The 72089-nt window shown below is 38.5% G+C and overlaps 1 protein-coding gene across 1 annotated transcript; it reads left to right on the plus strand.

The window, feature by feature from the left end:
* The first annotated feature begins 14629 nt into the window (after nt 1-14629).
* LOC107761305 (putative methylenetetrahydrofolate reductase (NADH)) lies at nt 14630-26900 on the plus strand. The gene is made up of 12 exons (XM_016579529.2): nt 14630-15033; nt 15344-15579; nt 16302-16362; nt 21461-21543; nt 21681-21854; nt 22430-22603; nt 22714-22814; nt 22895-23006; nt 23726-23806; nt 23886-24063; nt 25571-25905; nt 26541-26900. Exons 1-12 carry the CDS (start codon nt 14868-14870, stop codon nt 26622-26624), a joined length of 1785 nt encoding a protein of 594 aa, XP_016435015.1. The 5' UTR covers nt 14630-14867; the 3' UTR covers nt 26625-26900.
* The last annotated feature ends 45189 nt before the right edge of the window (nt 26901-72089 follow it).

The raw sequence follows: 72089 nt of genomic DNA on the forward strand, positions 1-72089 counted from the left end.
GATAAAAGGGAACCTGGACTGGTCATTTTGGTTTGGGCTCGTTCCTATTTAATTTAGACTGGCCCAATCTGAAAATCCTTTTCTTTTTTAATCTCTTAATTAAATTGTCAAATAATATTATAAAAACATTAAACAACAATTATCACACAATTAACATTTAATTAAAAATAACATCACTTAATGGCGAAATAGAATGAAAGATGCATTTTTTTGTGATTTTCCTTTTAATAACCGGATTATGGTTCAACTACACACGATATATATTTTTTGCATTTTGTTTGATAATAAAAAAATAAAAAAAATGGACAAGATCACAAATAACTACCAAAAATGCCACGTAAATTCCAAAAATTGTACAAGACCATTTGCTATTATTTATGATTTTTTTTGGAGTGATTGTCGCGTAAACAAAAATCACGTGCTCATAGTCCCCAGTAGAGTCGCCAGAGCTGTCACACCTCCTTTTTCACCTACACCCCCGAAAAAGGGTATATGTAAAGGGAGTTTTTCTAATTAAAGGACAATTGAAACATGATTTATTTTAAGAAATTTAGAATCGCCACTTGGGAGATTTATGGTGTCCCAAGTCACCGATTGAATCCCGAATCGAGGAAAATATGACTCTGTTTAACAGTCCGCGAATCAGAAATCCGAGTAAGGAATTCTATTAACCCGGGAGAAGGTGTTAGGCATTCCCGAATTCCGTGGTTCTAGCACGATCGCTCAACTGTCATATTCAGCTTATTTATCTGATTTAAATACATGCTGAACCTATGTGCCAATTTTAGCTTTCAACCGCTTTTATTCAATTATTTTTAGAGAAAATTGAACGTCGTTTAAAACGTGTCTTTGGATTGCGTCACATGAAATGCACCCGCAATCCTGAACACATTTTATTCAACGTTTTTGGGATTTGATTTGGGTCACATGAAATGCACACCCGAGTTTAAGAAGGTAAATTATTAAAAGCGCACCTAAAGTGACTAATGCGTTATTATCTTTGGGGAGGGCTGTGAAATTCGCTAAACGGCCCATCTCGAATTCTAAGTATTTTATTATAGACATTTAAGAGGACCCCGCAATTTATGCATTTTTGTTTAGCAGGGCTCGCCTCATTTATTATTTAAAGGCCAACCTAAAGCAAACTACAATTTTCTACTTAGTTTGTTTCTAATAATAACAGAAAAAGCCCTAATTAATTAGTATTGTTCAAGAACTAATATACTTATGTCCTTGACTTTTATTCAAAATTTTAGTAATTTCCTTGGGCTTCAAGCTCAGCCCAGTAAGAATAAGACACAGTCAAAACTCAAGTTGGGCTTCGAACAGACTTCATTCAGGACCACCCTTGACATTCAGGCTTATTAACTTGCAAATAATGGAGCTATTTCATATTTATTCTAATCAATACTTGACATACTCATATGCTCATCTCAATAAAATTCAAAACAGCTAGACGTCTAAACCGACTGGATTCGATTTATATTCTAAAATTCAGATTTTTCTTATCTATTTACCTACTAGTGAACTTCTCGATATTACTAAAGGCAAAACAAACTGGGAAACGTGAATTGAATTTTAACAAAAATAGTCATGAATATAAACCTCATATGAGCAGGCTAAGCAACTTAATTACGAGATTTTACTTACACTAACACGAACAGGTTAATAGCCTAACTTCACACTTTATTCACATCTAATCATCATACAGCTAAACTAAACTACTTAATGAAACGCAGATATTGATATGAGTAACTAATCTACTGATCTTAGCTACTGCAATACAAAGTTGTTTGAGACGTCTCTTCAGCTTGAAATTAAAATTAATGTGGATATCATACGCTGATCTCAAAATCAATTGCAACACCCAAACTATTTCTGATTTTTTATTTTATTTTTTAAAATAAAACCGTTAAACTAAAGCAAGTTCTAAGCTATACTAAGGCTACAACTGGATAACCACAAATTAATAGTCCCAAACAGTCCAATTAGGTACAAATTACGCAGTCCGAGTTTCATGTGAATATAAATCCAATTAGACTACACTACACAGTTACATATCATTAATATCTACTTAACTACAGATGTATAGTCGTCCAAACAATCATTATCCAGTAAAAAAATGTCTGAGTACTTTCATTTCATGTTCATCTCAAAGCTACATCAATTTGAGTTCAAGTGTGCACCTGGAAATGAAAGAAGGAAGCAGAAAAATGAGGTATCAGCAGTAACCAACAGCAGCAGTAGTATTCAACACCTGAAAATGAACCAGCAGACTAATTTTGAAACCAAGGGATGTGATACGATAGTCAGACCCTAATTTCAATCTTAGTGAATCAGCAGACCTCAAACCCGACTCGACTTAAACCCTTTTTATTATCAGCTAACCAGGAATTGCTTCCATACTAGAAGAAAACTTCAGAAAATACCAAATGACTCAATGAAACAGTGTATTATTCTGAAATTCTGCAATCGTTTTTGATTATTTTTTTTTGTATCTATTTCTGTGTATCTCTCTTCCTATATCTCTCTTAGAATCCCTTCCGAGTTTTCTTAGCTCTTTGCCCCTGTATATCCAGTGTATCCAGAGTGTATATCGAGTGTACACCGCTCTCTCCGCCCCCTTCTTTTTTTTTCCTCTCCGAATTTCCTAGCCTTCTACCCTCTTTGAATGTTCTCCCTCTCTCAAAATCTCTTCCAAGTTTTCTTAGCTCTCTGCCCCTGTATATCCATGTATCCAGAGTGTATATCGAGAGTATACCGCTCTCTCCGCCCCCGTCTTTTTTTTTCCTCTCCGAATTTCCTAGCCTTCTACCCTCTTTGAATGTTCTCCCTCTCTCAGAATCTCTTCCAAGTTTTCTTAGCTCTCTGCCCCTGTATATCCAGTGTATCCAGAGTGTATACCACTCTCTCCGCTCCCCTCTTTTTTTTTCTCTAATCTGATTTTCAGCTCCCTTAAATGGGCATTCAATTAGTGCATTTTCCACTACCAATTCAACTTTTCATTTCTTTAATCATCCACTTAATTGTCCACTCAATTAGTGCTTTTAGTTAATTTGATAATGCAAATACTACCCTACCACTATTAAAAGCTTCTCAATTAGTAAATTGGTTCAACTAGATTTTCCTCTTCTTATTCTCAATGAGTTTGGCTGAGTTTTGGTTTTGGGCCTGGCTAAATTGGCCCAACCAAATTGTCCTCTTCTTATTCTCTTTTCCTTTTCAATTTTCTTTTCCTTTTTCTTTTCAACAATTAAAACTAAAACCCTAATTAATTATAAAACACCAAATTAACTTAAAAATACTAATTAATTCTAACTAATAATTATCACAAATAATTAAAAGAAAATCACACAATTTGACTAAAATTACAAAAATATATTATATTTTTTTTTTGAATTTTCATTTTTGTAAAACATCTAATTATTAATTAATTCCAAAAAATGTAAAAATCAAATCTCAAATGAAAATGCTATATTTTTGTATTTTTAATGCATTAACAAAATTAAACATGCACACAAATATATGCGAACAATCAGGGAAATCACACAATAATTCCTAAAAATAACACATAATTAAAGAAAAGACCTAATTTTGAGAATTCTTTTGGAGTAATTCGTATGAGGCAAAAAATCGCGTGCTCACAACACCTGCAACGTAATAACCAGAAGATATAAAGAAAAACAATAATAATAACCAGTAACAATGGCATAGTACTACAGACACAATGGAATAATATGGACACAACAAGAACCACTAGAATCCTAAGACAAAACACTATCAGACTAACATCCTACAACCTAACCGACAACCCTAATAAAGTAATATAGACACAATTGGATCCACTAGCAGCCTAAGACAAAATACTATCAGACTAACCTCATACCTCCTAACCTACAACCCTAATGCTCGACCGTCACAAATTCCCATCAAGAGTCATGTCCTCGAAAATCTAAAGTCGCACCATGTTCTGTACGATCACCTCTCCACAATATTTCTTAGGCATTTCTCTACCTTTTCTCATACCCATCAAGGCCAACCTTTCAAACCTCCTTACTGGGGCATTCAGACTTCTCCTCTACACGTGTCTGAACCATCTAAGCCTAACTTCCCGCATCTTGTATTCCATGGGAGCCATGTCCACCTTCACCCGGATATTTTTATTCCTAATCTTATCCAGCCTAGTGTCATGACCCGCCACATCATCATGCCACATAGGTGTCACTTGTCATATATTTTTGTCATATGGAATGGTTACATAAGTTAGTGACTAGATCTTGGTGAAATATTCTAGAACTATGGAGAATTTCCTTGGAAATGTTCTAGATATTTATGTACTTGTAGGAAGGTTCTAGAGAAATATAGAGGTTTCCTCAGGAAGAGCCTAGAACCCTATAGAATTGTTAGGAAAGTCCTTAGAAGATTCTAGCTATGTAGAATATTCTAGAGAAGGACTTTTTTGTAAATACGGAAGGACTTGTAGAACAATTATTATTTACATATTAGCCCCTAGGTGATTAGTATAAATAGGGGCATTCATTTGCAATTCATCAACCAAGCAAAACAGTCAAGTTCTCTCTAATACAAAAGCTTCATTTGGCAATTCCCATCTGTTCTAACATTTCTTAGCGATCATGAGTGTAGTAGGGTTGACTTGGCATAGCAAGAACGTGAGCAAGTTATGCAAGATCGTGAGTGAGTTGCCAAATGACGCACGTATACTTAGTTAATAACTAAGGACGTGACAACATGATATCAGAGCAAAGGTTATGACTAAGGAATGTTAGAAAGAATACAAGAGATTACTAGAAGGAAGTTTTGTAGGGAACCATGGCCGGAATTACCAAGGGCTTGGTACTTGCAGAAAGGATCAACGTAAAGGTCCCTAAGCGAAAACAGAATGGTGGTGCATGGTCTGCATGCGAGGTAGCAGGCTGGCGAAAGCTAAGGGAGCTCCGACAGAGGCCACAATTTGGGAATATGTACGCGAGTTCACTACCTTAATACTGTAAATCTCGTCATTGTCCGAGGAAGATTTCCTCTTCTACTTCATGGATGGGTTGCAAAATTGGGCAAAGCATAAGTTAAGAAGACATCAAATAGCCAACGTGAACGGGGCCATCAGAGTAGCCTAGTCACTTGTTGACTTCAAGATGGGGCCTGCCAAGTCCAAATAAGGCAACACCGAGAGGGATGAGGGAGATCATGATGAGGACAACGGAAAATGCATAGCCGAGGTATACAAGGGTAATGGCATGGGGCCATCCCATAACGGACAGGGGTCCAAGAGAAACGGCAAAGGACCGGAAAATAGTAGGGAGTACGTGCCTAAAGGAGGGTGCTACTTCTGTGAAGGATCACATCAGACAAGTGAATGCTCAGAGTTGGGGAAGCTTGCAGCAATGATAGGGAACTTTGCTGAGCACATAAGGATGACATAGGGGGAACTGCCTGTATTTGAGGGATGCGCTTGGAATCTAAGCCGAAAGTAGAGGATTCCAAAGCCTATCTTGGCACCATGCAAATGGAGCATAGTGGCAGCAAGAAAAGTTGGACGGACATAGTTGAAGAGGATGGCGAGTTATAAAGTGATGGCATGTTATCGGACTCAGACGATGCACCAAGCAGAGGGTTCAAGTTTGCCAGTAAGGCTGGACCACGGAGGGCAGCCAAATAGGGAGTGGAAGCATGGACTCGATGCTTGAGAAGCTGCTAGACTTGGTTGAGTCATGGGAAGATTCAAGCCAAGAGCAAGGACGGACATCCGATGGGCGGAGGATGGAGGCCATCATTGCTAGTTGTCCAAAGTATAAACGGCGTAAGAAGAAACATGGCTAGTACCTTGTGAAATGGGAAGGAGAACTACTTCATAGGGTATCCTGGCTATGGACAAAGATCTTCGGCGACGCCAAGGCAAGGTGTGCGCATACGTGTCGATGCTTTGTGCCGAGGACAACACAAAGTTAGGTAGGGGAGAGTGTCATGACCCGCCACATCATCATGCCATGTAAGTGCCACTTGGCATATATTTTTGCCATATGAAATGGTTACATAAGTTAGGGACTAGATCTTGGTGGAATATTCTAGAACTATGGAGAAGTTCCTTGGAAATGTTCTAGATATTTATGCATTTGTAGGAAAATTCTAGAGAAATATAGAGGTTTCCTTAAGAAGACCCTAGAACCCTATAGAATTGTTAGGAAAGTTCTATCTATGTAGAATATTCTAGAGAAGGACTTTTTTATAAATACGGAAGGACTTGTAGAACAATTATTATTTACATATTAGCCCCTAGGTGATTAGTATAAATAGGGGCATTCATTTGTAATTCATCAACCAAGCAAAACAATCAAGTTCTCTCTAATACAAAGGTTTCCTTTGGAAATTCTCATGTGTTCTAACATTTCTTAGCGATCATGAGTGTAGTATGGTTGACTTGCATAGCAAGAACGTGAGCAAGTTATGCAAGATCGTGAGTGAGTTGCCAAGTGTCGCACGTGTACTTAGTTAGCAACTAAGGACGTGACACGTGTCTGCACATCCATCCCAGCATCCTCATTTCTGCAACTTTCATCTTTTGGATATGAGAATTCTTGACTGGCCAACACTCTGCACTATATAACATGACCGGTCTAACCATCACTCTATAGAACTTATCTTTAAATTTTGGAGGCACCTTCCTGTCACATAAACGCTAGCCTCCATTTCATTCCTCTCGCCCATATACGGTGCGTGACATCCTCGTTAATCTCTCCACCCCCTGGATAACTGACCCCAGATGCTTGAAGATCCCTTTCTTGGGGATGACTTGAGAGGCAAGCCTCACCTTCATGTTTAGCAAATTAATCTAAATAAATGTACAATTGTTATATTAAGTTTGGGAGCATATAAATGGAACCCATTCAACAAAATGAATAAATCATTAATTTTACTATTTTGTTTAGATTAATTTTTTGAACATGGATTTTAGTAAATCAAAAAGAATTTACACTTTTAAGTTATATAACAAGAAATCCTAATCACGCTATAAAATATAAGAATCTAAATAGGTTTAGGGGTTTAATAAATCCATTAAAAAGGATTTTTGGATTTAACATGAGACTTATCTTGCGTTTTGAAATCATTATTGCCACGGCATGGAATCTATGATTTTTTTTTAAAAAAAACTTGGGATCTGCTTTTGTGGGGCTTTCAATGTGTGCAACTATAAATTCTTCTCATTATGGTAAAATGGGTAAAAGGAGAAAATTAAAGTTAAATTGTTCCAAATATAAAATTATTTTTTAAAAATAAATTAATAAAAAAAATGAATCACATAAATTAAAATGGAAGGAGTACAAGGTAATTGCACTCAATATCTTTAAAATAAATTTTTTTGAGGAAATAAAATATTTATGTATTAATGATAAAGTTGGTTAATAACATTCAATCCCATAGAAACGCCGCTTAAGGTATTTTGATTGCCAGGAGCCAACTCAATACAAATATTATCCGAAATAAGTCTAGCAAAATATGTTCTTTCTCAATCCGCCAAATACTAGGCATCGAAGAATGAAGGTGGAGCTGCAAAATACATGGGTTGATCTAGGTTGGACTCCTTGTAGCTTCCTTACCCAAAAGTGTGCAACTTGATTTTCTTGCCTGAAATTATGCCTGACCATCACGAATAATGGTATCATATGAAAGATAACTTTGTCAAATGCTCTGATTACTTCTAATGAGTCTGTCTCAATTTCTATTTGAATGAGCTGAAGCTCGCATACCAAATGGAGGCCTTTTTTTAGAGCAAGTGCTTGGATAGGAGATGTTGCGGGGTAGGCGAGTCTTTAAAATATACTTTTGTATATATTTAGTTAAACTCTAAAGAGTAAAAAAATACTAAAAATAACAAAACTTTGTAAAAAAGTTAAATGTAAAAACTTGGTGACCCTACAAAGTCAAAATTGTTATAAAACAATAAAAGAAGGAAAAGAGTATTGTTGACATTCAATTTTGTCCGTCATTTCTTCCAATTAATTTCCTTGAGCTTCTACGTCACTAATATATCAAATACTTTATTTTTCAGTACTATTTTCCATTTATTATTATTATTGTTAAATTGTTATTACTATTATTATTTACTTATTATTACTACTACTACCACTATTATTATTATTATTATTATTATTATTATTATTATTATTATTACTCTTATAATTTTTAGTACTCTTTTATTACTACTAATTTTACTACAAGTTTAATACTATTAATTTATCATTATTATACACTTATTATTATACAATAAGGTTATTTGATTCAAAATGTAGAAGCCCAAGAGAAATGAGTAAAGAAAGAATTGAAAATCAAACAAACCTAAAAGCTATCCATCGCAAAGCCCACTTCAAAATTAATTGACCAAACGACCCAAGTCTTTCTCACCCCAAATGAGCAGGCCCAATCCGCCAAATAGCCTGCTCCATAACTTGTTAATGGGTCTATTTTAAAATACTCTAGAAGGCTAATCTCAGCCATTAATCTTATTCGATCCAACGATCTGTATTATTCCATCATATAGGACATATCATCAGGTTTGCTAAAATTCTGAAGCCCTAATCTCTCATCTCTTTTCCCACACGCCTTTCTTCACCCCTTACCTCTTTCATGCCAACTTTCAAACTCCTTCGGCCATAGACAAAGCTTGTCCCTCTATTTTGGTGAAAATTATCCTTCTCTCTCCATCTTATCGCCTTAGATATTTTTTCTCTTTATCCTCAACGTATCTTTAACGATTTGGTCAACCAAAAGAGCCAAAAGAACCTTTTCAGAAAATCAGATTTGGGAAACTGCTCTTTCAAAATCCTAGTCTGTGACCCTCTCATTTTGAATTTCAAACTCAATCTCTAACCCTAGACTTTTCCCCTATAAATACTATTGTTTTTTTACAAGTGGCGAGGAACTTTTTTGGAGAGCGGCCACCATTTTTGAACTACAAGATTCAGCCGCCTACATCTACACTAGACATAAGAATTAGCCACCTCTTGAACACTACTTTATCACTCACATCTGATATAGTCTCAAATACTCAAGACTCTCTTACAAAACTTTCTTTTCTGTCTTGGTGAACTTTAGCCGTGACAGATATTTTGGAACTCATTCCGATCGAGGTTCGAATCTTTTACATAACGAGAGAGTAGATTCGAGGCCAACATCGTCCTAGTTCACTGCCCCACAACAGGTAAAATCTGACTTTTTTTAATTCTGATCTTTCCCTTAAGGAAATTGTATTTGCTTTTTAAAAAAAAACATGTCTTAGGTTTACGTTTTTATTTGTTGTAGTGTAATGTACAGATGACATTTTTTTTAATACTAAAATGATGTGAAGAATCCATGTTTTAAGTCATGTTGTATTCAAATTGGCTGTGTTAAACTTTATTGACCAAACCATGTTATTTGCTATTGTTTTCTTGGCTATTCGAAGAAGTGATGTTGTTCAAATGTATTATAAACCATGTTCTTTAAAATTTCATGTCTTAACAACCATTCTGTTCTAAAATACTTCTAAAACTATATTTTTGAAGTGTAAAATAATGGCAGAAATCATAGCCTGTGGGTTATTTTGGTAATTATAGAGATGACGACAGTGGGCGATAATAATATTCATGCTTAGTTTAAGTACTTCTCTAGGATGTTAATTGATCATGTTCCAAGTATGTTTAGAAGCACATGATTTTGGTTTCTGCTGTCAGTAGTACTAATAGAAGCTGACCACTGTTTCACTTGCTTAGATAATGGATATAAAAAGGGTATAATCTGTTAAGACATTTAAGCTGATCTATTGTATCTCTAAATAACAAAATACATGACTCTACATTTTCTTGGTTTTGATAACTCAAAATACCATGCCATTAGCTTCCTTTTACAAACTTTGTTCAAAGTAGGCGTTGGCTAGTTATGGGTATGTGTTAGCTCTCTGTTTCTTTTTCTATATAGATGTGGTAACAAGTTTTCTGCGACCCTCTTTTAACACTTAGAAACCAAAACAATAGAATTTAATATCTCATTTTAAATAGACTCTTGCTAACGAAGTGAATGCTACTGATGAGAACTTGCAAGTCTTTTTTGTTGTTGACATCCTTCGGTTAATAATCTAAAAGTGGCCTTAGAAACTGTAGAATATATCCTTGTCCGCCCATTTAATTTAGACATTTTAGGATAATACTCAATAGAAGATAAATTTATATCTTAACTTGAAATATTACTTAAGAAGCTATTTTCTGTTAGTAGGAGGTGTTTCTTTATATTTTGGTCACCATGGCATGTGAGCATATTTGTTTTAATACTAGTTGGAAAGATCTATATTTCCTCTCTGACTTTCATGTCTGTTAAGAAGCATATGTTCTTCTCTAACTCTTTTATTCTTTCTTTGTTTATCTTGCATGAACGTTGGAGCGGAAGAGTCCCACTTTGAGACTCGACGATGCTGCAGCACTGTACCCGCAAGGAATCAGCGCCCTTATATATTCTCACACTGCCGTACAGAGACTGCACATCACACTCTTTTTTGCTCTATCACTCAAATAACGAAATGACAGAGGATTATGTCATATTATGAGAGCCCAAATATAACTGTTAATTCATCTTATTTTATTTCACTTATATTGATTACTTTTTGGTGTGACTAACATTTTACTTCCAATTACGTAATTACTGTTTGAACTTGTTTTTAGTATAATTAGCTCTTGAATCTTATTTAATCATTCAGAACCTATACTCTAGTTAATGAAAAGCTTTAGGAAAGTTTTGGGAAGAAATATTTTTATAGGAAATCAGTTTTAAGTGTTTCATGGCCATATATCAAAGTCAAAATTTTCTAAATTTAATAACGTTTTTTCTTGATTTAGTTAACTACTTATCTTCTATTGTTTGTATTTTTAAAACCTTAACATTTGCACTGAAGTTTTAGCCTTAATTAACTTTGGTCCGATTGGTTAACCATTTAATATGGATCTTAAAAGGGTGCCTTAAAAACCTTCCATTTAGATTAATTGAACCCATACCTAGAATCTTTAGATGAAGTAGACAATTAAAAGAGTTATACTTTAAACTACTACAATTAATTTAGGTGTCCTAATTTACTATAATTAATTAGGTGACGACTCTTTAACTTTAATCAAATTACGAAATTGCCTATATGTTGTACCTTACTTTAACCAGTTTAAAATGGGGTATAACAAGTATTGCAGATAAAAGTAGAGAGGGATAATTATTATTGATTTGAGATCAATTACAATGAAATAGAACACCTCTATTTATAGGGAAAAAGTGACTTAGCCACCAAGTAACAAACCCTAAGATCTCTCTAAAATATAGACATTCATCTTAAATAGAATTCTATTTATAACACTCCCCTTTGAATGTTTATTCAACAGATAATATGCCTCGTTAAAATCTTAACTAAAATAAAATCCAGTGGGAAAAAATTCTAGAGAAGAAAAAAGAGTACACATGTTTAGAAATACGCCTTTTGGTTGCCTCATTAAAAAACTTACTAGGAAAACCCAGTGAGATAAAATCTTGTAAGGGAAAAAGAGTACAACGCGTATTAACTCCCCCTTATGAGAGCATCAATTCACATCTTTAAGCCTTCACATCCCATTCTTGTGCACTAGTTTCTTGAAGGTTGACGTCGGCAAAGATTTGGTGAATAAATCACCCATATTAACTCCAATGAATATGTTGCACCTTGAAAATCCTCGTTATCACATTATTATGCTTATAATTATAGCAAGATACAAATGTGCACAAATTGTACTTAGGATGTAGTACTTCATGACCAAGAATTTTATATGCTTTAAGCAATTTAAATTCTTCATGGATTGTCATATAAGTTAAATCATATAAGCCATAAAATAGACTTTAGATGCATATCAAGTTTTTATGTCATGCTAGACATATAAGATAGATAAAGGTGATTGTACACACCATTGACTTTATACTTTCAAGTGTTTGAACTGCAGGTCCAAAACTACATGTCTTTCATATGAAACCAATTTTATTCGAATTTTGTCTCTTCCATTTGGTCAATATTTTTGTGTCTGTATCCGACAGACTTAAGATCCTCATATACTTAGTGTTATCATAGATGTCATCGATGAACATTTTATATCGATTCCAACATTTTTTCATAAAGACATAACATAGAGATCTCTTCCTTCATATTTTCAGGTACCTAAACCTCTCCTGAGATTTTATGAAGTATTATGTCATGTGATCTTCTAGATCACTTGTCTCCTTTATTATGATCATTTTGATCATTTGCTCATCTTCTTTATCAAGAAGTTTATTTGAAACCGATTTGTCTATATGCTTTAAGCGTACCATAGACTTTGTCCTTCTAAGACTTAATAGGAACATTTGCAATGAGAATATAGTTACTTTCTTTTGGTCAGCAAATGCATCTGGCATGCTTTGCAATATATTGCAAATGAATTATCCTTTTATTAACTTCAAGTTCATTATATTTTATTCGATGATCTAGATGTATACATAATAATTCATTCCACGTAACTTTTTCTCAATTGTTTATCGTGTCTCCCCCTCATGTTAGAAAAACTAACTTGTTTCCACAACTTTCAGAACTCATCTTTATGTGTTATGGTGTTAATCAAACTATGCACCGCACATCAATAATAATAAAATGAAATTATTTGGTTCCTGACCCTGAAGTACTTGTGAGGGGAGAAAATAATATACTTTCGTATATAACCTATATCAAACTTATATATATAATTTTAGAAATAGTTTAGCTATTAAGTGGAGGCACTCAATAAATCATTTTACTAAACCAGTTGTGATGTAATTCAATCAAGATAAACTATCTTGAACAAAAAATCTGAAAATTATGCTCTAAATTAAATTATTGAGCAAGTTACCTCGCAAACACCGGCCAGGTTGCGAGTTAATAATAATCGCACATGTAACCATCTCATACATGCATCTTATGTAGTATACATGGCATGTGAATGAGCTCATATTCACTTTTGATATTTCCAATATTCATGAGATTCAATCCCAATTTTAGTTGGTCTATTAATTAATAAGAACAAGCAATGTAAGAGAATTCGTAAAGAACTTTCTATTTCTTTAATATTTACCCATGTGAATTCTCTTTTATTTTTGCATATCATACTTAAATTAACATGGCTAAATCAATTATGCTAACTGGATAAATTATCAAAATTGATAAACATCAGGTTTACACCATGACGAGTGCAATTATCAATAAACTTGAAGTTTATTATGGTATGAGTTTTTATATCAATAAACTTCTACTTTATTGTGACATTCTTTTATTTATGTAGTATAAATTAGAGAATAAAGCGGGTAATTTTTCACATATATATTACCCTGCTACAAATTGTAGTAATAGAAGATATTAAATATTTCATTTATTTATATTCTCAATATAATCATCGCTTTCTCGTATACTTTGGAAACTGAATAAGTTTCTTTGAGACTTACAACAACACAATACCTTATTGGTAATTAATTGTGTTTCTCCAAAATAGTATAATTGGCTCTTGCAGAGTTATCAATTAATTTTGTAGTACCACATATTCATCAATATCCATATGGTAAATATCTCTTTTAAAGAGAAAGTGATACCATTATGGTTATGGTCAAAATTATATGCAAGATATGATTCCTGCATTATCGTTGTCTTTTAATAATCACATTGCCAAAATATTTTGGCGTACAATAGGTATGTGGCCAATGACCATTAATGACATTATTTTGTTATTTCCCTTCAAACTTCATTCTAGAGGTGAGTGTGGTATATTCACTACCACTAGCACGTTCATATTCTTCCAGGAATGAATATGTATTCATAAATCACATGATGTCACGTTCACATCATGAATGGACCATAATCATTTATATGTGTTTTATAAAATCTCATGTCAAATTGATGACAAACATTACTTTCACAGAGTGAAGGATTATTTTGAGAATCCTTATTATCCTCATTACCACAATGATGACAATTATAATTTCGTCTATTGGCACGTCTACATCCATTGATACCTTCATGCTAATAATTTTGTCTTCTTTCAGACTTATTACATATTGCTACCACATTCTCTTAAGGGAATGAGAATAAAGAAAATTCAATGAGACGAGTTTCCACTTCTTGTGCTCACAATCATACATGACTTTGATCGTGGCAAAACATAAAAATTTTGCCACTTCGGGTGATTATAATTTCTTGCAAACTCTATTAGAGTTATAATTACAACTTAGTCTCTTTGCTTGTATTTAAAATCAAATTATAGAATGTCAAGAATTTAAAAGAGAAAAATAAAGTAAAATACTTACCTATCCAGAATGTAATCACAAAGTAAGTTCGTAGAACAATTGACAATCATTATGCTCAATCTCAAAATTTTTACTCAATTGGTTAGAGTCTCGTACTAATAACATGTTATAAAATAATAAAAAAAAGAAAAAAGTATTGCAGAAAAAATTGAATGTGATAATTCTTATTGATTTGAGATCAATTACAATAAAATAGAATAACTCTATTTATAAAGAAAAAGTAACTTGACCGCCAAGTAACAATCTAAAATATATACATTTGAATTCTATTTATAACAAAAACAAAGTTGTTGGTAGATTTCACGACGGGCCACAAAGGTTGTTGGATCTTTCCTAAAGTCTTCCATTTGTAGCCGTACATCACCCACCACAACTCCACCAACTCTCCTCATCTTCTACTACCTATATACCTCTCAACCCCTCCTTTCTCCTCATCCCCTGTATCCATTTTCACAAACCCTTCTCCTAACACCCTCCATTTCTCTATACATTGTTTCTTTCCCTGTTAAACAATGAAGGTAATTGACAAAATTAACGAATCCGCGAAAACTGACAGAGTAGTTTTCTCCTTTGAATTCTTTCCCCCAAAAACTGAAGATGGGGTTGATAATTTGTTCGAAAGAATGGAAAGAATGGTCTCACATAATCCCTCTTTCTGTGATATTACATGGGGTGCAGGTAATAATTCTTATTTCATTTTCTTTTTGTATATTGTTGGCTTGACATGAACTTAAATAGAGAAACATGATCAATGAGGATTCATAATTATGAATCCACGATTCGTAGTTTATGACTTATGATTTTCAAGTTAATATACAATAATAACTAGTTGACAGTCAAATATTTATAGGTATTTAGTGGATTTCTTGGTACAGGTATAGGCAAAAGCTACTGGATTCACGTGAACCTATATGTAACAATGTAGATCTGCCGCCCACTTATTTGGTACTAATTCATAGTTTTTGTTGTTGTTGTACGTGGGGTACAGGTGGATCAACAGCAGATCTGACACTTGAGATTGCAAACAGAATGCAGAACATGGTTTGTGTTGAAACCATGATGCATTTGACTTGTACGAATATGCCTGTTGAGAAAATTGATCATGCCCTTGAAACTATCAAGTCTAATGGGATTCAAAATGTTCTTGCTCTTCGCGGTGATCCTCCTCATGGACAAGATAAGTTTGTTCAAGTTGAAGGTGGTTTTGCCTGTGCCTTAGATCTGGTAATTCCTCCTCATGTCCCCTATCCACATTTGGATCCAAGTTTTTAATTTGATGGATTTAATCTTTAGGTTCTTACATTGAACCCCATTTCAGTTTCTAAATTATGAGTTCAAAAATTTGATAGTTGTCGGAATTTTTGTAATATATATCTATGTTCCGCGTTGAAAGTACTTGCTAAGTTGAACCCATTGACTATATGGTCCATCCGTGTTGGAAATACTTGCCGATGTTAGCAATAGTTTCAACTGAACACATTGCTTGTTTCAACTGAACACAGTGCTTTTAGCTTACTGAAAAATGTACACATATGAAAAATAATTGAACTTTTATATATGATGGCCATGTCTATTTTGAACCCATTATTGAATCTAAATCCTGAATCCGGCTTAGGTTCTGTATTTGTAGTCTTTGATCTGGGATCTGATTGATTACTCTCATACAGTAATTCTTCCTGAACACATTGTTTGCAGCAGTTTTAAGTGCACATTTGCTTTTAGATTGAAACATATGTGTGTGTGTGTGTATATATATATTGATGAAAAGCAATAAGCTTCATATATGATGGCTACGTCCACTCTTAACTCATTGCATCTAAATCCCGAATCCAGATTAGGTTCATTATTTGTAGTCTTCGATATGGGACCTGATTGATTTGTCTATTCTTCGTTCTACTGGTATAACAGTTGTGTTAAAATTTGATTGATTTGATCTTCCTTCGCAGGTAAAGCATATGCGGGCCAAGTATGGGGACTACTTTGGGATAACTGTTGCGGGTTACCCAGGTTAGTTACCAATTTATTGGAATTTTTGGTGTATGTAATTACTCCATTTATTTCAAGTAGGGCTGTATTTTGTCCCGGGCCCGGGCCTTAGTGGGCCTAACGGGCCGGGCCTCGCGGTCCCGGGCTTCGTGGTCCCGGGCTCTGGCGGTCCCGGGCCTGGCGGTCCCGGTCTTCGTGGGCCTAATGGGTGGAACCGGCCCGTGACGGGCCTAAGCCCACATGGTCCTGTGCTTAACGGGCCGGGCTCGTGGGCTTCGCGGGCCTAGCGGGTTTTTTTTTTTTTTTTTAAAGACAATTTCTTGTAGTATCATGGCTATATTAATATGTAGTATATATGTATATCTAATTATTAAAGTGCTTGACGAAAAAGAAAATAACAAAACAATAGTAAAACACTAAATTGTCATGCATAAATATCACTTCTTGATATTATATTGTATCTTATGTATATATATTCTCTTATATATTTTCTTTTAGTATATATATTGTATCTTATGTATATATTGTAGCTTATAAATATATTTTCTTGTAGTATATATATTGTATATTATGTATATATTGTAGCATAATATATTTTCTTGTAGTATATTATATTGTATCTTATGTATATATATTCTCTTATATATTTTCTTGTAGTATATATATTGTATATTATGTATATATTGTAGCATAATATATTTTCTTGTAGTATATATATTGTATCTTATGTATATATATTCTCTTATATATTTTCTTGTAGTATATATATTGTATATTATGTATATATTGTAGCTTATAAATATATTTTCTTGTAGTATATATATTGTATATTATGTATATATTGTAGCATAATATATTTGCTTGTAGTATATTATATTGTATCTTATGTATATATATTCTCTTATATATTTGCTTGTAGTATATTATATTGTATCTTATGTATATATATTCTCTTATATATTTTCTTGTAGTATATATATTGTATCTTATGTATATATTGTAGCTTATAAATATATTTTCTTGTAGTATATATATTGTATATTATGTATATATTGTAGCATAATATATTTTCTTGTAGTATATTATATTGTATCTTATGTATATATATTCTCTTATATATTTTCTTGTAGTATATATATTGTATATTATGTATATATTGTAGCATAATATATTTTCTTGTAGTATATTATATTGTATCTTATGTATATATATTCTCTTATATATTTTCTTGTAGTATATATATTGTATCTTATGTATATATTGTATCTTATAAATATATTTTCTTGTAGTATATATATTGTATATTATGTATATATTGTAGCATATAAATAATTCTAAGTATAGACAAAGAAATATTGCGAAAAGAAGCTCATGGGTAGAAGCAATAAATTTTATTACCAAAAAATGACATATCTTTCTTAGTCATCCTTCCCCCAATGGAATGAGCACAACAAGGTACTAATACCACCATTAGAAGGAAAAAAACTAAGGAAGATGTGCCAAAATACAAGTTACATATTATTCTATGTATTATCTCTAACAAATCTCATAAATCCTTCAAGGTTCGGAGGAGGTTGCGTTGGTGGTGGTGGAAAAGAAGCTTGTTCATCACCACTTCCGGGCGAAGCCGAATCCTCCGTAAGTTCCGCTATCATTTCTTCATAAGCTTCATCTATCGCCGGTTGTGCTTCTGCAATTCCAAAGTTTCTTCTTTCCGAGCGGATCCAATCTCTAAACAATACTGATTTTTCCAAGCTATCCCTCATAGACGCTCTATGATCACCTATTTGCAGTCTTGCTTGACTGAAAGCGCTCTCTGATGCAACAGTTGAAGCTTGAATTGATAAAATATCCCGAGCCATCCTTGCAAGAACAGGAAAATGTTTTTCCCTTGCCTTCCACCATTCCAAAAGATCAAAAGAGCCGTCTGGATTCTCCTTTTCAAGTCCCTGAGACAAATAAACTTGAAGCTCATTTAGATGTGAAGTTTCATCATAATTTTCACCTTGAGACCCCTGAACTCCGTCCAAGATTTAAGAGCTTTTAAGCCCGCAACTCTTTTAGAGGATTGTGAGCTAGACGAAGTAGGGGTTGGAATAGTTGGCCTAGCATGCTCTAAGGCAAGTTGATAAGCATTATAAACTGTTTGAGCGTTAATCTTAATTGAAGCTTTTGCATCTGCAAGTGTCGCAATTTCCTCATTTGAAAGATCTAAAGCCTTATAAATATTTGAATACCAAAAATGAGGACCTCCCAATTTCATTGTAGGATTTAGCATTGCAGCAAGACCATAAATAGGAGGGATAGGAAAAAAATATTTTTTAAACTTTTGTTTCATTTCATTTATAGCAAGTTCATAAATATCCCCACCCTCACTAAATTCAACAAACAAATCAGATAGTGCTGCAATATAAACTAAACAGTTTGAAATAGTAGGATAATATTGCCCAGAAAATGCATTTGTTGCAATTTGAAAATGTTCTAAAAAATCTAAAAGAATTTTAACATTAGTCCAATCTTGAGTGGTAAGCATTTCATCATCATCTTCACCACCTACCCGAGAATTAAACGTTGCATTAATTGGGTTTCTATATTCATATGCTACTACTAAACTTTCGTACATACAATTCCATCTAGTCGGGCAAGGTTTAGGAACCTTTCTTTCTCTAAGGCCATATTCATCACATTTTTTAAAATACTCTCTAAGTCTACTTCTACGGTTTGAATAAAAAAGCCAATTAAGAGCCATTCTAACCTTTTCAATTTCTATGTTTAATATTCGCATACCATCACCGACAATTAAATGATAAATATGACAAATACATCTAACATGGAAAATATTAGTAAATGCAGGATTTAGTGTTGTTGTAAGCATGCCTATAGCACTGGTGTTACTAGAAGCATTATCCATTGAAATTGCCATTATTTTATCGCTAAAGCAAAAATATCTACAAATATCTGCAACAGTGTTAGCTATAAATTTACCTGTGTGACGCGAATTAATTATTCTATATGCAATTATGCGTTTTTGCATTATCCATTCTTCATCTATCCAATGACTTGTAACAGTTAGGTAATCACAATCATTACCACTTCTACCAATATCAGTAGTAATAGAAATCCGATTAGGTATATGAGTAAATAAATAACGCAAATATTGTTCATATTCATGTTTGAATTTATAAATATCACTCTTAACTGTTGCGCGAGGCCAACCTTTATAAGTAGGATTAAACACTCTTCTAATATAATGAACCCAATTAGGATTAGAAGCAAAAGTATAAGGTAAGCACATAACAGTAATCATCTTTGCTAATTCTTCACGATCTCTATTTGGATCGTAATATAAAATACCTCCAGTGACAGTGTTAATTCCTGGTTGAACTAGATTTGAACCTGTACTAGGGTTAATCGCAGAATCTACACTTGTCCCCTCTAGATGCGCTTTCATTTGAAAAAATCTAGCCTTATCTCTAGGGTGTGTTTTTATGTGCCTAGTCAAACTACCTGTGCCGCTACGGTCTCCTACATATTTATGCGACATTAATTTCCCACAAGTTTTACACTTAGCCTTATTTTTTTCTCTTACTTGAGTAAAAAAATTCCAAACTAATGATGTTTCTAAGCGTTTAGCAGGTTCTCTATTAAAAGTAGGAGTTTCTACAGGTGGGTCGACCGGTGCATCACTTGGGTTATTAAGAGGACTAGTAGGTGTATCATCTAAATCCGGTGCTTGAGTTTCATCATCATCCTCATTTTCCTCATTATTTTCTAAGATGGTTTCATTAGGATAAAGAGCATTCATAATTTCATCATCTAATCTATCACCTGGTGCAACATTATGATAAAATTCACTATCGGTAAATTGAAAACAAGGGTGATCACTATCAAGAATTACGGAAGGAGGAGGACGTCTAGGTTGGCGACTACTTTCAACTTGCTTATCTTTTCTAGGTCGGGGAGCCGGGGGAAGGGTAGTTGGTTGGCCACTACTTTCACCGGTTTTATCTTTTCCTTTACCAAACATTTTTTTCAAAGTAAATGCCATATTAATTATAATTATGCAAACTAAACCACACAAAAATATATTATAAAAACGTAAGAGTTGAAACGAGTTTACCGGATTGCCGAACAACTTCTTGAAAATTGAAAATCGTTGAACACTTGAAAACTTCAATTCAACAACTTCACAATTTTTCACGAAATTTCAACAATAAATTAAGTAATTGTAGTAGAGAGATTGAGAGAGATTGAGAGATATTGAGAGATATTGATGAATTGGTGAATAAAAATGAAAGAATGAGGGGGTATTTATAGTTGAGAAATGGGGAAAAGTGTAATTATATAAAGTTTGGGGTTAAAATAAAGTTTGGGGGCCAAATGGCCATTTTTTTAACTTAAAAAACGGTCATATTTTCAGCCCAAACGGCTAGATTTTAAATATGGCCGTTTGATTTTTTTTTTTTTTTTTTTTTTTTTTTTAAAATAGCCGTTGGGCCCGCCAGGCCCGCCAGGACCGGCCCAGGCCCGCCTGCCGGTCCCGGGCCAAACGGTCCCGGGCTCGTGGGCTCAACCATGGAGACCAGCCCGTGACGGGCTCAGAGGCCCACCAAGACCGGCCCACCCAGGACCGGCCCACCAGGCCCACCAGGCCCGTTAGGACCGCGGGCCCGGTCCGGTCCGGTTCAGGCCCGGCCCACCGAGCAGCATTAATTTCAAGTTCCATGATACTCTTTCGGTTTTAGAATGGTCCAAAGTGGTTGTCACTATTATTACTACTTTCACAACTTTCAAGAATTCATTCATTAAATAATTCAAAATTTAAACAATTATTTTTCTCTGTCAAACGAACTTTTGAACCATTTATCTTAATATTTTGTTTCACTGTTGCTAATATAAGATTTAACTTATACTTTAAACCCCATGTGTACTGTGTAGTCAAATACTGGTATATAAAATGGAACAACGGATATTATAAATAAAGTTTCTCCCATTCAAGTGTTTCTTTTTGGTTTCGTTTTTGACTGCGGATTATGATTTTCTTCTGCACAAATTTTTGATAAATTTGAGGGTTTTCTTCGGTTCCTATGCTATTATTGACTATGTGATTGCTTCTCAGAGGCACATCCTGATGTTATACCTGCCACTGGAATAGCTACACAAGAGACATATGAAAATGACCTTGCCTATCTCAAAAAGAAGGTAGTTATTCCCAACATTACATTTCATCTTCGGGTGAATATGATGTATGTTGCCTTAATCTGCCGTGAAGAAGAAAAGGGGAGTGCTTTTGTTTCGCTTTTAAGTTTCTGATACTTATGCAAACTTGCATTCTTCAGGTTGATGCTGGAGCTGATCTCATTGTCACTCAACTCTTCTATGATACTGATATTTTCCTCAAGTTTGTCAATGATTGTCGTCAAATTGGTATAACTTGTCCTATTGTCCCGGGAATCATGCCCATCAACAATTATAAGGGCTTCTTGCGCATGACTGGTTTTTGCAAAACCAAGGTATTCCCTTATTTTGGAGTATGATCTTTTTCTAAGTGTTGATGTATGTATCTACATGTGGGCTCAAAATATTGCTTTATACATATATCAATACATGATAACGCCAATAATTTTGAAATGTGATATTACACAATATTCTGTTAGGTACTATCCTATTGGTGTCTTTTTCTTGTATAATGTTACAAGACCTTTAAGGTTAAGATGCTTTGTGAGATATGGGTCCTTGAACCCGAAAAAAGGAGTACTTAGTTTGCAGCATCGCTCGCTGGTGAAGATGTTTGTTCAAGTGCTATATGTAGACATGCTAACTGGAAGCTCATTTTACTCCGACCAAATGTTTTAGATCCAACATTTTACTTCTTGATGTTTCTTAGGTTAACCACATGTACATGTTCTGTTGAGTATCCATTTTATTCTGTATATACTTGGTGACTCTTTTGTGGTCCGTTGTTGTATTTTTTATTTTCAGTAAAAATGATGTCTTTGATTAAGACACAAGTTGATTGTCTCCATTTTGGATGTTTAGCTTCTCCTGCATTGCAGACACTCATTTTTCTTTCTTAATGACATTATAGATCCCAGCAGATATTACAGCTGCCTTGGAACCGATTAAGGATAACGAAGAAGCTGTCAAAGCTTACGGAATTCACCAAGCGACCGAAATGTGCAAGAAGATTTTGGCCACTGGCATTAAGACCTTGCATCTTTATACGTTAAACATGGAGAAATCAGCTCTAGCCATTTTGATGGTTAATTCTTTTACCTTGTAATTGCTGCTTTAAAATATAATGAAATAGCGATATGATTTCAGAAATAGCATGAATTTTGCTTACAGTTGTAAGTTGTTTGTGATATGCAGAATCTTGGATTGATAGAAGAGTCCAAAATTTCAAGGCCATTACCTTGGAGACGTCCTACAAATGTTTTCCGTGTTAAAGAAGATGTCCGTCCTATATTCTGGTATGTAGAGATACAAATCAATATCAAAATACTGCTCCTTGTTGCGATTAGCAGCTGATCTGTTATTTGCGTTGATGCAGGGCCAACCGTCCTAAGAGCTACATTTCAAGGACCATTGGTTGGGATGAGTATCCACATGGCCGATGGGGCAATGCTCAAAATCCATCATATGGAGCACTTAGTGATTATCAGGTGATTGCCACTGATTGAGATCATACTTTTTGATGTCTAAGAGTCTTAACTAGTTGAAGAATACTAAGAGTAATAGTTATGAGGTAAAACAAAAGATAGTATAGGATACCACGTAATCCTGGAGCATTGCTGAAGCCCCTTTGTTCTGTTTCCTTTTTAGTCATATTGCTATTACATGGATAAAGTCTGGTTTGGGCAAGATGAATAAGGATTTTGTTCATTCCGTTTTACTTGTGGAGCTTTAATCTTGTTTGAGTCTAAAGTAGGCCAAACAAAGTCATAGTTATATAATTTATTTGAGTAAAGTCCAAGGAGAACTTTCTGTTTCCTGGGCTGATCAGACTACGTACATACACAATGCTTGACTTCTCAATTTAGATGCTACATAGTTGGTTCTCATCCTTCAGAGAATACGAGTGTAATAGGAGTATCCGACAAAAGGATCACCCTAAGATGACCATTTCGCTCTTTTACAATTGTTTCGAAGCTTCTATTTCTACCTAATTAAGCTATGCCATTTATTTCCGCACATCTTTTGCTTTCATAATCCATCTTGGGAATCTTTCCCCAACATTTTTCAGATATAATAGTTTCCATCTTAAATCAAACCAAACAAAGTATAAATTGAAGATACAAACTGCCAACTTCATGCATTTTGTCTAGAGTGTTTTAGTTACCTCGGTTACCTCTGATATAGCTTCATTGTTACTTTCCAACAGTTCATGAGGGCACGTTCACGTGATAAGAAACTTCAAGAGGAATGGGCTGTTGCTCTCAACAGTGTGGAAGACATCTATGAGGTATGATTTTGAATTACAGTGAAATTAATGTCAAAATCGGACTCATTTCCAAGTCCTAACGGAATTTTTACATCATCAGAGATTTATGAACTACTGTCTTGGGAAGCTGAGAAGTTGTCCTTGGTCTGAGTTAGATGGGCTTCAGCCAGAGACAAAGATCATCGATGAACATTTGGGTAACATAAACACGAAAGGTTTCCTGACTATTAACAGCCAACCAGCAGTTAATGGAGCAAAATCTGATGCTCCTTCTATTGGTAAGTTTGATGCTTAAACTTCTCATCTGTATACCAGGACGATTAATTTGTTCTTTTACTTTCAAATGACTGTATCTATATCTTTTTATTTCAAATACCAGATGTCTAAACGTGTTTTCTGAAAATTCTTGCTTTGTCAGAGCTCCTTGTTCCTTAGTACCCGTGTTTTAGATGTGGTGGGTACAACATTATCTGCTCGCCCTGTCCATTTACGTCTGGCCAGTCAATTGCCAACTGGCAGCAACCATAAGATGCTCTTTTGCTTGGACCTTATGTAGTCTCTGTCCTGTGAGTGATAGACATAGATCAGATTTATTTGCTTTTTTTTGGGGGTGGGGGTGGGGGTGGGGATGAAGGTGGTGGGGAGAGGTGCCTATATGTTTCGGTTCACTGTTGTCTAGCTTTGGAAGAAATACAATAATCTACCTTATTTATTTCTTCCTGTTGATTCCCCCGACAATCAAGTTGCAATTCTTTCTAACAAGTGGCTGAGAGTTAGCAAGCAACGTTGGCCTCTTTGCCTTTTGGCTGGAGGTTCGCTGTCTCCCTCCTTTCCAGTCCAGCAGCAGTACGGCACCTGAACTCGAAGCTACGATTGGATCTGGTCTTTGGTTGATGAATTAAGACTGTCCCTCCATCTGAATTAAAGCCCGAGGGAATATGAAAGCTACCCACCTGATCTTGGAAACAAAGCACACAGGCCCCTGCGCTGAGCTCCTTTATTTTTTCATTGTAACTGCAGATGATCTCTTAGTTAACCTCCAAACAGGGAATGCCCCCATGTCTCCGCTTCTCAAGTGTGAGCATTCTAGATAGTTTTTTTATATACTTCCCGCGCTTACTCTGTTCAATTGATTTGATACTTTAGAAACAAACACAAGGCAACAATAGGTAAAACTTAACTAATAGTGCCGGAGTCCTATGTTTGAATAAATGAGAGGTAAAATGTAGGTTCTAATGGAAAAAAAAGTAGTAATTGTTGGAGGCCCCAAGTATTGTTTCCTCATGTATTGACACTTATTTTTAGATGCTTAGTTTTCTTTAGCTAGTTGGTGTTTTTTCCACTCTTCTACTTATCGAGAGGGTGGGGATCCTAAGGCATTGAAACTTCTTTGCTAAGACCTTTCCTAGCCAATTATTATGGGAAGTTGATCAAGATATGCCGTGTTAAACCCATCGTTGCTTCATCAAACCAGAAGTCCCTAATTGCCTGATGGGAGATAAATAATAATGCAAAATCCTTTTTGGGCTGCAAAGTACCTTTATGCCATATCCTGCTTCCAATTTCAAGAATGCTCTATCTGCCCTTACTTTTCTTTCCATTGTCACTAGTTAACTCCATGTTGTCGATTAGCTACTTTTTGATTGCTAGAACATCATTTTTTTTGCCCTAAAATGTATGCTGATTCCGTCATAACTCGTGAATAATATAAATGCATGACGTCTTGCCTGATCTAATTATATTAGCCTTCCTGTTTTGCTTAGCTTTTTGACTTCTTTTTTACAGGATGGGGCGGCCCTGGTGGATACGTTTATCAAAAGGCATACTTGGAGTTCTTTTGCTCTCACGAAAAATTGAATGCTCTTGTCGAAAAATGCAAGGCTTTCCCCTTCCTTACCTATATGGCTGTGAACAAGGAAGGAAACTGGATTTCCAACGCCAACCAAACCAATGTCAATGCTGTGACATGGGGAGTTTTCCCAGGTAAGGAGATTGTACAACCAACGGTGGTTGATCCCGCCAGCTTCATGGTATGGAAGGATGAGGCATTTGAAATCTGGTCAAGAGGTTGGGCTCAATTATTCCAAGAGAGTGATCCATCAAGAAAATTGCTTGAACAAGTACGTTCACACACTTCCTCTTTCTTGATAAAAGAATGTCCCTTTTCCGTTCGTCCTTATTTGCGATGGAGAAATTTCACTGATGCTCATCCAATTATCAGTTTATTGCACCAAAATCATAAAACTAATAATGGACTCAACTATGCATATATATTACAGAAAATAAACAACTGCTGAAAAATACTAAATTTGGTCTTGCAAACACAAGGTGGTCGCTACTTTTGCAGGTCACCTTACATCATGTAGCACCACACCAAAATAAGAACCGGAAACATATCTTCACATCCAACCAAATACCTGGTTTCTTTCATTATGTGTCATGTCATGGGTTTTTTTAGCGTGTCAAAAGATGGGTTTTTTAAAAATGTTTTCCAGTGGTGCCACGTGGATTATTTTAGTGAGTTGCTGATGTGACAATACTTGCATGTCAATTTTATACATGTGGTGTCCTACTTGCTTTTTTCGAGATCAAATCTAACATTTTCGGCATTTGTTAAATTCCAATGATATATAAGGATAGTTGTTTTATTTTACTTTTGCAAAAATAGTTCTATTACTTTGACGGACAATCAGTAAAACTATCCCTTGTATGCTCTTGGACGGCTAATAAAATGGCTTCTTCATTTTGTTCACAGGTTCAGAACAGTTACTTCTTGGTTAGCCTTGTCGACAACGATTACATCAATGGAGATTTGTTTGCCATCTTCAAGGATATCTGAATTTAGCAGCCATACAGAGCTCCTAGTTATTTACTCACAATGAAGTTTCTTCTTTGGATTTGAGTACAAGGTTATGATTGTTGTTGTTTTATGTTCCTATAACAGGAATAATTCAGTGGGAATCTGTTCCCTTCATTTTTTTAACTGCAAATTTGATATACATGTTCCTCAGTCTTTTGCAACAATTATGAGTAATCACACCCCTCCTCCCCTGAGCATCTGTATACAATTTTTAATTTAGCTGTCTAAATATATAGACATGGCATTATTCTTCCAGATATAATGGTTAAAGTTGAATATTTTTACTTTGCGTTTTTGTATAAGGTACAAAAACTCACATCTATCTCTTAGGTAGAGAACACAATTCATAAAAATAATATGATTTTGATAATGCTACAGAAGAGATAAAAACTCTTACATATACGCGGATGAGTTTATTCTATGCACTGATTGTGTAAACTCTTATATACATAGATATACGCGACTACTATCTGTGTCAACAAATATGCCCTACTGGGCTGAGTCTTGCGCTCAACATAATGCTAACTTAGTTGGCAAATATGCCCTGTTGTGCTGAGCCTTGTGCTGAACATACTGCTAGCTCTGTTATTGGTGCATACTGCGTAGGCTGCTACGTCTTACATTATTGGTGCATCCTCGTGCTACCATGTGGTGCCAGCCTCTTTAAGTCTTACACACCTCAAAGCAGAGGTGGAGCTAGGATTTCGACATTGGGGGTTTTGAATTTTATAACAACGATTTCATGTGTTAGTAGTTGAGTTCTAAATTTTGTATTTGTACATATTTAATGAATTTTAAACATTAAATACATTATTTAAACAAAAGCTATTGGGTTCAGTCGAACCTGTAGCTTGGTTTGTACCTCCGCCCCAGCCTCAAATCAATGTCTGATGCACATGCTCAGAAAGATATATCACAATCAATGAACCTACTCAGGTATGACATCAACTAATTCTATGCATCTAACATGGGGGCTGGGCGGGCTAAAACACTCCCCCAAGACACACTTTTTGAGTACAAGTACTTGAAGGTTTAAAATCTCTGCTACTCAATAGTCCGAAACTCTCACGGGCCAAGCTGTAAACATGTTGATGGTTAATCGTGTAATCCCACTGTCACTCCCGTCAACTGCATTGACAGTCTCATATTTTTATGCGTATCACACTTGATAGCTTATACATGGCCACACGAATTTGTTGAACTTCAGTACACTCATTGGAAGAGACGAGCATGATGACATCAATTGAAGGGATCTTGGTCGAGAAGATGTTGAGGTGACCGGAGGGGGAACTGGGGGTGGGGTGGGGTTTTTATTGGTTAGCTTGTGCAATCAAGGAAAAATACTTGTGCCTTCTCTTTTCAAAATGAAAAATAAACTACCTTAGTAAGCTAGCTTTGTCAGCTAAACAAGCGGAAGCTAATGTTGTCTCGGGGACTCATTTTGATTAAAACAAGGGGCATGTCTGTAACGCTCTTATGTGAAATTGTAAACAAAAATGGAATTCGAACTTTTATTGATAATTGTCAACTGTATTACAACTCAGAGAATTTGCAATTGGAAACTAATGGGCCTTCAATTGGAGCTTGAGCTTTAATGGTGGAATCACCTGAGAGAACAAGAAGAAGTAAGGTAAGAGAGAGAAGAGAAGAGACGACGAGAGAGTGAGAAGAGAAGTTGGGAAATGATTTACCAGAATTTGCATAATCGTCTCCTTCCAGCTCTTTGGGATATAAAGCCCAATCTGTAACATCCCACTAACTAACTAACATGCCACTAACTGACTCAGCTGAGGGTTAATTTGTGCCCTTTATTGATTAAGCTAACTTCTAATCTCAGCCGTCTAATACAACTAATCTACTCAAACACGTGTGCTTAGGAAGGGGTAATAAGTTGCCACGTCGCCTTTCCCATCTTAGTCTCTTTATTGTATTGACCATCTCACTTTCCAAATTCAAAGCCTAGTTCGATCAATTTCCCAATTTAGAGACTCTCTTCTATAGAAATAACAATACCATCCCGTTCTAATCGTCCTTGTCCTCAAGGCCGAAGTTGAGCTACAAATTCAGGAAATTGCCTTTAGATGTACCCCCAATCCTCCCAGGTTGCTTTATCGGCCCCAAAATTCGACCATTGGACGAGAACCTTGATTGCTGCTGCATTATTCACTTTGACAATGCTTCGCTGGAGAATAGCCACTAGTTGAACCATCAAACGACCATCTTGACACAGATTAGAAGTTGTAGCTGAGTCACCACACTTGGACCTACACGCTTTTTTAGCTGGGACACATGGAAAACCGGGTGAATCTGAGAGCCTGCTGGTAGAGCTAATCGGTAAGCCACTGAACCTATTTTTTGTATGATTTGGTAGGGCCCATAGTACTTAGCACCGAGTTTTAAATTCTTTTTGACTGCCACTGAAGCATGCTTGTTTGGTTGTAACTTTAGATAAACAAAATCCCCTTCATTTAGAACTATGTCTGTCTTGTTTAAGTCTGCAAAGAACTTTATTCTAGCTTGTGCCATATGTAGATTTTCCCTTAAATGATGTAGCATGGTTTGTCTGTGATCTAGGTTAGGACCCACAGTAGTGTGAGTGAATGGGGTAGGGATCTTATGAGAATCTGAGGGGACATGTATCCATAAACAGCCTCAAATGGGGTGGTCTTTAGGGTTGTGTGGTAGTTTGTGTTGTACCACCACTCAAAAGGAAGTCACTTAAGCCAGCGTTTAGGATTGTAGAAATCATGGCTCTGAGGTATGACTATAGACACATGTTAAGCCTCTCAGTCTGACCATCTGACTGAGGATGATAAGAAGTGGACATGTTAAGCTTAGTTCCCATGGACTTAAACATTTGCTACCAAAATTGGCTAGTGAATAGGGGATCTCTGTCTGTTATTATGGACTTGGCAGTCCATGTAGTTTATATATCTCCTTCAAGAACACATATGCAACTTCCTTAGTTGTGTAGGGATGCTTAAGAGGAATAAAATGCACATATTTGGTGAGTTAGTCTACTGCCACCAAAATAGAGTTCTTGTGCCCAGAATGGAATGAAATCCATGGATATATCTTGCCATGGGCCTTTAGGGATAGGAAAGGGTTGTAATAGGCTTGGGTAATGCACATGTTCAGTCTTCACCCTCTGACACACATCGCATTTAGTTACCCATTTATGTATGTCCTCCTTCATTTTGGCCAATAAAAAACCATCTGAATTCTTCTATAAGTCCCATGTTGACCAGAGTAACCACCCAAGGGTGATTGATGGAATACCTCAAAGATTTTCTTTCTAAGATTAGCATTCCTTCCCACCCAAATCTTCTGTTTATACATGATGATGCCCTATTGTAGAATGAAATTTGGCTTGTTGGGTGATCACGGCCTACTCCGCACTACTATTAAGTAGCAAGAGAGGGTCAGAGCAGCTTTTACCCAATTTAGGGTCGGGATCGATTTTCACAGAGAGCTAGAATTTGGAATCGAGTATCTATCTAGTGTAGAGTTGCGTATGTGTTCCAAATTACACTTCTATACATTTTTGGGGTTTTTGTTTTACTTCTACTTTTATCAAACTACAATGGTAAATGAAACTAGATTAAACTAAGAGTTAAACTAAAACGGGTTGTTCAAATGGTTTAAAAGGCACTAGGGTGGTGACTTTCGCCTAGGTGGTTAATTGACGGATACTTGAGTCTAAGGCATGATTGACATGTTTGGGGAGTATGATATAACCGTTGTACGATTTTATCCACTCTACACCTCTCGGTGGTTCGAGTGATTTTGCCCGAATTGACTTTCTCAAGACCAATTGGGTATGTAAATTTGCACGAGCAATCAAGGTTCAAGTCGGGTATTACTCTCTCAAGGTTTAACCCTTTAATTAGAGATGCCAATCTCTTGAGTACGCTCCAATTCCTTGTCGGACCAATTTCGGAGACTTGGGCTCTATTTCTCAAGAAGAGCTCAAGTCAACTAAACACAAACTAGTATTTGTAACCACTAATTCACTATTAAACACGAAATTAGCCCAAATATCAAACACCCTTAGTCAATCTAGCCTTAAAACACAAGACCCATCAATTACCTATACTAGGGTTGAGCCACAACCCTAGCTTATGGGTTTAGCTACTCATAATTAAAGAAGAAAAGCAAGAAATAGATGAAGAACAACTCATGTTAATTAATTACTAAGATAAACAATAAGATTCAATGTTGAAATGTAGATAAAATTGCCCAAAATAGCTAAAGACTTCGAACCCACGAGCGCAGCTACAACTAAAAACTAGCTGATACCCTAAAAATGGGAAAAAAAGCTATTTATACTAAGCTAAAAAATCTGGACAAAAATACCCCTGCGGGGGCTAGTACGGACCGCACAAAATGGTGTGCGTCCGCACTAAGGCTCTGCACTTGACAACCTAACTCTCTGAACTCGGGCACTACGGACCGTAGAGAATGGACTGCGGCCGCGGAGGCTTTTAGTGCGGTCCGCATAAAATGGAGCGCATAACGCATTGGCTTGAACTCAAAATTTGGCAACTCTCTGATCCTCCTTACTGCGGACCACACTAAATCGAGTGCGACCGCATTGATCTTAGTGCGGACCGCACAAAACCTAGTGCGGTCGCATTGCCTTCGTGCCTGAATGTCATGCTCTCTGAACCTCACAGTGCGGACCACACAGAATGGTGTGCAGCTGCACTGGCCTTGTTTTGCTTGAGCTTTGTCTTATCTTGATACTTGTGCAAGTTTCACTCCTTTTGAGCTGATATTTGACTTCTTGTCATTTGTTGATCAAACCTGCAATCAACACAACTTGTGAGCCTTTTGGGACTATTTTGTACACATTTCTAATCAAAACTTAAGCAAGAAGGAGTATAAAATGTATCAAAATTCCTAGTTATCAACTCCCCCAACTTAAGCTTTTGCTTGTCCTCAAGCAAACAAAATAAGACCCACCCCTAAAGAGAACATCCAAAAAAATTTCAGCTGTCCTAAAGTAACCTCATCTAGCATCAATTGGGACTAACAATTGACCTCAATACAAATGAATCATTAACAACTTTTACTCTTTGAAACTCCATGGATTAAGTGCGACACAGGAGCATCAAGAGTTGACTCAACACATCAAATTTGAACTCTTTCTATTACTTGGGTCATTGTGGAACCCAAACTCACACATCTTCAACTCTCCCTAAGCAAACCTCACCTTTAGAGTAGTGGCACTCAGTACGAGGTTGATGGAAATTCACTCATCTCTCTCAAGAAAAAGTCACAAGTCCGGCTCTAAGTACCATATGCTTGCCGTTATGTGAGTCACCACTAATGTAAGCTTCATTAAACTCAAGATCATATAGGGCTTTTGTGGAGACATTGTGAAGGCTTTTGGTTCAGGGTAGGAAATGTTTGGTATAAGAAAGTTCCATCTTCCCTTAAGCACTTCTTTTGTTTCATTTGGCACACTTTCACTTGACTCTTTGAGCCATTTCAATTCTTTCTAAGGGGTTAGAGAGACACATTGTCACTCTTTCTTATACATTTCAAACCTTTTCTCCTTTTTCAACTTCCCACACCTTTCATTCTTTGCTTTTCTTGAATCCTTTTTTATTCTCTTTCATATTGAACATTCTTTTTGTCTTCTTTTTTTTCTTTTTCATTGCCTTTCCTTTTCTTCATTTTTGTATCTTTTTACCACTTTGTTGCAATCCTCGTCTCTCCCCCCAAATTTATACTTTTGCCATATGCTAAAGGAAAGATCGGGTGCCAAGAGAGGGTGTCTTTTAGAACGGGTAAAGGCTTATATCATGGTTCTTGAAAGAAAACGGTCTAGGGCTCAAAAGGGTTGACTAGAGATCTTATCATTGGTAGGTCATGGAATTTCTCAAGCTAATTTTGGACCAATGAGAGCCTATAATCATGTCTCAAGTCAAAATTCACTTAGGATTTCGCCTCAACAAACATTCAGGGCAAGTTCTAGACCAATGGCTCGGGACTTGGACTTGCAATGCGATTACTCACCACACAAGCTATGGGATTGCTAAAGATACAGAGTCGGGGGCCCACAACGACCTTAGATAAGATTTGAGTACACAATGGTCCCGAAATAGCACTTGATGATTATCAGTCAACACAAGAGTCTCAAGGTCACTACTTTCACCATCCTAAACACAATAATTTGTTTTTGACCATAAGATCAAAGGCAAATGTGCTAGACCCAAGTGAAGCTTTGTTTGAGGCACCCTTAACTACTAACTACTAAAAACGAAAAGAAAAATGGACTCAAACCCTTAAGAAGGTTGTCACGCCATCCATCATTGGGAAGAGCCACCCGGTTCACACAAACTCCACCTTTGGAAAGAACCGTGACATTAAGAAAACCAAAGGCTTATTGCAAACTTTCAAAACAAGAAGCTATGAACATAAATAAGAAGCTAAGTATGAAAAGTTGCTAAAAGTAAAATGAATATATACAAGAGGGGATTTGTCGAATATACAATAGACGGGATGAATATGTACAATGTAACATAACTTTATATACAAACCCAAAGTAAAATAAAAGTGCGAGAAATGTAACGAAATGTTAAAATTATATACAAACCAAAGATGAAAAATAAAGAAAGCATAAAAAGTATCAAATATATACAATCATCCGAATGAATCCATCAAAAGTAGGGCCTACCCCCTCAAATGAAAGCTGGCGTTGTCCCCAATGCCAACTAAACTAAACAAAGCACCAAAAAGAGAAAGGGAAAAAGGATATAAAAACTCCCTATGGCCCGTCTGCCTACATGGGCTCCTGACTGGCCCCTGGATCCTCACTGTGCTCGGGAACCTCAGACTGGTTCCCTGTGGCCTACTACTGTGCTGATGGGACCTGGGCCTGGACAGGCTCCTGAGGTGCATCCTGTGGCTGACTGGAGGAGGCCTCCGATGGGTCTGCCAACTGGATGCTGGATGACTGCATCGTCCGCTTTGGGAATCATTCTCTTCCTCTAGGGAGGCCTCTATGACTGATCCGGCTGGGGATGAACTGCTGGTACTGGATCCTGGAGTAGTAAATATAAAGGCAGTTGATCTGCATTCAGTCTGTCAACATCATCTCTCAGCTCCTTCACGAATTCCTTGGAGGCCCGTGTCTTCCTCAACTTCTTGTGCTCCCTAGCAAGCTCCTTGAGAGCCTTGCTGTGTGAATCAACTGCCTTTGTGAGCACCTTCTGAGTGTCGAGGATTTTCTATTGGTTGGCCAAAATCTCCTTAAGAACATCCTCTATGGACTGGGGGACCTGGGGAGGTGAAGGTGCCGACTGAGCCTCTACTGTGGTAGTAAGGGTAGACAACTTGGATGATGCAGTCTGTATACAATTGTTGATATCGAGGAGAGCCTGTCTCAGTCGTTGGGCAGTCACTGGATAGGCACGAGAAGATGGTATCTCCGGGTCTACTAAGGTGGATGGACTATGAGGGATATCAGTGGAGGTAGAGGCAGGCTGAGCAGGGGCCACTACCACAACTGGCTCCCCAGACTGGCCAGTTGGAGCAGAAGTTGTACCCTTGAAGTGCTTGCTCTTGGGGTCATCATCCCCCTACATGCTGTACCAAGAAAATAGGACCTTAAGTCCCGGAAGTACATAGTTAGAAAACTGGGGAACATGAAGTTTATATCATTCTCAGCACCCACAATTGTAATTATCCTCAACATCACATTTTCCACATTGATTGGGTACCCCTCCATAATCGAAGCCACCAAAACTACCCGGTGAAGAGGGAGGGAGTTGTCATGAGTTGTGGGTCCAACCTGCTACATACAAATGTTTCCCACCCTTGCCTCAAAATTCAAACTACGTCTCAAAATCTTGACGCCCGCAGTCAACCAATCGAGGGTGGTACCCGGTATTGCCAGGTACTGTGCCAACCAGGGACAGACCTCCTCGCCCAATTCCATCTTCGCCATATATAGTGACGCATCCTCCTCATCAAAGCCAAGGTAGTCATTTATGGTTTTTCCGTCAAATAGCACCTTCAGGTTTCGCACCTTGGTCACTTTGGAGCCCTTTTTGATGTGGGCAACATTGATGTAGAATTCCTTGACCAAGTGCTTATTGGCATCTACAAATTCATCTAGAAAATGCTTCGAGCAAACTCTCTCCCTAAACTGCCTCCTCACATTGGTATTGTGAGGCAGTAAATCTCTATCAACAAAACTACTCTTCGAGATTAATTTCCTCACCGACCACCATTCCCGGAATTTATGATATGCTACTTCACTCACAAACCGGTCTTGCCATGCCTCCGGTTTCCTAGTTCTAGCAACCCCGCCTGAGGTTCACCCATTCTCCTACTTCACCTTCTCCTTCTACTTCCTCATCGTCTCCTACTGCACCCTCTTCGGATAATGAAGATGTGGGAGAGGTGGAGTATTAATCCCCACCGCCTTCAGCTGAGCCCTCAGATGACCCAGAAGACACATTTACTGACGCTTGGGCAGCGGGGGAAGTGGGAGGAGTGTCTCTTAGTCTGTTTCTCTCCGGCCAGTCAGGGGTGTATTCTGGTATCGAGTCTGAAGATATCTCCCGAGAGGGCTCGTACTCACTCCCAGACATGTCAATGGCCCTATCAGCAACTTTAATCATCTTCCTCATATTTTTGATGTTTTGCCGGGCTTGAATAGTCAATCTTACAATTTTCTGTTTCCCTCCCCGGGAGGATTCTCCTCTGCCTGGTTGTTTAGAACCTTTACCTTGTTGTTTCACCATTGTTTGCAAACACAATCCAATAAGCTTGTTAGTATCAATAGAAGCAGTTAAGAAATAGAGTTGCAGAATATGAAGGAAAAGTTGCAGACAGTTTTCAGAAGTCACGCAGTGCAGATCGCACAAAATGGTGTGCGGCCGCACAAGGGTCAATGTGGACCACAAAAAATGGCCATGCGGTCCGCACAGAGGTGGGGCTCAGACTACCCACTCTCTGTATCCAGGCAGTGCGGGCCGTACAAGATGTAGTGTGGCCGCACAGGGACCAATGTGGTCCGCACAAAATGTAGTGCTGCCATAGTCTCCAACGTTCAGCTTTCAGGACTTTTAGCAATGCGGTCCACACAAAATGGTAATGCGGACCGCACAAGGGCACCGCAAACCGCACAGAATCGACCGCGGTCTGCACTGAGTGCCCAGAAGCAACATTACTTAGGGTTTCATAAATCTTGATTTTAAGTCTAATTTTTCACCTAAGTAGTGTCCCAACATGTTTGCCCAGTGTTGCCAAGTACCCAACTCTACTCTAACAAGATATTAACTAACCTAATTTTAATCAAATCAAAAGAAGTATGGTAATACAAGAGATAAACTAAGAAGACAATAAGTAAATGAAAATAATAAAATAAAGACAACTAAATGGAAGGGAATGTTACCAGATGTGAGAAGAATTTAAAGTTAATGATTCCAAGCAGTGATTACGAGAAAGATGGAGAATGAACATTACTTTTGTGAGTCTGAGAATTAAAGGATAGAAAAGTGTGAACGTTGGGCCTTAGGCACTTTTGATAGAAAAAACCCTGGGGCCTAGCTTACCTACACCAGTGCGGACCACACAAAATGGACCGCGGTCCGCACCACACAACCATTTTCAATATTACACAGACAACCCACTTCGGTTCGCACAAAATAGCATGCGGCCGCAGTGGTCCACCGCGGACCGCACAAAATGTACTGCGGCCATGGTGGCAAACTTCAGAGAGTTGGACATTTCCTCCTTCACCAGTGCGGTCTGCACTAAATGTAGTGCGACCACATTGCAATGTTCAGAGACCTGAACACTTTTTCCACTATGTCTTGCACTACACCAATACAATCCTGTAACATCTCACAACCATTTAGCCCAAAAATCAATCCTTCACTACAAATGAAAATCAAATAAGAGCAAGAAGAAAAACACATGGGTTGCCTCCCAAAAAGCGCCTGATTTAACATCGTGGCACGACGCAGGTTACCATCACATCATTTGAAATGAAGAAGGGCCACCATGTGGCTGTCATCAATTTTTCCCAAGTAGTGCTTGACCGTATGCCCATTCACTCTAAAAACTTAACCATTTTTGTTCTTTAAATCAAGAGCACCAAACAGGGTCACACACACCCCTTCAAAAGGTCCACTCCATTCTGACTTGAGCTTTCCCAGAAACAGGCGTAACTAGGAGTTGAACAAGAGAACCAAATCACCTACTTTGAACTCTTTTCCACGAGCATATTTATCATGAAGGTACTTCATCTTGTCCTTGTACAAGGGCGAACTAGAGTAGGCATAGAATCGGAATTCATCAAGTTCATTAAGCTGCTCCACATGAAGATTAGCGGCAACATCCCATTCAAGATTTAGCTTCCTCAGAGCCCACATGGCCTTGTGCTCTAACTCAACCGGTAGATGACAAGCTTTCCAAAACACCAACCGATATGGAGACATACCAATCGGAGTCTTGTAAGCAGTCCTATAAGCCCATAGAGCATCATCCAACTTCTTTGACCAATCGTTCCTATTTGCATTGACCGTCTTTGACAATATATTTTTGATTTCCCTGTTGGAGACTTCAACTTGACCACTTGCTCGAGGATGATAGGGAGTAGAAACTTTGTGATTGATACCATACTTTGAAAGTAGAGTGTCGAAAGCTCTATTGCAAAATTGAGACCCCCATCACTTATGATTGCACGAGGAGTACCAAACCTTGTAAAAATGCTCTTCTTGAGAAATGCAACAACACTCTGGCCCCATTGTTGGGCGAAGCCATGGCTTCAACCCACTTTGAAACATAGTCAACCGCCACAAGAATATAAGTGTTCTCACAAGAGCTAACAAATGGGCCCATTAAATCAATGCCCCATACATAAAAAATATCAACCTCAAGGATGGTGTTGAGAGGCATCTCATCTTTCTTTGAAATTCCACCCGCTCTTTGGCATTTGTCGAATCTCTTCACAAAATCACCCGCATCTTTGAACAAAGTTGGCCAATAAACCCCCCAACTAAGAACTTTAGAAGCCGTCCTCGCCACGCCATGATGGCCACCATAGGGAGAGGAATGACAAGCCTCCAATAGACTCAATTGCTCTTCCTCCGGGACACACCTTCTGATCACACCATCCGTGCAAATCTTGAACAAGTACGGCTCATCCCAATAGAAGTCCAAACTATCTCGCTTGAGCTTCTTCCTTTGGTTAGAAGAGAGCTCACACGGGATGATACCATTCACAAGGAAATTAGCAACATCGGCAAACCATGGCATATCATTCATCGACACCGAAAGAGTTGCTTGTCGGGAAATGAATCATTGATCTCTAGGCCGTCATGAGGCCTCCCCTCCTCCTCCAAGCGGGACAAGTGGTCCACCACTTGGTTCTCACTACCCTTCTGATCCGCAATCTCCAAATCAAACTAACAAGACCCATCGCATCGGTCTAGCTTTGGAATCCTTCTTCGTCATCAAGTACCGAAGTGCGGCATGGTCGGTATGAATAATAACCTTAGCACCCATAAGATACGTCCGAAATTTTTCCATAGCAAACACAATAGCCAAAAATTCTTTCTCAGTCACCGTGTAGTTCACTTGAGCATCATTCATTGTCTTGCTAGAATAATACACCGGATGAAACATTTTGTTCACTCTTTGACCCAAAACTGCCCCAACCGCAACATCGCTTGCATCACACATGAGCTCAAAGGGTAAGCTCTAATTAGGCGTGGTAATGATAGGAGTGATGGTCAGTTTATGCTTGAGAAGTTCAAAGGCTTGCACACACTTGTCATCAAACATGAATTTAGCATCTTTTTCTAACAACTTGCACAAGGGATTCACTACCTTCGAAAAGTCTTTGATAAATCTCTGGTGGAACCCTGCATGCCTAAGAAAACTTCGAACTTCCTTGACGGATGTAGGGGAGGGAGCCTTGAAATCACTTCGATCTTTGCTTTATCCACCTCAATGCCATGCTTCGAAATTTTATGCCCAAGAACTATTCCTTCTTCCACCATAAAGTGGTATTTTTCCTAATTAAGGACAAGATTGGTTTCTTCACAACGGGCTAAAACTCTATCAAGATTCCTCAAGCATTCATCAAATGAGTCTCCCACAACACTAAAGTCATCCATGAACACCTCCAAAATGTCTTCCACCATATCGATGAAAATAGCCATCATACACCGCTAAAATGTAATCGGTGCATTACACAACCCAAAAGGCATCCTAGAGAAGGCAAAAGTGCCATATGGACAAGTGAATGTGGTCTTCTCCTAATCTTCCAAAGCAATCAAGATTTGGTTGTACCTAGAATACCCATCCAAAAAACAGTAGAAGGCACGCCCAGCAAGTCGATCTAACATCTGATCAAGAAAAGGCAAAGAAAAGTGATCCTTGCGGGTCACTCTGTTCAACTTGCGATAATCCATGCATACCCTCCAACCGGTGATGGTTCTGTTAGGAATCAACTCATTTTGTGAATTTGTAACCACGGTCATGCCACCCTTCTTCGGTACACATTGTACCGGTGAAGTCCAAGAGCCATCAGAGATATGGTACACAACCCCTGCATCCAACCACTTGATCACCTCCTTTTTCATAACTTCTTGCATTGTCTTGTTCAACTTCCTTTGATGCTCCAAGGAAGGCTTTGCATCATCTTCCAAAATAATCTTGTGCATACAGAATGCGGGGCTTATCCCCCGAATATCAGCTAAAATCCATCCAATTGCCTTTTTCTACTTTTGAAGCACTGCCAATGTGGCATCAACCTGAAGGTTAGTACGACAAGAAGAAAGAATAACTGGCAAAGTAGAATTTGAGCCTAAGAACTCATACCTGAGGTGTGGAGGCGGTAGTTTCAACTCCAACACTGGAGGCTCCTCAATTGAAGGTTTTGTTGGTGGAGTCTTTCTATTCTCGAGGTCCAAAGATAATTTCCTAGGCTTATAAGAATAAGAGCCCATTCCATGTAAAGCATTCACCCACTCCACTCGGCTTGCATCCTCATTGACATCAAGATTCAACAATATGGCCTCCTATGGGTCATCCACATTGATCATTGGACTGGTGTCATCAATTATCACTGCTGTGACGAGGTCAACAAAAGAGCACACCTCGGTACTGTTGGTTTGCTTCATAGACTTGCACACATGAAAGACCACCTTTTCATCACCCACCCGGAAGGTGAGTTCCCCTGCTTCCACATCCACCGATGCCTTCCCCGTAGCTAGAAAAGGTCTTCCCAATATGATAGGAACTTCATAATCCACCTCGCAATCCAAGAACACAAAGTCAGCTAGCAAGATAAATTTGTCCACTCGGACAAGCACAACATCAATAATACCCAATGGTCTCTTCATTGATCTATCTGCCATTTGTAATCTCATGGAAGTCGGCCTAGTTTGCCCAATACCCAAGGTTTTGAAAACTGAGTAGGGCATCAAATTGATACTAGCCCCCAAATCACATAGGGCCTTGGCAAAGTCTGCTCTCCAAATGGTGCAAGGAATGGTGAAAGCACCGGGATCTTCAAGCTTCGGGGCCATTGAATGTACTATAGCACTAACTTGGTGAGTCATCTTTATGGTTTCACAATCCATAGAATATTTTTTTGTGACCAAGTCTTTCATGAATTTTGCATAGCCCAACATTTGTTCAAGAGCCTCCACCAAAGGCACATTAATAGATAAGCTCTTCATCATGTCAATGAACTTTTTAAACAGATTCTCATTCTTCTGCTTCACGAGCCTTTGAGGATAAAGAGGAGGTGGCCTTGGCAAAGGTACCTTAGCTTTAGGCACCACCGGCTCCGGCATGTCTATCACGTGTTCCCTAGATGGGTTCACATCCTTTTGAGTTTCCACCTCAGCATCTTGAATATCAATCCTCACTTCTTTGTTCGCATTTTCATCAACTACATCTTCAACTACCAAAGGGACTTTATCTTCTTGCAACTCAACATCATCATCCAAGATTTGCTTTTGTTTGGAGGCATTTACATCACCACCTCTCCCACTTCTTGTTGTTATTGCCATAACATGATTGTTCCCACCCTTAGGGTTCACTACCGTATCACTTGGTAGAGCACCCTTAGGGTGAGTATTTAAAGACCGTGAGATTTGGCCTAATGACACCTCCAAGTTTCTGATTGAGGTATTGTGGGAAGCCAACTGAGCATCCGAGTCCGCATTCTTTTTCATCATCTATTCGAACATCATTTCAATTCTACCCATATCATTGCTTGAAGAACTAGGACCTTGAGATGGAAATGGGGGTGGATTGTTTGGTTGTTGGTACATTGAGGGACTTTGAAAGCTTTGCCCCCGGTTTCCTTGGTTTTTATTGTTCCATCCACCTTGATTGTTATTGCCACCCCAATTGTTGTTATTACCTTTCCAATTCCCTTGGTTGCTCTGATTATTGTTCTGATTGCCCCAATTGTTGTTTTGGTTGTTGTTCCCCCAATTACCATTGTTTTGTTGTTGATTGCCCCAATTGCCTTGAGGTCTCCATTGTTATTGGTTGAAAGAGTTGCCCCGTTGGCCTTGATAATTATTCATGTATTGAACCTCTTCACTTTGTTCATCATAACCATCATTTTGAAATCCATCACAGTCATCATCAAATTGCTCAGAATTCCCTTGTTTTTGTTGCCTTCTTTACCTTCTTTTGTTGACAAGCATATTGACACCCTCCATGGCATTCATTTGGAGAGGATTTTGGACTTGTTGAAAATGTGCCTTTGCCAATTTGTTCATAGTAGTTGTCAGCTCAGCTATAACTTGCCCGTGACCATGTAATTCCTTATGCAAATTAGTGACCGTGGGATCACTTTGAGGCACATTGGCTCTACTTTGCCATGCAGAAGAAGTGTCAGCCATCTCGTCAAGTATATCACATGCCTCATCATATGACAGCTTCATAAAGTTGTCCCCGACAAGTTGGTTCACTATGCATTGGTTTGTGGTGTTAGTGCCCTGGTAGAAAGTTTGTTGGATCATAGCCTCGGTCATATCATTGTTGGGGCATTCTTTCACCATTGTTCTATAATGCTCCCAAATCTCATGCAAAGGTTCTATGGGCTCTTGCTTGAAGGCCAATATCTCATCTCGCAATGCCTCCATATGGCCCGGTGAGAAAAATTTAGCAATGAACTTATCCGCCAACTCATCCCAAGTTGTAATGGAATGGTTGGGAAGTCGCTCGAGCCAATCCAAAGCCTTCCGCCTAAGTGAGAATGGTAAGAGTCTCAACCTAAGAGCATCCTCATATACATTAGTCTGCTTGCTCCCCCAACATGCATCCACGAACCCCTTGAGATGTTTGTAAGCATTTTGATTTGCAACACCCGTGAAATACCCACGCTGCTCAAGAAAGGTCAACATCACGTTGGTTATTTGAAAATTGCCCGCCCGGATTCGGGGTGGGACAATAGCACTTGCATAGCCTTGGTTCGGAAGTACTCTAGGAGCCACTCTTGGAGGTGGCAGAGGAGGGTCTGTGATATTTTCATTGACATTAGCATTAGCCTTGCGGACTCTACGTTGTCCTTGAGGTACAAGAGGCACCTCATCATCTCCGACATCATCTACCTCCTCCCCCGCAATCATATTTCCAAGAGGGTCATTAGCGTTGTTCGCTGCCATTTAGTACCTGAGTTGTGACACAAACAAGTTAGTAACAAAGAAGACCAATACACAAAACTAACTAAATAGATAGCCAAAACCGTTAGCTCCCCGGCAACGGTGCCAAAAAGTGATCACGGCCTACTCTACACTACTATTGAGTAGAAAGAGAGGGTTGGAGCAGCTTTTACCTGATTTAAGGTCGGGATCGATTTTCACAGAGAGCTAGAATTTGGAATCGAGTATCTATCTAGTGTAGAGTTGTGTATGTGTTCCAAATTACACTTTTATACATTTTTGGGGGTTTTGTTTTACTTCTACTTTTATCAAACTACAATGGTAAATGAAACTAGATTAAACTAAGAGTTAAACTAAAACGGGTTGTTCAAATGGTTTAAAAGGCACTAGGGTGCTGACTTTTGCCTAGGTGGTCAATTGACGGATACTTGAGTCTAAGGCATGATTGACATGTTTGGGGAGTATGATATAACCGTTGCATGATTTTACCCACTCTACACCTCTCGGTGGTTCGAGTGATTTTGCCCGAATTGACTTTTTCAAGACCAATTGGGTATGCAAATTTGCACGAGCAATCAGGGTTCAAGTCAGGTATTACTCTCTCGAGGTCTAACCCTTTAATTGGAGATGTTAATCTCTTGAGTACGCCCTAATTCCTTGTCGAACCAATTTCGGAGACTTGGGCTCTCTTTCTCAAGAAGAGCTCAAGTCAACTAAACACAAACTAGTATTTGTTACCACTAATTCAGCCATTAAACATGAAATTAGCCCAAATATCAAACACTCATAGTCAATCTAGCCTTAAAACACAAGACCCATCAATTACCCACACTAGGGTTGAGCCACAACCCTAGATTATGGGTTTAGCTACTCATAATTAAAGAAGAAAAGCAATGAATAGATGAAAAACAACTCATATTAATTAATTACTAAGATAAACAATAAGATTCAATGTTGAAATGTAGATAAAATTGCCCAAAATAGCTACAGACTTCGAACTTTGATTCTTCATCTATTACTAAATAATACTCCCTCTGTTCCAGTTTATGTGAACCTATTTCCTTTTTGGTCCGTTCCAAAAAGAATGAACCCTTTCTAAATTTGGTAACAATTTAGCTTAAAGTTACAACTTTACCCTTAATGAGAAGCTTTTATAACCACACAAATACTCTAGGCCCCATTTAAACTTGTTTAGGACCACAAATTCCAAAAGTCTTCATTTTTTACTTAAACTCCGTGCCCAGTCAAACAGGTTCACATAAATTGGAACGGAGGGAGTATCTGATACCCTAAAAATGGGAAAAGAAGCTATTTATACTAAGCTAAAATATCTAGACAAAAATATCCCTGCGGGGTTAGTGCGGACGGCACAAAATGGTGTGCGGCCGCACTAAGGCTCTGCACTTGAAAACCTAACTCTCTGAACTCGGGCACTGCAGGCCGCAGAGAATGGACTACGGCCGCGAATGCTTCTAGTGTGGTCCGCATAAAATGGAGCGCGAACCGCATTGGCTTGAACTCGGAATTTGGCAACTCTCTGATCCTCCTTACTGCGTACCGCTGTTGCGCCACCTTTTTCTTGCGAAATCAGATTTATGACATTTGGGAGACAACTCGATCCCGTTTAGGAATTGGGTTTTGAATTGAAGAGTCACCACCTAATGATTAAAGTGCATTAGGACACTAGGAGGGGTTTGTTTTGATTAACCAGAGATTGGGTAAGAGTTTAAAATTATCCTAAGGGGAAGGTGTTAGGCACCCCTCAGGATCCACTAGTGTGGTTCTCGGCCAAACTATTGTTGTGACTTAAGTGTAAATAACACATAGGCAAATAAAGGCTTCAAATAAGAGGAGATTTCATGTAATGCTTACAAATAATCAAAAGTAAGAAAAAGGAACTAAAAGAGTTGATTTTCTTAAAAGAAATGGTTTAAAAAGATTTAAAAGAAATAAAGAAAACAAAGGGAAGGGGGGTGGGGTCCTAGGTTTATTGATATTATGGATCACCCCACACAACATCCGATAATCACTCCTCAGTGAGGGGCTACACGTGATGTTATCGCGTGGTCATCATATCCATGTCTATCCTTTCCCACCCCATTAAGGTATTGAAGCATGGAATGGTCTCGTTTACTTATTGCATGCTATTACCCGCCCCAATCCTATCAGTCCCGGAGGCACTTGGGACTACTAATCCTAGATGGAGGAGGTATTGGGATTATTTGTGGTTTTAAAAGGTAAAACACTAAGACGACAAACAAAACACATATAACAAGTTTGGGGAAGCATATAAACAAATAAAAGGGCTCAAACAGACCTCCTTTAAATCAAAGAAAGCACATAATGTAGCATGATTTGCATGTACTGTTTAGGGTCTGATTAAAACTTAAACGGTGGAGACAGATTGATTTATTACATAGTTCAGATAAGAAGCCCGAATCAGGACTGCCTGCTAGTTGTAGCTGATAAAAGTCTGATTCAGTTCATAAACTGTCCTATGGCTTGCCTAAGTGTTAGACGAAAACCTATAGGCATGATATCTACTGATTTCAGAAAAGATAAAGTATACTGATTTTAGAAAAAGGTTGTCAGTTATTCAGGAAAGACGATTTTTGACAAAAGATCATAAATTCTGGAGACGTTAGATAATGATTTTAGATTTGTAGGTAAGTGAGACGTTTCAGACTTGGTTATTAATTCCTATAGGCATGCTTTCTAGGCGTTGTTGATTTTAAACCTTTTTACAAACATAGCAAGAGTGCAGAAATCCTATAGGCATGACATCTAAATGTTGTACTTCGTTTAAGCCTATGAACATGATATCTAAATGCAGTTAGTTATTTAAGCCCTATAAATAGGTTTGCCTAGTGACAGATGCATATGCAAGATTCGGATTTCCAGTTAACTATGAGCATGGTATCTATATGAGAGACACAAATATTTAACTGCAGGCAGGATATCCATATGAATGCAGAATTTCAGAAACCTATAGGCAGGATATCTATATGGGTGCAGAATTCCTTATAGGCATAGTATCTACATATGAAAGTGGAGAATTCTTATAGGCAGGATATCTATGTGATATGCAGAAATCAGAAATTCCCTGTGAGCAGGATATCTATATGGGTGCAGAATTCCTTATAGGCATAGTATCTTCATATGAAAGTACAGAATTCCTATAGGCAGGATATCTATGTAATATACTGAAATCAGAAATTCCCTATGAACAGGATATCTACCCCTTTTACATACATAGTTATCCCCCCTTTTTTCACTAACCATCCCCGAGAGTTTCATTACAAAATTATTACAACCCAGAAAAAGTAAAGTAAAAAAAAATACACCAGAAATTAAAAAGTACAACCAAGGAGAGCTTGATTCAGACTTCCTGTCTGAAGTATGAAGTAAATCAACTCCAAGAGATCATATTTAAAGACTTTCCCCTATTTGGGGTGTTTCAGAGTTCCTTAAGAGTCTCATATGAACTCTGGGCAGTGCTTACACCCAAATGTATCACGGATTAAGCCATGGTGAAGTGTGGAAGGGCCAGACCTCAGGTGTCCAAGTTCAGAGGGAGCTCGAGGTCCCAAGGCAAGGCTCACAAGAGGGGGGAAGAACTTAGTGACTAAGAGAGAGTGCAAGTGCAGAAGTAGGATTCTGAAAGGGGAAAAGAGAAAAGGGAAGCAACTCACATCATTACACATAAGGGTATAGGGGAATGGGAAGTTGCAAGAGGCAACAAAAAAGCGAGCTGAAAGGCATACCCAACAATGGGAGATGCTGGCACACCCTCTGGCCTGTTTTCTTAGAGGTCAAGACCCCAGTGGTTCAGACTTAATCATGGACAACAACTTACATTGCCATGCCTTAAGTCACCACTCAAAACACATAGGGGTGATAGAGGAATGGGGGGGAGGGGTCATAACAAAACACACATAAGGAAATCAACATGCTAATTTAAGTGCTGAGATATACAGAAATAGAATATGAACATGGATACAAAAGCAATAATTACACATTGTTGTGGTGCTAAGAATTAAATCAGGACATACCAGTTTTCAGGGAAACAAGTAGAGGAAAGCAGTAAGTCTTGTAAAACAGTCCACAGTGCAGTCAAGAAGAGAATATTATTAAGAGAGAGTGTGAGTTTAGAAGGATTCTGATGTTGTAGTGTGTGAAGAGGGTCGTGCCTTTTATAGTGTAAAAAATAAGGCAGAAATAAGGCAAGAAAAACAGTTAAGTAACTGATTGTCAATCAATTACATAAGGCTTCCCTTAATTAAGGGATTCAGATTCAAACGGGTGAAAACCATTTAAGGAAAGAAATTGAGTAAGCACTTTGTGCACATCATGCAATCAGGGGAAAATACATAAAAAGTTATTTAAGGACAAGGTTTTGAAATACACGGTTTGTGCAAATAAGGTAAGCAAATCAATTAACAAATAGTAAATCAAAAGAGTCCGAGATTTTGCATGAATGAACCGAGTCAGAAAATCTGAAGAAGGGTTTTAACTTAGACCGAGTAACAAGGAGAATCAACAAACAATGGAAAGAAATCAATCGAGTCATATTCAGAAGGAAGTTTGCACTAATTGCAATTTTGAAAACCATTTAGAGGAAAATGCATCATATATAAGGAGCATGTGAGCATGAAAGAAGACTGTCGTGTAAATCAGTAGAAACAATCCAGTGTAGAAGAGTTTAGCAGAAAGTTCAGCATTGTATGAAAACAAAGATGTCTAAACTCAGTTCAGAGACTCAAAGTTAGTCTGAAAGAGTTAAGGGTTATAAAATAAAACCCTAGTTCAATCAAACCTCGGCAGACCTCCCAAATTCTAGGGTTTCCACCTTGAATCAAGTGCAGAGATGAGGAGGCAAGTAGTCGAATCGAAACATGTTGTCACGACCCAAACCGATGCGCCGCGATAGGTGCCTGAGTCTTACCTGTCAAACACCCCTACGCATGCGTCTAAAATAAGAACCTGAATAACATATGCTGCATTACAAAATTAACCTACGTGAAAGAAGCCTGCCATCAAGGATTATATGTACGTATACAGGCAGAATACAGTGGGCGAGCCGGCAAAGCTGCTATAGACAACTATACATCAAAAACTGAAAGCTGACAAGGCCACATACAACCCAACTAGACATATTGTCTACAGACCTCTAACAGAAATATAACTGTACAAAAATGGGACTGAGCCACGTCATACTCATATACATATATATGTACAAACGTATCGTACCAATATCAAAAGCAACTCCGGATCAAATGGAGCACGCCAACTCTCGCTGATTAGGGATCCTAAGAATGGGGATCGTCAGCTTGCCTACCTGCACCTGCGGGCAGGAAATGCAGACCCCGTGAAATAGGGCGTCAGTACGAAAAATGTACTGAGTATGTAAGGCATGGAAATTAGTACGTAAAAGACATAGATGAAACATGGAATATTGAAACACATTTTTAAATTTGAATAACTTTGTAAATACTGAAACGTTTATAACGTCATGCACGTGCGTGTAAATGTCATGCCATGCATAGGTATGGTGTAGATAATATCATCAAGCCACTGGGGGCATCCCATCATATCATCTCGGCCACTGTGGGTAATATCATCAACATATACCAGCCGATAAGGTGGTGGTGCGTATATAACGCCATAACCTTTTCCATATCCCATATACATATATATACATACATATATACGCGTATATAACGCCGTTTGAATCCTATTTTAGCCACTGTGGGCAACATCATCATCATATACCAACTGATCAGGTGGTGATGCGTATATAACGACGTAACCTTTTCCCATATCCCATATACATATATTTACAAATATACGCGTATATAACGCCATCTGGTCATGGGTCAATGCACATGTACGAAATTCATGAAAAATACGTAATAATCTCAATATTCCTTCCGGATAAATTTTTTCTAACTGCGTACTATTTTGAGACCCATGAACAGAAGAAAATAATAATTCTCATGGGGAATCAAGAATATAGACACCCCTACTATTTCTATGAATAGAATAATTTATAGAAACCGTGTATTTGCTTGTTTCTTTCGTATAATTTAGACCATGCCAAAAGAAAGAAGGGAGGGCCTTAACATACCTGGAGTAGGGAAAACTTCGTATAATATCCCATTGGAAAACCTTCGTTGATTGAATTTAGAACTCAAAAAATTTGATTAAGCTTCTGCTTTTTGAAATTCTTGAACGAACTTTGCTCCTGCTTCTTTGAAATTCTTGAACGAAATTTTAAGTTTCTTGCTTGTTTAAGTGCTGAACGATTTTCTTTAGCTTCTGTTCATGAATTTTTCAAACTAAGAAAGGATGTATTCTTGCCTTTTTGAATGACTAACGTTACTTGATTCCTTATCCAAATGAATTAGAACAAAACTTCTTTACTTAATTAATTCAATTAAACCATATATAGCCACCTAGGATTTTTTGCTTACTTAGTCACATGTTTGATAATCTTTATTGCTGCCACATTTTGGGGGTGGGAAATTATTAATTATTTATCCACTATTAGTTAACCGGGTAATGTTCTGTTACCCGATAATTAATCATTTACCCGCATAATTTAAAAATTATCACAAATTACTTAAAATTCTATTTATTTTTAAAATACTTCATATATACTTTATATATTATACTACCGTGATCACATGGTACCTTGCATGGTACTAGTTTATAATTTTCGGGTATTATCGCTCGACCCGTATTTTATTCCAAATTGTCCACTTTCAACGAAACTTCTTTTCGTTAATCCGCGTACCCTTTTATCCCTCATAACACTTATTTATTGCTTGTTAATACGTTAACGTCAAGATGATCTCCTCCCCGATTCTACGTCAGTTGACCGAAGACGAAACTTTTAACGTACGAAAATGCGAGATGTAACATCCTTCCCCCCTTAGGAACATTCGTCCTCGAATGTTCCACTCTCCGTGATCCATATAACTTTGGCAAGGTCGCCTTTTGTAACAATACTACTACCAACTCTCCCTGTAGAAGCTTAATAATTCAACGACACACAGGACACCGACAATAATCAATAGAAGAATTTATACACGCACCTTGAGGTTATGACGTCTCAGTTAGACCCTTCTCTGGAAGAGGAAATAGGTTGGGATATCTAGACTTCATGTCTTCCTCAGCCTCCCAAGTCATTTCTTCTACATTGTTGTTCCTCCAAAGCACTTTTACGGAGGCTACCTCCTTATTCCGCAGCTTGCGAATTTGTCGGTCTAGAATGGCAACCAGAATTTCCTCGTATGACAAGTCCTCTGTAATCTGTACATCATTCGTGGGCACTACTCGGGTAGGATTGCCAATGCACTTTCGTAACATAGATACGTGAAAAACTGGATGGACAGACTCCAATTCCAAGGGCAATTCTAACTCATAAGCTACTCGGCCCACTCTCCGAATAACCCTATAAGGCCCAATATACCGTGGGCTAAGTTTACCCTTTTTGCCAAATCTCATCACACACTTCATAGGCGACACCTTCAAGAATACCCAGTCATCAACCCCGAACTCTAAATCTCGACTTCGCACATCTGAATATGACTTCTGACGACTCTGAGCTGTCAATAGTCGATCCCGGATAAACTTTACTTTTTCTATGGCTTGCTGAACCAGGTCTGGCTCGTGTAATCCAGATTCTCCAACGTCGAACCACCCTATAGGTGACCTACACTTTCGTCCGTAAAGAGCTTCGTATGGAGCCATCTGAATGTTGGAATGATAACTATTATTATATGCGAACTCAATAAGCGGCAGATGACCATCCCAGCTACCTTTGAAGTTTATTACACAAGCTCGCAACATATCCTCCAATATTTGAATAGTACGCTCAGCCTGACCGTCTGTCTGGGGATGAAATGTTGTACTAAGACTTACTTGAGTCCCCAATCCCTTTTGGAAGGACCTCCAAAAGTTAGCTGTAAATTGAGCTCCTCTATCTGAGATAATAGATACAGGTACATCATGTAGTCGTACTATATCCTTAATATAAAGCCTCGCATAATCTTCTGAGGAATACGTAGTTCTAACGGGCAGAAAATGGGCCGACTTTGTGAGCCTATCAACGATCACCCATATTGAATCGAACTTACACTGGGTACGAGGTAAGCCTATGATGAAGTCCATATTGATTATTTCCCATTTCCAAGTCGAAATCTCCATAACCTGCAATAATCCACCAGATTTTTAATGCTCGATCTTAACCTGCTGACAGTTAGGGAACTGAGCAACAAATTCTGCTATATCCTTTTTCATTCCATCCCACCAATATATTTCCCTGATGTCATGATACATCTTTGTCGTTCCTGGATGGATAGAATAACGGGAATAGTGAGTTTCTTCCATAACCCGCCGACGCAACCTTGCAACATTAGGCACACATAATCGCCGTTGATATCTGAGGACCCCATCTTCAGTAATTACAAACGGTGTCTTCTCCTTTTGAAGAGTGGTATCTCTATAATGAATTAGCACAGGATCCTCGTACTGGCGTTCCTTCACTTCAGTTACTAAAGATGATGTTGTCGTATCTTGAAGAGTAATTCCAATGTCACCTGAGTCCAGTAACTGAACTCTAAGACTAGCTAGCTGATGAATCTCATGGGCTATTCCCCTCTTTCCTGGATGCAAATACGACAAGCTACCCATAGATCTACGGTTGAGAGCATCAGCAACTACGTTTGCCTTCCCCGGATGGTATAAAATATTAATGTCATAGTCTTTAAGTAGCTCCAACCATCTCCTTTGACGAAGATTCAATTCCCTTTGCTTGAAGATGTACTGGAGGCTCTTATGATCCATATAGATATCAACATGAATGCCATACAAGTAGTGCCTCCACATCTTTAGTGCATGAATCACCGCAGCTAACTCTAAATCGTGGGCCGGGTAGTTCTTCTCGTGCTTTCTTAGTTGTCTAGAAGCATATGCCACAACCTTACCATGCTGCATCAGCACACAACCCAATCCAACTCCTGAAGCATCGCAATAGATAACATAACCATCGGTCCCTTCCGGAAGCGTTAGAACCGGTGCTGAAGTTAACCTGTCCTTTAATGCCTGGAAACTCCGTTCACAAGCATCAGTCCATTGAAACTTTGCTCCCTTCTGAGTCAACTTTGTTAAAGGTGCTGAAAGGGAAGAAAATCCTTCCACAAATTTCCCGTAATATCCTACCAACCTAAGAAAACTACGAACCTCTGTTGGTGTTGTGGGTCTAGGCCAAGTCTTTACTGCCTCAATCTTTTGTGTATCCACCAGGATGCCTTCACCCGAAATGATATGCCCAAGGAAAGTTACAGAGTTCAACCAGAATTCACACTTAGAAAATTTTGCATACAACTTCCTTTCTTGTAGAACTCTGAGCAACGTACGCAGATGACCAGCATGCTCATCCTCTAAATGAGAATATACCAATATATCGTCAACAATACAATGACAAACAGATCTAAGAAAGGCCTGAACACACGGTTCATCAAATCCATGAATACTGCTAGGGCATTGGTCAGACCGAACGACATAACCCGAAACTCAAAATGCCCATATCTAGTCCTGAATGCTGTCTTCGGAATATCTTCATCCTTAACCCTTACTTGATGGTACCCGGACCTCAAGTCTATCTTTGAAAACCACTTGGCACCTTGCAACTGATCAAATAAGTCGTCAATCCTCGGGAGCGGGTACTTATTCTTGATCATCACCTTATTTAGTTGCCTATAATCAATACACATTCTTAAGGAACCATCTTTCTTCCTTACAAACAACACAGGTGCTCCCCACGGTGACGTACTAGGTCTGATAAAACCCTTTTCAAGCAAGTCCTTTAGTTGCTCTTTCAACTCTTTCAGCTCTGCGGGGGCCATTCTATAGGGAGGAATAGATATTGGGTAAGTATCTGGTAGTAGGTCAATAGAAAACTCAATTTCTCGCTCTGGCAGAAGACCTGGAAGTTCATCAAGGAAGGTATCTGGAAACTCATTTACCACAGGGATGGACTGAATGGTTGGTGAATCTACTTCCATATCCTGAACCCGAACTAAGTGATAAATACAGCCCTTTCTGATCATCTTTCTTGCCTTGAGATTGGAAATAAATCTACCTCTCAGCGATGCCGTGTTACCTTTCCACTCTAAAATAGGCTCCCCCGGAAATTGAAATCGGACTATCTTCGATCTACAATCAACATTGGAATGACAAGACGCCAACCAATCCATACCCATTATAACATCAAATTCTACCATATCTAACTCGATTAAGTCTGCTACGGTAGGTCGACCATGAACTATTATTATACAACCCCTATATACCTGCTTAGCTATCACCGAGTCCCCAACAGGTGTAGACACCTCAAAAGGTTTAACCAATTCAGGTTTTATTTCAAACTTACTAGCAATCAAGGGAGTAACGTATGATAAGGTCGAACCTGGATCAATTAGTGCATATACATCGTAGGAGGAGACTGATAATATACCTATAACAACATCAGGCAATGACTCTTGGTCCTGTCGTCCTGCCAATGCATAAATGCGGTTCCGAGGGCTGCTCGAGCTAGATGCTCCGCCTCTGCCTCTACCATGACTCATTGGTGCTTGGGGACTTTGCCTAGGGGGGCGTACTGATGATGACGATCTAGCCACAGATCCCACTGGCTGAGCTATGCTTGTATCACCTCTCATAGGACAATCCCTCATAATGTAGTCCGGATAACCACAAGTATAACAAACATCTAGTCCCATACGGCGTTTCCCGGTATGTTGCTTACCACATTGAGTACATCGTGGCAAGGGTGGCCTCATCTGATTTGACTCACCCCTATACTGAGAACCTGAGGCCCTAAAATTCTGACCAGGCCTTGAATATTTAGAACGATCAAATCTCTTTCCTACAAACTGAGAGGGCACGCTACCCGAGGACTGGGATGGATATCTCAAATACTGCTTCCTATAACCATCTCGAAACTCACCAGAAGGACCCGAAGACCTCGCTCTTTTATTCTGGGCCCTATCATGCTCACGATCGGCCATCTGTTTCTATTTACGCTCCTCTACACCCTGAGCATATGCCTGAATACGAGAAATATCCATGTCTAGATGAAGTGAAACCGACATAAATCGTTAAGAAAGTAAGGCTCTAATACTATCACGAACCGGTGAATCCGATCCTCCATCTTAGATACAATAGTGGGAGCATACCTAGACAACGAATCAAACTGAATACAGTACTCCCGAACACTTATGTTTCCCTGCCGAAGGGTCAAGAACCTATCAACTCTGGCTCGCCTAAGCTCTGGTGGAAGATAATGGCGAAGAAATGCTTCTATAAACTCCTGCCATACCGCTGGAGGGGCATTCTCACCTCTGGACAATTCCAAGACTCGTACCAATTAACTGCAATATCTCGGAGTCTATAGGAAGCTAGCTCAACTGACTCAGTCTCAGTGGCCTTCATTACCCGTAACGTCCTCTGTACTCTATCAATAAATACCTGAGGGTCCTCATTCGGGTCTGCTCCAGTGAATACTGGAGGGTCTAAATTAATAAAGTCACAAACCCTCGCGCTCACAGACCTATCTGCGTGACCAATACCTTCTTCCTGACGCCGAGCTTGTGCGGCTACTAATCGGGTCAATAACTGAACAACATCTCTCATCTCCTGACCCGGGGTATCCCGCTGAGGTGCTAAATGTATAGGGGTAGGTGCTGGAGCTGGTGCCTTTCGGAACTCTTTTGGAAAAGGCGGGGTATGTGAAGTCTGAGATGGAACCTCACCATGAGATTCTCCCCGAGCCCTGGTAACTCGTGGTGCTCGACTAGTAGTCTCACCATCCATGGACTTTCCCTTCTGGGCGGCCGTACTCTTTGGAGGCATTGCTGAAAATATAACGTATCATTAGGAACAAGAATTCTTGTATTGCACGATCTTGAGATAAAAGAGAGGATAACATCCTATATGTCCTGTAGCCTCCTGTTTATAAGTGTGGTGCACGACACACCCATAAACAAGACTCTACTAGACACGATCTGTAGACAACCCTAGAATAGAACTGCTCTAATACCACTTTTGTCATGACCCAAACCGATGGGCCGCGACGGGCGCTTGAGTTTTACCTGTCAAACACCCCTACGCATGCGTCTAAAATATGAATCTGAATAATATCTGCTGCATTACAAAATTAACCTACGTGAAAGAAGCCTGCCATCAAGGAATATGTATGTATACAGGCAGAATACAGTAGGCGAGCCGGCAAGGCTACTATAGACAACTACACATCAAAAACTGAAAGCTGACAAGGCCACATACAACCCAACTAGACATATTGTCTACAGACCTCTAACAGAAACATAACTGTACAAAGATGGGACTGAGCCACGTCATACTCATATACATATATATGTACAAACGTATCGTACCAATATCAAAAGCAGCTCTAGATCAAATGGATCACGTCAACTTTCGCTGATTAGGGATCCTAAGAATGGGGACCGTCATCTTGCCTACCTGCACCTGCGGGCATGAAACGCAGGCCCCGTGAAATAGGGTGTCAGTACGAAAAATGTACTGAGTATGTAAGGCATGGAAATTAGTACGTAAAAGACATAAATGAAACATGGAATACTGAAACACATTTTTAAATTTGAATAACTTTGTAAATACTGAAACATTTATAACGTCATGCACGTGCGTGTAAATGTCATGCCATGCATAGGTATGGTGTACATAATATCATCAAGCCACTGGGAGCATCCCATCATATCATCTCGGCCACTGTGGGCAATATCATCAACATATACCAGCTGATCAGGTGGTGGTACGTATATAACAACATACATATATACACGTATATAACGTCGTTTGAATACATACATATATACGCGTATATAACGTCGTTTGAATACATACATATATACGCGTATATAATGCCGTTTGAATCATACTTTAGCCACTGTGGGCAACATCATCATCATATACCAACTGATCAGGTGGTGATGCGTATATAACGCCGTAACCTTTTCCCATATCCCATATACATATATTTACAAATATACGCGTATATAACGCCATCTGGTCATGGGTCAATGCACATGTACGAAATTCATGAAAAATACGTAATAATCTCAATATTCCTTCCGGATAAATTTTTTCTAACTGCGTATTATTTTGAGACCCATGAACAGAAGAAAATAATAATTCTCATGGGGAATCAAGAATATAAACACCCCGACTATTTCTGTGAATAGAATAATTTATAGAAACCGTGTATTTGCTCGTTTCTTTCGTATAATCTAGACCATGCCAAAAGAAAGAAGGGAGGGCCTTAACATACCTGGAGTAGGGAAAACTCCGTATAATATCCCATTGGAAAACCTTCATTGATTGAATTTAGAACTAAAAAAATCGGATTAAGCTTCTGCTTTTTGAAATTCTTGAACGAACTTTGCTCTTGCTTCTTTGAAATTCTTGAACGAAATTTTAAGTTTCTTGCTTGTTTAAGTGCTGAACGATTTTCTTTAGCTTCTGTTCATGAATTTTTCAAACTAAGAAAGGATGTATTCTTGCCTTTTTGAATGACTAACGTTACTTGATTCCTTATCCAAATGAATTAGAACAAAACTTCTTTACTTAATTAATTCAATTAAACCATAGATAGCCACCTAGGATTTTTTGCTTACTTAGTCACATGTTTGATAATCTTTATTGCTGCCACGTTTTGGGGGTGAGAAAATTATTAATTATTTATCCACTATTAGTTAACCGGGTAATGTTCTGTTACCCGGTAATTAATCAATTACCCGCATAATTTAAAAATTATCACAAATTACTTAAAATTTTATTTATTTTTAAAATACTTCATATATACTTTATATATTATACTACCGTGGTCACATGGTACCTTGCATGGTACTAGTTTATAATTTTCGGGTATTATCGCTCGACCCGTATTTTATTCCAAATTGTCCACTTTCAACGAAACTTGTTTTCGTTAATCCGCGTACCCCTTTATCCCTCATAACACTTATTTATTGCTTGTTAATACGTTAACGTCAAGATGATCTCCTCCCCGATTCTACGTCAGTTGACCGAAGACGAAACTTTTAACGTACGAAAATGCGAGATGTAACATGTTTAGAGGTTTCAGAAAAGAACTAAAACTTCTAACATGTTTCTTCCAGCAACAGAACTCATGAATAGCATGTAAATACAGTAGTGGGGTTCAAGGCAAACAGAGTAAAGAAACTAATTTGAAACATGATGAGAAAAGACTGATAAGAACTGTAGAAGAAAGCATGCTTAAGAAGATCCTTTTAAAAGAAACTTAAACAAAGTTCAATAGAAGAAAAATAGTAAGAACACTTAAGAACACGGTAGAAGAATATAGTTGGCAAAACATACCAGAACATAGTAAAAGAAAATAGCAGGACATAGTAGAAAAGCAAAGAAGAGCATAATATAGAAAGCACAGTAGAAGAACATAGAAGCACGGAACATAGAAAGCACAGTAGAAGAACATACATAGTAGAAGGAAAACATAGAACACAGTAGAGGCAAATACACACAAAAGAAAAGGAAAAGAAAGTCATAGAAACACTTAAGCATTTTCAGAAAACCCTAAATTGTACAAGAAAGACTTTGAAAAGTAATTTTCGAAAGAAAAGTTAGGGAGATCGTTTGAAAACTCAAAAAGAGCACAAATACACAACGAATCTAAAGAGATCGAAGAAAAACTTGAAGGGATAGGGTTTCAAAAGAACCCTAGAAATGAGAAAGGCTTTGGAAAGGTCACCGATCTGAGTCGGAGAGGTCGGAACCAGGCTCAAAACACCATGGTACGCCGGAGCAAGGCCGGCGATGACTCTGGAACCTTGAATCGGCAGAGGTATGGGTGCAAAACTTTGTGGCCAGGCATTGAATCTTCAGGGATCAGGCGTGTAAGAGCAATAGGAGGTAGGTATAAGACTCCCATAGCCCTGGAAGCCATAGATTCCGGTGGCTTTCAGGGTGGAAGCGGTGAGAGGCGGCTAGGGTTCTGAGAAGACTCGAGAGAGTTTAAGAGAGTGCAGGGTTTCAGAGGTGGCTGGGGTTGTGAAATGGTTAGGGTTAGGGGGTAGGTCGGGATTAAAAAAGAAAAGGGTATTTGGTGGCCGTTGATCATTTTGATCAACGGCCTGGATTAATTGAGTAGGTGGGGCGGTTTAACAAGGTTGGGTTTGGGTCAGTTCAAACAAGGATTGAGTTAGGGTAATTGGGTTTAAAATTGGGTTCAATTGGAGGTTCAAATAAGGCTAAAATTGAAATAAACGAGTCTAACATTTAAATAGCCATTTTCCCTTATTTATTTTATAAAAAATAGCAAAATAATTTATGAAAATAAATTAAAGGTACTAAAATGATTAATAATACGTTGTGAGTACATGATTTTTGCTTCACAAAACTACTCCAAAAGAAATAAAAAAATAAAACCTCCATTTTCTTGGTGTACAATTTTTAGGATTTTTCGTGGCATTTTTGAGTAATTATATGTGTTTTGTCAGTAAATGGTTATCCTGTTATAATTAATTGAAATAATAAAAAATACGTGGCTTGTGCACTTAGTATTTTTGCTTCTTACAAATAGGAATTAATTAAACCATAATTGGGTTTTAAAAGAAGGAAAATCACAAAAATATGTAATTGTTGTAATTTTGTCATTTAAATGTGCCATTGTGTGATTTCATTTTTGTTTTGTTTTGTGTGTTAATTGTTGTAAGTGTTAATTAATATTTGTAGTTGTATTTAGATTTTACAATTAATTAGGAATTGTGTTTAAATTAGAAAATTAAAGAAGAAAAAGGAAAAGAGTTCAAAAATGAAGAAAGATTCGGACTGGGCCAGTTTTTAAAAGAAAGTCAGGCCCAAAGGTTGCACCTCCTACCCGACCCAGATCTGTCAACCCAAAAAAACATCAAACGACGTAGTATAGGGCAAGAGCTACGTCGTTTTGATGGTGCCAGTCCAGGTAATCTCAAGACAACCAAACGACGCCGTATTGGCATTTTTCATCTGGACCGTTGATCAAATAGATCCAATGGTCCAGTTCAGTTCTTTCATTAAACCAAACGACGCCGTATGATTGTATTTAATCGGGACCGTTCATTGTTTTTGATCTGATGGTTCCCAGGCCTTCCCCCATGACCCGACCCACTCCCGTCTGAGACCGACCCATTCCCTAACCTAAACCAAACGACACCGTGTAGTTAAATGAATTGATCCATGCCGTAGATCTTACCTGATCCAACGGTCAAGATCAGACCACCCTTCCCCTATATAAACTAATTCATACCCCAACCCCCTAACCAAACACCCCCCTCACCTTCCTGTTCATCATCGTCTCTGAGACGACACCCCCCAAACCCTAGCCGCCCTAGTTCCCTTTCACCTGAAACCCGGTGGAAACGACGTCGCCGGTCACCACCTTAACACCCCTGAATCATCTCGACCTCCTCTTTCCAACCATCACCATAACTCCCCTCGAATCAGGCCCCAACTCTTCGAATCTTAAATCGAAGGTTGGCCTGAAAACCCAACCATCTCCGATGATCACCAAACTAACACCCAATGACCTTCTAGCCACCCCAACACAGATCCTCAAACCGTTTGGCTCGAATCATCTCAGAGTTTCTCGAATCTTCATTTGAAGATTCGAGCCAAACATGAACTTACCTAGATCCGTCCCAAATTCATACCAGATGACCCCCAGACTTCTCTCACCCATGAAACACCATTGGTTCTTTTCGAATCTGGCTAGAAACACTCGAGCCCTAAATCTGAAAAAAACGGAACCCTAAAATTCCAAATCGTGGAATCTGTCCAAATTAAATGAAAGATTGGGGACTAATAGACCTTAATCGAGGTATTCTCAATTGAGAATACTTCGATTAAAGTTTGTTCGACCTCAAAGTGCTTAGGTCTGAGTTCGAGCCTGGGTCCGTATAATTCTGAGGTTATGAGGTATTTTTGTTTTTCCTTTATTCTATATTTATGATTTTCTATCTATGTGTCTGCTTAGTTCAGTTTTATTGATTTCCCATGCTGTTCAGTTCGTCCTCTTATCTCAATAGACCTTTTTATTTGGTCCAAATCTGTCATTTGTTTATGATTGCTGTAATTATTATGTGTGTGATCGATTAATAAGTTGCGTCGATTAGTTAGTTTCCATTTAATCCATGATTATGGCAATAACACTGAAATTATTTGAATTGCCTATTTCTTTGTTGCTGATTTGCTCAGTGTCAGTTGTAATACGTAATCAACTAATTAAGCTTCATTGATTAGTTCGTTCGTATAAGTTTGAATCATTTTTGGCATGGTTTTAATTTTGATTGTTAATTGTCCGATTAGTTAAAGTTCTGTTTGATTGTACACATTGTTCTGAATCATGGGAATCTTTGTATTTAAGGTATTTTCTGCCTTAAAATCTTAGGAGTTGGTTATAGCTGTTAATTAGATTAATTTTTAGATAATTGTTAAGTTTGAACATATTGGTTTAGGGCCGTAATATTAAGGAAATTTCAGGGGTGATTTGGGAATAAAACAGTTAGGATAATACTTTATTGTTAGTGCTTTGTCAATGGGGTATTAATTAATGCACTAATGGGGAACAAAAGGGAATGGGGGTGCTGATAATTAAAAAGTTGGCCTTAGTGGGATTAAAAGCGAAGGAAATCATATTTTAGTGGAAGATCTGTTTTTAAAATGAAAGAGGGGGGGGAGTCGTGCAGTAGAAAAGGAAGGAGTCAATTTGTATAAAAGGGGGTTGGGGGCTGATTAAGAAGGGGACAAGATTCTAGAGTTGAGAGAGAGATTCTGAAAAAGGGACAGATTCTGAAAAAAGAGAGAGAGAGCTTAAGAGAATTTATTAGGAGAAAGAGATTTAAAACCCATAAGATTCTAAAAATTGAGGGCTAGGACAGACACAGATATACACACAGGAAGAACAATTCTGCTGTTCTACTGAAGTTTTACTAACTGAAAATTGTTTTAAACTTCGGAAATAATTTTAACTCACCTGAGGGAGAAAGGTTTAGAATTGGTCTTCAAATCTGGTTTAAAGTTTTGCAAGATATCGTTTGACTGGGGCTGTTTGTTGCTGCTGGTGATAGCTGTTGTTATTCTTATTGATCTTACATCCTTTTGACTTTCATTTCCAGGTATATGCTTTAGACTTATATCATACAAAGTTTTGATACTGCAAGGAAATAAAATCCGGAATTCCAAATATGTCCTCTACCCATGTAAATCTATTAGTTTAAGTTTCAGTTTCTTTAGTTAGCTAATGTAGTCTTATACTTGACATGGGAGCTATTAGCCAACTGGGCTCTTTTGAAATTAGTATAAGCTCTACAGTAATTTTATTTATTTCTGAAGCTTAGTGGTAATATTTATCTTCGAATTGTCAAGATGGGGAACTTGGTAGAAAGTTGACCATTAATTAAATTTTGTGTTTAAACCTTGTTAGCTAAGTGCAGGGTAGTATGGAAATATCAAGAAACCACACTAGTCTATTTCGTCAAGCATCAGATTTTTGTTTAATTCTAGTTGATGTAAGTATTCTTGTTTGTATGTAATATGGTATGATAACAACTATGGGGATAACCATAAGTGGGAGGTAAAATGATATAATCCGTTAAGCTTAAGGTATTGGAGCATTCCGAAAGATTCAGATGTGTATTTGCGGCATATGTAATATAAATTTGTCTATTAAACCATTTTATAAATTAGTTTTCTTTATTAATGATAAACGGCCTATTTTACTTTAGGAGTGCAATTAGCCCATTTCTTATAAAAAATAATAATAAAAATAATGTCAACATCATTACAAGGTATAGATTTAGTATTTATAAATAGTTTGCATAAGTCTAAATAATAATTGGGTTGGTTTTGTCCGTCTAAAACTCAATCGTCATAAGCGAATTAACAGAATAATTAGGACTTTGGACTAAAAATAGTTGTGTACAAGAGGATGGGACCTATGGATACTGATTTCGGTATTTTAAGTAAAAGATATACAAAGTGGAGTTTGCTCCAAGTAGAGTAGTGGTTTTTATGAAAAAATGGTTTGCTTATCAGCTAATTTTCTCCTAACTTTACACGTAAACCATTTGACAAGCTTTAAAATACATACACTTGGTCCCAAGCATAGGAAGGGAATAAACAACTTGTAAATGGTTATCAAGCTCTAAGGTACCTAAGTGAATTACGGATACTGTGCGCACGGTAAGGTTGTAATTTTAGTTTCAAATTAATCTTTTATTATCTCATTAATGTTTCTAGGTGAATAGTTTTGAGGCATGTCGTTCACACATTTAAATCCTATAACCTATGGCCAACACTTAATAAATCTTGATCCTCTGGAAATCAAGGCACACCATTCAGTAAATTCCCACGGCTTTCATCTTTAATATAGACATACAAATAACAAACGTTTGTAGAAAATCTATAGGACCGTTTAAAATATTATAAGTGTAGTTGCGGACACGTTCGCGTGACATAATTACATTTCTAAAGACAATTCGGAGTATGCGTTCGCGCAACTCCGAGCAAATCTTCTTAATAAAAAGGGGGTTTTGGAGGTTATTAAATTAATTTATCTCATATAGTCCGAGGTGCGTAGCTCACCATTTAATCATACAAGAATGACAAATGTTCGTAGTTTTTATTTTAAGCACGCACAACTTCGGCCAAATTCATTTTTTTTTAAAATGTTATTAACCTCATTGTGTACACGTACGCGTGACATGATTCTTTACATAAAAAAAATGAATATACGTACGCGTGATTCGTTCCAAGACAATTCTATAATTACAAACAATCTAGCTAAAAGCGGTAATAAAAGTTAAAACTATGCAATAAGTTCAAATATATAGTAAGTCAGATAATTAGGCCAAATATAAATTGTTAAGCGACCGTGCTAGAACCACGGAATTCGGGAGTGCCTAACACCTTCTCCCGGATTAATAGAATTCCTTACTCGACTTTCTGGTTCGCAGAATGTTAAACAAAGTCATATTTTCCTCGATTCGGGATTAAAACCGGTGACTTGGGACACCATAAATCTCCCAAGTGGCGACTCTGAAATAAGTAAAGAATTCCGTTTCGATTGTTCTTTGATTGGAAAAACTCCCTTATACACCCCTTTCCCGGGGTGTCGCAAAAAGGAGGTGTGACAGTTCTGGCGACTCCGCTGGGGATATGCCATCAACCCAGAATCTCTGGTTCAGGGTTCAAGAATTCGAGCTTAGAATAACTGTTATAGTTGACTTTATTTATTATCTGATTTTTACATGTTTATGCTTAATGTCCTAAATGTTGCTTTTTATCGCTTTAATATTATCTGAATTGTGTATATAAAACTGCTACGAAACCCTTCTTCTTTCTGAGTCTTCTGAATTTATGGTGCACACGTGCGCGTGGCCCACCTTTCTGTTAGAAGTCATACCAAATAGAACGAAGTTGGGACAAGTAACTAGGCCGGGTAGACTTTCGTGCTCCCGGCACGTTGCCCCCACTTCGGCTCAAGCTGTCCGCTTGGGTAAGCCAGGTCTAGAACAGTATGCCTCAGGTTTTTCACTTAGAATAACTCAGCTTCATGCCGGATCCCTAGTAGGAACGTTGTTTGCATCATGTGCATTTGACTTTGGAGACTCAACACAGGGTTTGGGTCTGTCTAGGATAGGTGCATCCGAAATGAATAGACCATCCTGATGCATCTTATTTGTTACTTGTGCATTCATTTGCCTCGAATTTGCATGTTGACCAGCTTATGGGAAAGGATAGAAAATCAATGTGAGAACCGAGAAAGAAAAATGGGCTGTTTTAGAAAATTTCCAAAATAGTTTAAAATTCTGAAAAGGAAAGGAAATGTCATTTTTAAAAAAAAATGGTTTTGTTCTTACAAACTGCAAAAAAAAAAGAAGTTTTTTATGAATTTTTGTTTTCAAATGAGTCCTGATTTTTGTTAAAATCAATCGCAGATACAAAATGAGCACCATCCAAAACCCACCATTCACAGATGTAGATGATTTTCTATTTCGGCTTCAGATGTGGTGGCATGAGTTAGGAAGAGATGGTCAGAAATGGGTCATTAAGTATTTGGGATCTCTCACAGATATTATGAAACTTAAACCACGCGATGATTTGATTACGACACTAGTGACTTTTTGGGACCCTGTTCACAATGTCTTTCGCTTCTCTGATTTCGAGCTTACTCCCACATTAGAAGAAATAGTTGGATATTCCGGTTTTGACTTAGATTTGAGAAACCAGAATCTTATATTCCCAAAGGCTCCCTCAGTACATCGATTCTTTGGTCTTCTGAACATCAGTAATCAAATCAGAAAAAGCAACGTTGTCAAAGGGTGTTGTTTTTTCAACTTCCTATATTCAAGGTTCAGAAAGGCGGATGGATTTGAAATTCATGAAAAGGGCCTTACTAACAAACAAAAGAAGGACACCTGGCATATTCACCGTCGTTTCGCTTTCATGGTGGCTTTTTTGGGAATCATGGTCTTCCCAAACAAAGAGCGGACGATTGATATTCACATAGCCAGAGTCGTACAAGTCCTCACTACCAAGGAACGTCATACCCTTTCCCCGATCATTCTCTCAGACATTTATCGGGCGTTGACTCTATGTAAATCAGGGGCAAAAGTCTTCGAAGGGTGCAATATTTTGTTGCAAATGTGGTTGACTGAACATCTCCGACATCACCCCAAGTTCATGCAGTATGGTCCAAGCCAGGACAATTTCATCGAGAGTTATGAAGAAAGAATAAAAGATTATAAATCTCCAGAAGGGGTGGAAGCCTGGATATACCATTTAAGATCTTTAATGGCAAGTCAAATTGAGTGGACCTTGGGATGGCTCCCGGTAAGAGAAGTGATACATATGTCAACCTTGAAGAGTTATTTGTTGTTGTTGTTGGGTTTAAGAAGCGTCCAGCCGTATGCGCCATAGAGAGTTCTAAGACAGCTAGGGAGATACCAAGTGGTGCCTGATGATGAGGATTTTAGTATGCAAGTGATCGAGCTACACCCCGAAGCCACTCTCCCCGAGGCTTTAATCTAGCAGATTTGGAATGGTTGTCGATACTTGAAAGATGATACTCAAGTTCCAGATCCTTTGAAAGGCGAGATAAATCCAGGATATGCTAGGTGGCTTGAGAAAAGATCCCGCGTAGATGACGCACCAGAACCTGATCTTAGAAGGCCCATAAAAAGACCGCATATTCAAACCTTTGATGATAAAATCCAAGAACGGTTGGCTTGGGGTGAAAAGGAAAAGGGGTACAAAGCAACTATTCATGCCTTAGAAGAAAGTCTGAGGAACCTCAATTTGGAGAAAGACTTACAAGCACAAGAAGCAAAAGGTGAAAAGAAGAGTCTGATTAGCAAGAATAAAAATCTCCGCGCTCAATTTCAATAGATGAAGAAAGCCTCTGAAGCGCCAGTGAGAAGTTGGAAAGATCAGAAAATCATTGTCAATCTGATGGAAAAAATGCAAGATTATGACTCCATCTTGATAAAGATTGAAAAGGCGTTAGACAAAGCTAAGGAAAAAATCATACAATTAAATGAGGAGGCCAAATCTAATAAGGAACGCCAAGTAATAAGATTCGAAGAAGACATGGCTCAATTCAAGAAAGAGAAGGACCGTTGGATACATGTAGAAGCTCAACTCCATACACAAATGGAAGAAATGAGAAGGTACAATAGAGAACATCAACACGCAGATATTGATAGGGAAAGAGCACATGCAAGACTCGATCAGGCCAGAATTCGAGCTCAATTGGAGTCGGCTTTAGATCGCAAAGACCGCATAAGAGATATAGCCACCACTCGCCAACAACAATTGCAAAACCAAGACCAAAGTCTCCAAGATTTCAGAGCACAAATCCATGATTTGGCTGTTTACACTTCTCAAAGTTATGTGATCTGCCAAGGGATGGATTATGAAAGGTTTCTAGAGCATGCACCTACTTTTGCCCGTCATTTGGCAATGGAGTTAGAAAGAATGTACCGTACACTAGGAGGGCAGCCGGGTCAAAACCCACCGTGAGCAGATGTTCCAATGATTAAGAAACAAAAGAGTGGGGAGTGGAGCGTAGTCATAGTTGTTAGGAGTTTTTTATATAATAAGTCATGTTTTAGTTTGAGTTCGTGTCAGGTTTTTTAAACCATTTTCTTAAAATGTTTTCCAAATGTAATGTCATTTCCGTCTTTGTACTGTTTCGTTGGTTGAAGAATAAATAAGAGTATTAATAATTGCCTTCGCCAGAACTACGCACGGTCTGATTCATGCAAGGACATGATACGTAGGCAATCTCTATAAGATTCGACCACAACCAAAAGAAAAGAATAAAATGAAAAAGGGAGGGAAATAAAGATAGGCGTGAGTGACAATAAAAAGAAAGATCAGGAAAAGCTGGGATGACACAAGCAACCGAGCAAATACATGATAGAAAATGGTTAATTGCCTAGGTGCATTGCATCCCAACGTGTAATTGCATATGTATTAAACTCTAAAAACTAACAAGTTTGTTCATTTCCAGAATTCAAGCAGTTAGTTTATCTAGAGTATACTGGCACATTATCATTATCAAACCAGATCAAAAGGACCAATACCCGAAATCATGTCTATCCCGGATGTCGACACAGGTGTTGAGATAGAGGAGCTGGACGTCAGTAAAATGAAAGAAGAGATGCTTAAACTTAAGCAACAGATGGCCGAGATGTATCGGGCTTGGTCTACAGGACAATCACCCCCAGCTTACCCTGCTAACCTTGCTTCCACCCCACCACCGGCTCAAACTCAGGATCATCCTACCACCGATCTATCCCCGAGTTTTCCTATTTACCAGCACTACCGAGGCACCACTTCTCATACACCACAATCTCCACCCCCTAAACCAATTCCATACCCTCCTCCACCAGTAACTCCTGTCTTCATAGCACCTCCCCCAGCTACACTCCACAAATCTCCTAGTGAGCTTATATTCCAGGACCAAGACAACCAATACTACCCCTCGGAGCCCATTTTCAAAGCTTCAGAAATCCATTCATATACTCCCCGCTTTGATCTCCCGACAGAAATTGATAAGCCAGTCAAAAATACCGAACAGGAAGAGATGTTCAGAAAGGTTAAAAGCTTAGAACAATCGTTCTGAGACATGCGGGGGTTAGGAGGGCAGGTCAGTGTGGCCTACAAAGACCTATGTCTGTTCCCAAATGTGCAATTACCAGCCGGTTTCAAGATGCCCAAGTTCGATCTATACAACGGGCACGGTGATCCAGTAGCCCACTTGAGGGGTTTTTGCAGCAAGATGAGGGGAGCTGGAGGAAAAGACGAATTATTAATGGCTTACTTCAGTCAGAGTTTGAGCGGATCAGCACTGGAATGGTATACCCGCCAAGACCATGGGAGATGGTACACATGGGATGATCTGGCACATGCATTTGCTTATCACTTCCAATACAATCTTGAGATCGTTCCAGATCGAATACCTTGACTAAATTTGAGAAAAAGCACAGTGAAAGCTTTAGAGAATATGGTTTCCTGTGGAGGGAACAAGCAGCAAGGGTGGATCCCCCAATGAAGGAAAATGAGATGGTAGATTAATTCCTATAGGCCTTGGAACCTACTTACTATGGCCATTTGGTCTCAGTGGGTAAGTCATTCAACGAAGTAGTAAAAATGGGGGGCATGGTAGAAGAAAGCCTCAAGTCGAATAAAATCATGAGCTATTCGGCTATCAAAGCGACTACTCAGGCTATTCAAGGCGGCGTAGGAGGGATTGGAAAGAAGAAAAGAGAGGAAGCGGCAATGGTTGATTCGGGAACTTGGTCCGGACCCAAAAGTTCACCTCACTACTACAATCAACCTCGATCCCACCAACCAACTTATCACTACAATTCACCCCAACACTACTATCACCCATCAGAACCTCATTTTTCAGTCCACCATGCACAAGCATACAACCAACCACCTGCCCACGCTCATTTGCGTGCTCCTGTCTTACCAAATACTTATCCGTATTCACGAACCTATCAAAATGCTCCCGGACCAGGTTTCAGGCCTAGTCAAGCACTCAAGGGTGAAAGGTTGCAGAAAAAGAAAACCTTTACTCCGTTGGGAGAATCCTACACTAGTCTGTTCCACAGGCTAAAATAGCTAGATATGCTAAGGCCAATACAATCCAAACTGCCAAATCCTCCAAAGAATCTGGACTACACTGTTAGCTGTGAGTATTGTTCTGGTACCCTAGTTCATGATACAAAAAAGTACTGGCATTTAAAAAATGCAATACAGGAGCTGATTGATACCAATAAAATTGAAATTCAAGCTCCCGAAGCACCCAATATCAACAGAAATCCGATGCCAGCCCATCAAGAGGCAAATATGATCGAAATAGTGCATGTAGAGGGGGAACCCAAGAAGCCATCACAGATCGTCATGATGATTCGGTCTAATGAAGCCAAGACAGATGAACAATTAGTAGATGAGAAGTTGGTGCTCAAGCAGAGCAAAAAGAGTGTTGAGCCATCTGTGGCATTTGAGAAGGGATCTTTGAGCAAAGTTGCAACGAAACAGGAAGGGGTAAAGGTGATTGTACCAGGAGTGGCCAGCAAACCCATCATAATCGTGGAAGGAGCCCGCGCAGATCGGGTTATTATCAAGCCAGTAACCCCGTTACCAGTAATCAACAGCAAGGCTATTCCATGGAATTACGAACGGGTGACGGTAATGTACAAAGGAAAAGAAGTCAAAGAAGAAATATGTGAAGTACAGGGTTTGACTCGCTCGGGAAGGTGTTTTACTCCCGAGGAATTAAGAAGAGCTAAAAATAATCCAACACCAATGAAGAAAGCCGTGACTGAAGAAGAAGCAGAAGAATTCTTGAGGAAGATGAAGCTGCATGACTATTCTATCGTGGAACAATTAAGAAAGACGCCCGCTCAAATTTCATTATTGTCATTACTGATCCATTCAGACGAGCACCGTTAAGCTCTAATGAAGATCTTGAATGAGGCACACGTTCCCGATAAGATATCCGTGAATCACTTGGAAAAAATAGCCAACAAAATCTTTGAGGCAAACAGAGTCACATTTTCTGATGATGAATTGCCTATAGAAGGTACTGAGCACAACAGAGCTCTTTACCTCACATTAAAATGTGAAAACTCCGTGGTGACCTGGGTATTGGTTTACAATGGGTCAAGCGCGAACATCTGCCCTCTCTCCACTCTAAGCAAGTTGAAAATAGAAGAGGAGAAGATCCATAAGAACAATATTTGCGTACGGGGATTTGACGGCGGAGGTAGAGATTCAGTTGGGGACATAGTGCTGGAGCTGACAATAGGGCCAGCTGAATTCACAATGGAGTTTCAGGTGTTGGATATAGCTATTTCCTATAATTTACTGTTGGGTCGACCATGGATCCATACTGCTAAAGCAGTCCCATCAACACTACACCAGGTAGTCAAATTTGAATGGGATAGACAAGAAATAGTTGTGCATGGGGAAGACAGCTTATGTGCTCACAGCAATGCCATTGTACCGGTCATTGAAGTGAAAAATGACCAGGGACCGTGGGTCTACCAGGTTTCTGACACAATGTTGGTAGAGAAAGTTCCGGAGGGGAAATACATTCCAAATCCAAAGATAACCGCCACATCAGTCATGGTAGCCTATGAGATGTTGAAGAATGGTTTTGTACTCGGTAAAGGTTTGGGCTCATCTTTGCAAGGCATCATACAACCAGTATCTCTTTCCGAGAACTTGGGAACATTTGGTTTGGGATTCATACCCACTGTCGCAGACGTAAGAAAGGCCAGAAAGCTAAAACGAAGGCATGGGTCCTTCCAAAGCCAGTCCCACATCTTTCAAAATCTTTTGTCAAGTCCGGTATCAGAAATCGCCCAATAACAACAATTCCTAAATCTATGATTGATCCTGACGAGGAGTTAATTGAAAGATTTGAAAAGTTGTTTGACGATGTGAACATGGTGGAAAGTGGTGAAGGTCCTAGCAACGCAGAAGTTCAATTCGTTGGGCCAGAGACAAAGCTTAATAATTGGAAAGCCACTCCTCTCCCCATTCGAAAGGAGTCTTGGTAGTTTATTTTGATTTTCCTTCAGTTTGTTTGGGTTATTCCAGGGTTGTAATCCAGATTTTTATCTTGCAGTCTGTTTGAAGTGTGCAAAACTTGTTATCTTTCATCATTCAATGAAATACATGTTTCCCTTTCATTATCATTCCTGATAATTTTTCTTTTGTTTTTCTTCTCTTTTCTGTACAGTCCTTTTTACGCTGGCTCTAGTGATATGGCATGCATAAGGAATCCTCAGCCCAGTCTTAAAAATCAATCTAATTCCGAAATAATAAGTCAAGAAGTAGATTGTGATTACGAATCAGAATATGATGAGGATGAGGCCTTCAAAGAGATTAGTAAAGAGTTAATTCACTTTGAAGAAAAGCCCAAACCCAACCTGAGTGATACAGAAGCCATCAATTTAGGAGACACAAATGATATCCGAGAGACTAAAATAAGTGTCCACCTCGAGCCAAAGAGCTGGGAAGAGTTAATTAAAACACTCATCGAATTCAAAGATGTTTTTGCATGGTCATATGACGACATGCCGGGTCTAAGCATTGATTTAGTGGTCCATAAATTGCCCACTGATCCAATGGTTCCTCCCGTCAAGCAAAAGCTGAGAAAATTCAAAACTGATATGAGTGTGAAAATTAAAGAAGAAATCACCAAACAGTTGGATGCAAAGGTCATTCGGGTCACTCAATACCCTGTTTGGTTGGCTAATGCCATCCCGGTGCCAAAGAAAGACGGCAAGATCAGAGTATGCATCGATTATCACAATCTCAATAAAGCAAGTCCAAAGGATAACTTCCCATTACCCAATATCCATATTTTGATCGATAATTGTGCCAAGCATGAGATAGGATCTTTTGTGGATTGCTATGTCGGGTATCATCAGATTCTAATGGATGAAGAAGATGCAGAAAAGACGGCATTCATCACACCATGGGGAACTTATTGCTACCGGGTAATGCCATTTGGTTTGAAGAACGCCGGAGCAACTTACATGAGAGCAATGACTGCGGTGTTTCATGATATGATACATAAGGAGATTGAGGTATACGTGGATGATGTGATCATAAAATCAAAGCATCAGGCCGACCATGTTAGGGATTTGAGGAAATTCTTCCTGAGACTTTGCAGGTACAATCTCAAGCTTAACCCTACCAAGTGCGCATTTGGTGTTCCATTCGGAAAGCTGCTGGGATTTATAGTCAGCCGGTGAGGCATCGAGTTGGACCCATCAAAGATCAAGGACATTCAAGAATTGCCACCTCTGAGGAACAAGATTGAAGTAATGAGTCTGTTAGGGAGGTTGAACTACATCAGCAGGTTTATTGCTCAGCTCACGACAACTTGTGAGCCTATTTTTAAATTGTTGAAGAAGGATGCTGCGATCGAATGGACTAATGAGTGTCAAGAAGCGTTTGAAAAGATAAAAGGATACTTGTCAAACCCACCCGTGCTGGTCCCGCCAGAACCAGGAAGACCTTTGATTCTTTACTTAACAGTCTTGGAAAATTCATTTAGTTGTGTACTGGGGCAACATGACATTACCGGTAAAAAGGAGCAGGCCATCTATTATCTTAGCAAGAAGTTCACAGCTTATGAGGTTAAGTACACTCATCTGGAAAGGACATGTTGCGCCCTAACTTGGGTAGCTCAGAAATTGAAACATTATTTGTCATCCTACACTACTTACCTCATTTTGCGTCTGGATCCGTTGAAGTATATTTTTCAAAAGCCTATGCCGACAGGGAGACTTGCAAAGTGGCAGATATTGCTCACAGAATTTGACATCATCTATGTGACTCGGACTACAATGAAAGCCCAAGCATTGGCAGATCATTTAGCCGAAAACCCGGTCGATGAAGATTACGAGCCATTGAGAACTTATTTTCCCGATGAAGAAGTGATGCATATCGGTGAACTGGAGCAAATTGAAAAACCAGGATGGAAACTTTTCTTTGATGGGGCTGCCAACATGAAAGGAGTCGGGATAGGAGCTGTGATTATTTCTGAAACCGGGCATCACTATCCTGTTACAACTCAACTTCAGTTTTACTGCACCAACAATATGGCTGAGTATGAAGCTTGTATTTTGGGTTTAAGGCTAGCTACAGACATGGATATCCAGGAAATCTTGGTCTTGGGAGACTCGGATCTTCTAGTACATCAAATTCAAGGAGAATGGGAAACGCGAGACTTGAAGCTCATACCATACCGACAATGTTTACATGATCTTTGTCAACGGTTTCGATCAGTGGAGTTTAGGCATATTCCAAGGGTCCATAATGAGGTCGCTGATGCATTGGCTACCCTGGCATCAATGTTGCACCATCCGGACAAAGCTTATGTGGATCCACTGCATATTCAAGTCCGCGATCAGCACGCTTACTGCAACATGATTGAAGAAGAACTTGATGGTGAACCATGGTTCCACGACATCAAGGAGTATATCAAAATAGGGATATATCTAGTACAAGCCACAGGGGATCAAAAGAGAACCATTAGACGGTTGGCAAATGGATTCTTCTTAAGTGGAGGAGTTTTGTATAAAAGAACACCAGACCTTGGATTATTAAGATGCATAGATGCTGACAAGCTACGGCT

This window comes from Nicotiana tabacum, chromosome 11, assembly GCF_000715075.1.
Source record: "Nicotiana tabacum cultivar K326 chromosome 11, ASM71507v2, whole genome shotgun sequence".
In the NCBI taxonomy this organism is placed as follows: Eukaryota; Viridiplantae; Streptophyta; class Magnoliopsida; order Solanales; family Solanaceae; genus Nicotiana; species Nicotiana tabacum.

Excerpts from the sequence above, each read along its gene's own strand:
- LOC107761305 (XM_016579529.2), top strand. The coding sequence starts at position 14,868 with ATGAAGGTAATTGACAAAATTAACGAATCCGCGAAAACTGACAGAGTA. Across the intron at positions 16,363-21,460 it reads AACTGTTGCGGGTTACCCAG|AGGCACATCCTGATGTTATA; the intron begins GTTAGTTACCAA and ends ATTGCTTCTCAG. Across the intron at positions 22,604-22,713 it reads CAGCTCTAGCCATTTTGATG|AATCTTGGATTGATAGAAGA; the intron begins GTTAATTCTTTT and ends TGTGATATGCAG.